This window comes from Triturus cristatus, chromosome 10, assembly GCF_964204655.1.
Source record: "Triturus cristatus chromosome 10, aTriCri1.1, whole genome shotgun sequence".
Taxonomy (NCBI): domain Eukaryota; kingdom Metazoa; phylum Chordata; class Amphibia; order Caudata; family Salamandridae; genus Triturus; species Triturus cristatus.
In genome coordinates this window covers 1,160,764,064-1,160,833,394 of record NC_140593.1, presented here as the reverse complement: position 1 = coordinate 1,160,833,394, position 69,331 = coordinate 1,160,764,064, and the positions used below count along the sequence as shown (strand labels likewise).

The following is a 69,331-nucleotide window of genomic DNA, read 5'->3' as shown; positions in this document are numbered from 1 at the left end:
CCCACAACACCACACACGTGGTCCAGGCAGAGACAGAGAGGGGGGGATGGAGAGAGAGAAAAGTGCCCTCTGCCCAGGTGGCTAATATGCGGCTTTCACCTCCAGTCTGCAGCACCCTCCACCGCGCTATTACTGCTCCCCGGGACCTGTCCGCTGTGGGTCCCTCCTCCCAGCCGGCTACCAACTCCCGGAAGAGTCTATGGCCGCGGGATTGGCACAGTCCACATCCGCTTGCTTCCTGGACGCAACTGGATCTCACCCAGGTTCACTAGGTAAGGGGTCACTGTCGGTAGAGAGCTCCTTGTCTCAAGCCACACCACCTCTGTCAAGGTCTTGGTCACCTCGTACTGCAGGAACTGAGCCAGGCAAGTCATTGGAGCCCAGCAGTGCGGTAGGCCTTTACTCCACTGCAGCTGTCCAGCAGTCCAGCAGCCCCGAACTGGCTCAAGGAAGGGCCAATTCGATACCCCAGAGCCCTGCAAGGAGCCCCAATACCCGAGGATTGAGACGAATGTTGTTGTCAGGCAAGATGACGGTGGATCACTCTCGGCCGATGGGAGCACCAGTGCAGGTGGACCACCATCTTGGCTGCCAAGGCCACGCTGAGGTCAAGTTATTTTGTACACATTATTTGACATCCTTCTCATTAGGAGGAATAATATCCACATCTGTAAAGCGCAAACCATCACCCTTAAGGGTCTCTAGGTGCTGGGGGCCGCCAGGGAAGATTAAACAAGCTATTGCCCAGAGTCACATGGTGCTGGGCTAATCTGCCACCGGGAATCGAACCGTGATCCCCAGATTCCGGAATCAGCCGCCGTGGCCGCTGCGCCACACCTCATACACAATCATGTACATACAGTTTGGATGTACATGATTACCTTCAGGGTTTAGGAATAAATGTGAGATATTTTCAGCAAGAATAATACATTTGTTACAGTGCAATTTGCATGCAGTCTCATATCTTGATGATATATACACAATAGCTGAATACTTGAGTTATAATTTCCAATCTGTAGTCAAAATAGTCACAGTACTTGTTGGGGGAGTTTATGAGCTGAATTTCAGGATGTCCATGATATGATTTTGCATGCAATAGTTTTAGGAAATTAATTATCCATTGAACAAAAATGATTTGCACCTGAGTTCTTGGAAACATGTGGATTCCCTCTATTTCTATTAGAGAACTACCTACATTAAAGGGATTCTTTAATTTTGGCAGAACATATTTATCACACTCTGTAGAGAGGGTGAAACTGTTGTATAAATTGAACACTCCTACAACCACTAGAAAAGACAGGAAAAATTAACATAAACATAGTCTTAGAATTTGACAAAGAGACATGCTCACAATGACATATTACCAAATACAAGTTAATACACCTGATTTGGTAATCAGGTTAGTACTTAGTCATTCTGGATTCAATTAAATCCTATACAATTAAGAACAAACTGTACCCATTGCGCATAAGTCACAAAAGCAACAGTGGAGTGATTTACTTAGAGAGGGAAAATTCTTACTGCTGTGTAAACTGCAATAATTAAAGAACAATCCAAAGCCCAGGAAAAGGGTAATTGCTGTAATGCCTATACCTTCTTTGGAAGCTGAAACTAGGGAAAGTATCCTAATTTCACATACATTGTATGTTTGCTTCATGAAGTGGAACACAAGTCAGACCAGTACAAATGTACAGTTTGAATATGATCCTAGTTTAGAATACTGGAATTCTTGCAGTATTCAAAAGGCGATATCTGAAACCCCAGGGACAAAACAGTTGCATGAATATAGTGATATTTTTATACTCATGGATCAGCACATTTGGCAGAAGCATAAAAAAGCAGTATTCAGTAGGTCAGGGTGAAATTTATGTAAGCATAATTTGTGTAATATTGGTAATTTCATGTAACAAAATTTACATAAATTACAGATTACACCATTACGCCACATCGCATACTTTAATATAGAATTTTTTTTAGGTATTTTTTAACACGAGTGGCAGGTCAGGTCGATTTTTTACTTGCGCGGACTGTTGCGGTCATTTTTCAGTGCAAAACTACAAATGAGGATGCAAACTGCAGTGTTTTGAACACAAGCGTCAGTTCCTTTAACTTTGTTGTTCAACAAACATTTTAGGTAGATTTTTTGCCCAAGCTGTCCTTTCGGGTACTTTATGAGGACAAACCTACAAATGCAAACACAAGCTGAAGTGTTTTGAATGGGATTGATTGGAATCCAATTCGAAATAACATTTTCAAGTCACATTTTTAACTGAATGACTGTTTGGCTAATTTTTTATATGAAAGATGTTTTTTTGTAATCACGCATAAATTTGTGTACTCTTGTGTGAATTTTGCTAAATTAAGCAAGTTTCACATGCCCCTAAGTATTCTGCAGCATGGGCAATTATTAAAGGTAGATTTGAGGTTTTGGAATTTATAATTGAGCACACACTTGTGAAGTTGTTAGGTGACTCAACCACACACATTGCAGAATTAAATGTACTCCACTTAGCCTCGCAGACAGCTAATAAATCTCTTCCAACTCTGGTTGTGAGTCATAATTTCGTGCAGAGGTATACAATGTTGATATGAAACATTCATAAACTAACAATTTGAATGATGTTTTGAGAATGGCAATAGAAGCTAAGTAACTTTAGTCTTGGCTATCTGCCCTCCTGAGACTACATCTACTGGTGGAGCTCCAGCACACATTGACACACCAGAGTGAGGAAGTTCATTCTGAAGGTAATTCTGCTGCTGATCAAGTTGTGAGCTCTGCAGTGAATGTGCAGGTATGTAAAGTGGCAGTAGTGACCTGCTCAAAAACTAATCATCACTCAGTAAAGAGCCCTACATCTTGGCTTTCCATTGAAGCATTTCTACTTCCTGGGACAAGATGGACAGCCTATGATCAGTATTACTAAAGTAGAAAAGCGCTACGTACCAAATGAGTCAAACTACTGAACCTGATAAAAGCCACTCATGAAATATTAAGCTCCGGTCATGCCAGAGTACGCAAAACATTACACGCCCAAAAGGAGGATTACGGGTAGACGTTGATGTCAAACAGCACAAAACAATATCTACTTTGATGCAAAATTTGTAAATGAAAATTAAACGCTCTATATTTGTGAGACCCCCACAGTCTCCCTTGGGGAAAGCAGCATATCCTTTTCAAATCGTATACCTGGACCATGTCAGCCTATTTGAGCATGTATATAAATACAATGTATACTGGAAGCAGTTGATTCATGCCCAAAGTTCATGTACTTGTGGCCCCAGCACCAGGCCATGGTTTGTGCAGTTACAAAACACTTGTTAGGATTAGTAGCAATAAGTGGATTTAATACATTTAATTCTGATTAAGGGTACATTTTAACCTCTAAGGCATCAGCTGAGGAATTTGCTAAATCAGTAGTAATTCTCCAGATCTCACCATCCCTTAGACCCTGTTCAAGCTGGGTCATCAAAAGAGCTAACAGTACATTAAAAAGGCCTTGACTCCAAGTGTTCTAGAAGTGTTCTCTAAAGGTGCATTTTGGGCCCATAATTTGTACAGTACACAAAAAGCTTTCAATAATATGCCAAGATGTGTTTTGATGAACCGTACTCCTCATGCTAAAAATGCTGTTTAGTTTAAAAATGTATATGCTTGACCTTCCAGGGTGGAGGGATCTGCATGATCAATTAAGTCTTGCAGGATTTCAAATTTTTCTGGGATAGTCTAAGCCAGACTACATCTCCAAAATTGTATCCTGTGACTCCGTGGCTGAGGAAAGGTGGTTAACTTGTGACAGAGAGATTACAAATGCAGGGAGAGTTTTTACCTGACTATTGAGACCCTGTGCTGGTGTTGGGGATGAAGGGAACAAGAACAGTGACACTGCCAACATTTCCCGGGAGGAAACCAAATGCAATTGGAGTCTATGAACACAATGAATCCGTATCATGTGGCCGATCCCATACAGCAAACCAGTGCAGCTCCTGAAACCAATGCTAATTATGCCACTGATGATCATGTTGTGAAGTGAGTCCCAGTCTGCTACCCCTCATGAAAATAACAGTTGTCTGTCGTAATCACAGATCAAAAATTGGTAAGCAAGGAAAAATTTAAACTGTTCATAATGTAACCTAATCAACTGCACCACATTTAGAAATTGGAAGTGAATCAGAAGAAAACTTTAAATGTTCCAGTATTTGTATTGAAGAAGATTCTGAACAAGAATTATCAGATTGTGGGACTATCCCATTTAAATGAAAAAAGTGAGAAAGGAACTTTCTTGCAAAATAAAATTAAATGTAGGCAAAGCAAAGAGCAATCTGTAAAACCATCTTGGATTTATCTTTGTCTGTTGTTAAAGTTGAACTCATTACTGATCTGGCTCATAACATAATAGTGGTATTCTTTGTAATGATGATGCATGGAGAATATATATTGCAAATGTAGAAAATCTAGTTACAAAAGCCAAAATTCAAAGCAAACTAAATGAAGTACAGAGTGTCACTATAACAGTGTCTTGTGAGAGTATGGTAGCCAACCTACTGTAGCAAGGTATCTACTGGGAAGGGTTAGAACATCAAGGTCTATGACAAGCAGAGACTATTCAAATCCCAATCTATATTTTATCTAGCTTTACATGACATCTTGCCTCCAAATCCTTTTACTAATGAATGTGATAGAGACTCTATGAAGAATCTACTCAGAGAGCTAGACACATGGCTCCATGTACAACGCTGATCCTTATCTCACAGTGAAGAATCATTAAAAGATTGCCCGATTCCAATTTTGTGGAGTATGATTTAATTTGAAGCAAAATGCTCTTATATTAAATATATATTTAGAAATCAAAAAGATGTTTGAACTTTTTTTTATGATCAGGCTACAACACCACCACTTACGTTTATCTCTAGTCACAAAGGGATTTGTTCATTTGAATTCTTAGATCAATATAGCAAAAATGATTTAATTAATTCCCATTTTTAGTGCTCGGCTAGACAGCGTATGCACTGTCTCGAAAAGACATGTTGTGTTTAATCTGCGATTTTCAGCCCACCCACAGGCTTCCCATTTGCTTGCTCCATTGTCTGTCTCATATTCGTCACCATTCGTCCCTGTATGCATGGCCATGCCTTTTCTTGTGTTTAACCCTACCACCAGAGCATGGACGAAGTACTTGTAAACATCCACTGCTCCTGTGTGAATGACCATTTTAGGACTTACTTTGTTTTCTTTTTCAGAATTCTATGCAGTGCTCGTACTTTTACCAGCTCCGTCTCCTTCCACCCGCCCTCCTGCCCCATCCACAGATCACCCCCTCCCCATCATTGCTGCTTTTCGAATCCCTCACCTCCTCCCTTGCGTCCCTGCTTCCATACCTCCCTGTGCTTGCCCCATCCACAAATCACCCCTGACCCAGTCCCTGCATGTAACCTCCATTGTATTCTGTTTCGTTCTAGTGAGTGGTGGTGTTTTGCCTTTTAATGTCCTCTTAGTGTATAGCTGACATGCTGATTGGAGCACGTGTGCAAAGCTACTATTACTTGGCACACGTTTAGTCTCTGTATATTTTCTGCATGTGTGGGTCCTAGATGTGTGTGCATGTTTACATCATATGTGGTCATTCAGAAATGATATTTATATCTGGAAATCAGACCTCAAGTGAATCAGGTATGCTTTATCACAGGGCATGTCAGAGATTCTAAAGGACCTGTGTCTTCTGCTGTAATTCCATAGCCATGTTTCTCTTGAATGAAATGATTGAACTCTTTGTATCTCACCTTGTTGCTTCTCATTTCATAGGGTGATACTCTATTTGCTCACATTTCCCCCGTTGGGGCACTTTCTTACTGTTTCCGCCTTTACCAGCCATTGTTGCTTCACTTGAATACTCTTTAATTGAGCCAGGCTGAGTCTTGATGTCATCAAGGTCTGCCTGCCCCTCATTGTCCATGGCAAAAGTAATCCTTTTAATGTGGCTTCTGATGCAATGTATTTCCTCATATTCACTACTGTAAAACAACCTAACCGTGTGATTCTTTTATTTTTTGTGTGCAGTTTTATATAGTGCCAACAGTACCCGAAGGTAGGGAAGTGCTTTACAGTAGCACCAGTTATGTTTTTTTGTGCAATTTTAAATAGAGGCAACACCACCAGAAGGCATTGGAGCACTTTACATGAGCACCAGTTCCTTTACACAAGCACACATTCATTTTTGTAGGAATGGGGAGATTAAGGGCCACATGCATCAGAGGAAACACCGCTCACAAACGGGCAGATTCTCAGTATCTGCCCCTTTGTGACCAGTATTTTTGCATTTGGGATGCATCATCCCAAATGTAAAAATCTCAATTTAAGGAATCGCAAAATTTGCGATTACTTAAATTGTGATTGCATTTAAGGAATCTCAAATTGCGATGCCTCAAATGCAATGCAGGATGTCATTAAAAATAGCGATTTCGCTCTTAGGGGATGCAAAATACCGTCAAATGAAACTTGATGGTATTTTGCAAAAACTTTGAAAAATGCGCTAAAGTGCATTTTTCAAAGTTCCAGGTTACACACACACATTCCCTTGGGGCATGTGTGTGCGCAACATGTGTTCACTTAACAATTTTAGGGGTGCAACAGGGTATCCTTTTGGCACCCTTGCACCCATGAAATTGCATGCGCAATTTGCGAGTACCTATTGGGTACTCGCAAATTACGCATGCAAACTCCCTTTAATTCCTATGGGCCTCTGGGCCCATAGGAATGAATGGAAATCAGTTCCTTAATTGCGACTCCCAATTTGCAAATCGCAATTAAGGAATTTGTAGGAATCGCAATTTTTTTTGTGATTCCTACATGCATAGGCAATAGCGATTCTTTAATTGTGATTCCTTAATAAACGCAAATAAAGAATCGCAATTGTCTATGTAAGTGATTTGCCCCGAATCAAGGATTTTAAGCCGAAGTTCCCAGCTCCATAATTGGTAGCTGTGGCCCTTACGACACATCCTCTCCCAAGAGGACGCCACATCCTCTCACTAGCCTCGGCTTCAGTTCCACATTCTGTGATTAAGGCCAAATCCCTTAATCTCCCCATGGCAGCCCGCATTTGCTGTTGGTTGTCCGTCCACCTCCCGCCTGTCACTGCTTGCCCCGCTGAACTCCGCTGCACAGATCCACTCCACCCCCACTCTGTTTTTCATATTTTGTTTGTGCAGTTTTATACAGCGCCAACACCACCCAAGAGTATTGTAGTGCTTTACATTAACACCAGTAACTTTTCATGAGGACGCCATAAATGTAGGCAAATCTCGCAGTCTCCCTGTGCCAGTCTGCATTTGCTGTTGGTTGCCCATCAACCTCCTGCCCGTCGCTGCTTGCACATGATGAACTCCCATTCCACAGATCCCTTCTTCCCCCAGATCCTCTCCTCTCCTGACTCTGCTTTTCACATTAGTTTTTGTGAGTGGTTTTATGTAGCGCCAAAACCACTCAAAGGTAATGGAGCAGCTTACATAAGCTCTAGTTATCTTTTTGTGCAGTTTTTTATAGTGCTAACACCAACTGAAGGTATTGGAGTACTTTTACACAAGGACACATACATTTTTGTAAGCACTGGGCGATTAAGTGATTTGCCCACAATCAAGGATGTTAAGCCAATGCCAAATCTCAAACCTGGTTTCAAAGCTCCATAACTGGCAGCCCTTACACCACATCTCTCCCAAGAGGATGTCACACAGTCTCACTAACTTTGGCCACAGTTCCACATTTTGTGATTACGGCCAAATCACTTAACCTCCCTGTGGCTGCCCGCATTTGCTGTTGGTTGCCGTTCCACCTCTGGCCCATCACTGCATGCCCCCCCCCCCTGAACTCCATACAGTTATCCCCTCCTCCATGACTCTGTTCTTTAAAAAAATAATTGTGCAGGTTTATGTAGCGCCAACACCACCTGATGGTATTGGAGCGCTTTACATTAGCACCAGTTACTTTTTTTTCTGCACTTTTATATAGCGCCAACACCACCCAAAGGTATTGGAATGCTTTACATTAGCCCAAGTTACTTTATACAACAACACATACATTTTTGTAGGCACATCAAGATTTAGTGATTTGCCCAAAATCAAGGACGTTAAGCCAACGCCGAAACTTGAATCCGGTTTACCAGCGCCATAATTGGCAGCTCCGGCCCTTATGCCACCTCCTCTCCCGAAAGGGCACCATAGCATCTATCTAGCATTGGCCCCCATTTCACATTTTGTGATTATGGATAAATCACTTAATTTCCCCGTTCCTAAACACAACAAGCATTGGCAAAGCCAGTAGGTGTTGCCTTTGTGACATCTATTAATTTTAGGTTTCGGCCAGGCAGCGCATGTGCTGCTCAGCTACACGGTGCATGCGCTGTCTCGAAGAGATGTGTTGTGTTCTATCTGTGGGATTACGGGCTGCCCATCTCCTACCATTTGTAATCTCCCTTGTATCAATACATACATACTACTAAAATGCAAGTGTGTGTACATAAACGAATGCTGGTAAAACACGAACAGCAATCGCTTATGTTTTTTGCGCAGTCCAATGGTATTGGAGCACGTGCTCCATCCCTCATAGCATGATTAGAGCTGATGGTATTGGAGCTCCTTAAGTGCTCACCAGTTACATTCCACAATGACAAATTCATCATGCTGATCCTGCTTCAATGATGGTATTTTTGTTTCCCTTCATTCTTGCTTCGTCGTGCCCTCTCCCATCGTTGCTTGCCCATCTCCCCATCCCTCCTGCTTCCCTGCTTGACCCGTTCCCCCACTACTGCTTTTATTTATTTATTTGTTGTTTTGCATGATCCAATGGTATTGGAGCACTTGTTTCATCCTCCATCTTGCCATAGTGCTAACACTAGCCGATTGTATTGAAGTGCTTTAAGTGCTCACCAGTTACATTACACAATGACAGATTCATTGTCGTACGCAGGGGGAAGTGTAAGTGATTTGCCGAGAATCACAAACTGTTCAGCCGACTCTGAGATTCCAACCTGTCAGCAGCTCTGGCCGTTATGCCACATCTTCACTTTAAATCTCCTCAACTGTTTCTCACTATCACTTCCACGTTTGTTCAGCAATGTCAATGTGAATGTGCTTTAGCCATGTTGTCTAGCAGCACATCTGCTGTTCAGCATGGCTGAAAGTCACTTAAAAAAAGCGCTGTGATGCACCAGCACAGGCCACATCATAGCGCTTTTAGTGTTAGGAGGGGCAGGACAATAAACTCAAAATGGGGGGCAAAGAGACTTGGTGTCGGCTCAAGATCCTGGGATTCAGAGCTTTCAGTAACTTTCAGCCATCCATCTGCTGTGGTTACATAAGTGCCTTATATGCAACAAAAAGGGTCATTTGCACAAATGTGCAAAGCAGGATTGAGTGAGAGAAGAGTGTAAATAATCAAGCAAAGTACAGTAGGAAGTAGGGATTGAAGGACATTAGTTAGAGAGTGAATGTGTTATCTGTCCAAGGAAGGGGTGACTGGGCTCCATCATAAACTGAATAATTCAGAATTGCATGTGATTGTGGATTGAGTGTCACTATTTGTAGAGGATGCGTTTGGGGGAAAATGCAGTGTAGAGTTTAACAATCAAAGTTTAAGAACTTCAGGTTTGAATGAACATTGAGGCTGAATGTATTGTTTATAGCACAGGGACTGAGCATTTCTGGGGGGAGCAGAAGAAGCTTTGTATTTTAGTGCACTCTAACTACTAATGAGCAGGTTTTATGTGCCAGTGTGATTGAATAGTAACTAAAGCAGAGGAAGAGGATAGATTTATTTTATTTAGTGACCCGCTTGGTAAACTCAAAGGGTTCCATCAGAAAATTGTGTTTAAGAAGGAAGCCGGGTATGCAAAGCACTGGCAATGTATGTATTTGGTGGAGGGATGATTTTAAGAGAAAGTTAGAATTGAAACTTTGAGAAATTGTTATTAATGAAACAATTAAAAGTTTGGAATACATGCCCAGTAACAGCCTATTGGTAGACTGCCTGCCACCCATGCACAATCATATTAGAATTGGTAGAAGCTTTGAAGTGGTCAACTGATTTTATGACTTTGATGTGCTTTTAATGAATTGGAGAGCACTTATGGGGGCGGGGTCATGACATTTGACATTCTTTGTTACCTTTGATCCATTACACCTGCAGTCAGCATTTCTTGTTTTTCGAGAAAAGTAAAAACATTTAAGGGTGTTTTTTTGGTAGCACATAGCACTATCCTTGTGCTTGGGGAAAATGAAAGTTAGCCTAATGAAACACTAGAAAACGTTTCAACCATTTTGGAAGAAAAGGAAATGGCACAAGAATAACAAAACCTCTGGAGGATGGCTTGAATTATCTGAGACATCATGAGCCCTATTCACAAACTGCATTTCACAGTATGTTAAGCAGTATAACAGTGGTGCTATTTCCCAATAAAAAATACAATTCACAAACCTATGGGGCGAAATCTCCACCTCTACCTCTCTCATCTTTTCTATGGGTAGACCCTCACAAACGTACTTTTACTGCTTAGGGCCTGATTCCGATCTCTTACGGAAAGCATCCAGACTGAATCGGGTCCAGAATGCTTTCCGTACGACTCGGAGCGCTGGAGTCCGACCAAGTGAGTATGATGCATATGTATGCACCGGGGTACAATTCGGTCAGACTCCCATTGACTTCAACCCAGGCTTCCCTTGAAGAAAGGGGTGGCTGGGGAAAAACGTGCACCCTGTCGCATGCCTGCGATACTGGACTTGGCCTTAAAGGGGGGACCCAAAGGTACCCCCACGGGCCCGATTCGAAGGACCCCGTGTGAAGGGGGGGCCTGCTACGGGCCCCCAAAGACAAATTATCGCGAAAATTTTAAAATTATCGCAAACAAGCGGAAATATCGCGAAGATGCGGAAGTTTTTTTCCGGCATGTTCGCGAGATTTTCTGCATGGTTGCGGGTCGCCAACTTACCCATGTGGTTGCTTGCGGGTGCAGCCATCTTGTTTTGAGTTGTCTCGCGGTGCATGATCGCGAGAAGAAAGACGTGATCGCGCGACGCATGACGTCACTGCGGGCGCGAACTGTCGCGAGACAGCGCAAATGGCTAAAAACAATACAACATCTCATGGAGAACGCGACTGGATCAAGAAAACTTGTCGGCAAACGCAGGGATTCAGGTAAGGCGATCGCGCGAACGCGAGAATGTATTATTTTACAGCGCGAGCAAGAAACAAATTATCGCCAAGCTGCGGAAACCGGAATTTTTGACATTTTCGCGCTCTCCGCGGAACGCGAAAATGTCAAATTATCGCAATTTCCGCAAACGGAACTAAATTTTCGCCCCGGCCTAATCGTAACGCCTGTTCGAAATGGTCATCGTACTCGCTTGCTCGGAAAGTGAGTCCATAGAGCTGTACGAATCTGCTCTAGAAGGATCGGACTGTACAAATGCCTCCCAGAACAATTTGGTTAGCGTGAACGCTTTCTAGGCATCGTACTCAGTCGTACGGAACTATTCGGTCAGACACAAGGGCTACAAATCGGATCCGGGAAAGTCGAGTCCGATTCGGAGTCCTTCCGAGCGACATCGGAATCGGGCACTTAGTACTAAAGATAGGAGGGACTAGGGAAAGTGACTGGAAAAAAGGGGCATACAATACTAGTAAGTCAGAGGGGTTTAAAGAAAACTAATTACAGTTTACTGGGGGCTAAGGAGGGATTTAGGAAGAGACAGACACTCACTTATAAAGCATAAGTCCACAGCTATTTGCAAACTGCACTTCTGCAGTTACTATAGCAAAAAAGGTAACAAAGCAATAGTAAATGTACTCCAGCTCAGAGATGGAGTAAGCCCAACACCACACATGGCCTCCAGTAGTGCTGCAACATGTTCTCATAGATAATAAAAGAGAAAGGGTCTTAAAATAGAACCCCTGCCCACAGGAAATAAGTTGAAATTAAATGAAATTACTCAAATTATTTAAAAAATATAAATCAATATCTTGTTTAAAAATTCACCTAAAAATACAACAAATGTATTATTTCTTTTTAAAACATTGTTTTGCAATTTGAAAATGAATGTAACATTATTTTCATTAAAATACAATAAAACTATATTATTTGTTTATAAATTATGTTTAATAATGTTTATTTAACCCCTTCGATGCTCATGACGGAACGGTTCCGTCATGAGCATCGGTTGAGCTGTGCTCATGACGGAACCGTTCCGTCATGACCACGCCCGCGCTAGAACCCTTCAGCACCGCGGGGGAATCCGCGCAGCGCTGAAGGGGTTAAAAAAAACATATATAAATATATATAACCTTAGATGGGATTTTGTTTTTATCTATGCTTCTGAAAATGATCTTAATTGAATTTAACACTTTCAAAATGATTGATTTCTTTAAAAAGAATTAAGTTAATAGTGTTGTAGCGTTTTCTATTTTGCTCAACAATTCAATAAATGTTGAAACATAATTTCAAAACAATGTAACAAGAAATGTTTGTATCAATTTTTTCAGGTTTAATAAACTTACCTTTTCTGTATACTTTGCCATAGGAAGATATCCTAAAATTAGGCCACTGAGGTGGAGGTCATCCTATGGTTTGAATGGGTTGCAAGCTACGTTTGTGTATCAACTTCAGCTTAAATGCCATTAAAAAAATAAGATGTTTTTGTAGAGTGAAGAATGACTTGGGCAGCAAAGCTATTGAAAAGATTCGGCGGGTGCAGCATATTCACAGTCATGTTGGATGTGAGTGGGAGCAGATTGGTAGCCAATCTTTTGCTGGGCAAGGCTAGTGTTAGGCGTTTTTAGGTTTTGCATCAAGGGCTTTAAGATGTGTTGAGGTTTACTAATCTGATCATGAGTGAAGCCATGGCTTTTTAGTTGTCAGTGCAACATTTTATGACTTACCTGTAGAGTTTAAAGTTCATTCTGAAAAATGATGATATGCTGTTAATTTGTAGAATGATCATAGATGATCATTCTGTAAACGTGATTGATAGTCTTAGCACCAAGGGAACAGGTTGTACCAGATGGTAGAAAGCAAAATGGCAATACTGCTATAAAATACAGAATATTTTCCACATTTGCAAAAGGCCACTGCTGATTGTCATTCTTACTTTATGGCTCCTGATGTCTCAGGGGAAGACTAAAATGAAAAAGAGTGTGTGCTTTGCCAAGTGGGAGTGGTATTAAAGGGGGCAACAGCAAAAGCAGAGCTTCGCTAATGATCACATTTTATCCACGGTGAAGTGTAACATTAAGAAAAATGGTACAGGAATAGATTATGGAAGTGGAGGCATATATGCATGGGGCAGATGGTCTCATATTTGATGGTGGTTGTTTTAAATTTCTGGGCTTACAAAGGGAATTTGATTTGGCCAACAAGGGTAATATTGTTACAAGGCCTGTGAATAGGCAGGCTTGTAAACACTTTTGGAGGCCAGGTCTGGATGGGTTAGTTGAATATTATGTGAGAGATTGCACTCTGTGTCTTATAAAACATAACTCACTGATTACTCTGCTTAGGCTTCTTAAAACAGTTGGGGTTCCCAACCAACATAAAAATAACCTTCCATTGGATGTAGATGGTTCATTTGGGATTTTTGTGAGTTCTCCCAAATATGCACTGGACATGATGGACTATTACTAAAAGACACTAAAGGGACAGTTTATGAATAACATTAATACCAAGTCTATCATCATTTTTAAGGGATGAGTTTAAACACAAGGTTTTCCTTGAGAAACTGATCAATAACAGTGGGATGCAAGTGGTATGTATATCTGGATGTAGCCTTTACTTAACGTGAACATAGCCAAAGGACAGCGGAGATCTGTATAGTGTCAAATGCAAGGAAAGTAACATCAAAAGTGAGTAATTGTAGAGGTAGCTGAGCAACAGGAGCAGACCTAAACTGTTCTTTAAAATGGTGCATCTTTAGCTCTCTCCTAAATTTTAGCAGGATAGAGTCAATCCAGATGCGTACAGGGATGTTGCTCCGATTCTGGTTGCATGGAGGAATTGTAATTAAAGGGGCAGCTGGCTTCTGGGAGCAGAACTAAATTGTTCTTTAAAGGAGTGTATTGAAGCTCTCTCATAAATTGGAGCAGGATATAGACAATCCCAGTGGATACAGGGATGTTGTTCCTATTTTGGTTGCATAGAGGAGAAAGCCTAATGCATTATTTTTTTATTTTTTGCACTTTCTATGCCTTTACTCGAATGGTGGCCTGGCTCTTGGTATTGGTCTTAATGGCTTGATTTTGATTTGATTTGATTTTATAATTTTATATCGCGCTGAATCACCCCTGGGGGTATCTCTGCGCTAGCAACAGCGAACTAGTCAGGAAGCTAGAAAAGATGAGTCTTCATTAGTTTCCTAAAGTGAGAAAGAGGCATTTCCATACGAAGGAAGAGGGGAAGACTGTTCCAAAAAATAGGTGCCAGATATGAGAAAGCCTTGCCACCTGAACGAGCTTTCTTAATTCTAGGAACAGAAAGCAGTTTCTGCGAACCCGATCTGAGGGAGGATATAGGGTGATACATTACCAATTTCTTAACGAGATAGTGAGGGCTAAGTTCATTTATAGCCTTAAAAATCATGCAACCAATTTTGAAATGCACTCTTTTCCTAATTGATAGCCAATGTAATTCCCGCAAAAGGGGCTGTGAAGGAGTCCTGGCTGGTGAGTCAGTAACTAGGCGAGCAGCCGTGTTCTGAACAACCTGCAATTTGTCCAAAGAGGCGGCATGAGCAGAGAAAAGAAGAGCATTGCAATAATCTATCTTGCTCATTAGTAATGCTTGAATTAAAGTCTTCCTGGTTGAAATAGGAAGCAATGGAAAAACTCTTCTAAGTAAACTTAGGATGTGATAGCAAGACCCTACAATGGTGTTAACGTGGGTTTGCATCGTGAGTTTTTTATCAAGCTTAATGCCTAAGTTTTTGACTACCTCTTTAGGAGCAGGGGGTTTACCCAGCTCCTCAGGCCACCATCTAGGTGTCCAACAGATGTCTGCACCTCCGAATAATAGGATCTCAGACTTCTCAGAGTTTAACTGGAGATAGTTGGTTTTCATCCAGGCGGCAATAGCCATCATGCCCTGAGAGAAGATGGTATGTGTGTCGGATCTCGTTTTATCGAAGGTGAGGAGGAGCTGGGTATCGTCTGCATAGGAAATGGGGTTGAACCCCAGGTCTCTCATCAGTTTAGCCAGAGGCGTCACATAGATGTTAAATAAGGTAGGACTCAAACATGAGCCCTGCGGGACGCCTCTGGTAACCTGTGTGGGAGTCGATGTAAAGGGCCCCATTGCCACTGCCTGAGTACGGTTAGACAGAAAATTAGTCAGCCAACTAAGTGCAGATCCCTCCACACCAATCTCCTGGAGTCTTTGTAGGAGGATTTGATGGGAAATGGTGTCAAAAGCTGCTGATAGGTCAAGCAGCACCAGAAGTGCCGCTTGACCTTGGTCCAGAGCCATTCTGATATTATCCACAACCTCCACCAGAGCCGTTTCAGTGCTATGTTTAGCACGAAAGCCTGACTGAGAGACGTCCAGAGCCTTACAAGACTCGAGAAAAGCAGATAGATGTTTGTTGACGTACTTCTCCGCTATCTTGCTCTGTAGAGGGAGCAGCGAAATAGGACGATAGTTTGATACTTCCTCCGGGGAGATGTTAGAGTTCTTACGAATAGGAATGATCTGAGCATGTTTCCATTTTAGAGGAAGAGTCGCAGATTTCAAAGAAGCGTTGACTATCGAGCAAACTGGGGGTGCCAGCAGGGCCGCAAAGCGGGAAGAGATTTTAGCAGGTAAAATATCCAGTGGGGATCCAGATCTAGTGCATTCCAAAAGAATTTGCACTTCAGTGACAGAGATAGGGGGGAAAATAGTCAAACGAGGTCCCTCAGTAGTAAGTTGTGGCATCATTTCTGCAGCGCTAGAAGCAAAAGTATTGGATGAGGTAATATTATGATAAATCTTCTCTATCTTTTGTACAAAAAAGGAGGAGATATTGTCACATAGCGACTGGGAGAAGCTATCCTTAGTCTGGCAGGATTTGGGGTTTATAAAATCATGTACAATTTGGAAAAGTAGCCTTACATTATTACCCGCCTGCTCCAAAGTTGCTGCAATATGGGATTTACGGGCTAATTTGACATTTTTATGGTAATTTGTCATAGCTGCTTTATACAAGATTTTAGCATGTTCGTCGTGTGAGCGGCGCCATGACCGCTCCAGTTTTTTACAGGCGCTTTTCTCAGCACGCAAATCCGACGTATACCAGCCAGAGGCAGAGCTTTTAGGTGAAAATCTGAGGCGTTTGAAAGGAATTACTTTATTCAATAAATTACTAACTCTCAGATTGAAAAGGTCGAGCTGTTCATCCACATCCTCTAACGTGCTGTCCCACTCTGAGAATAGTAGGGAAAAATGGTTGGCAGTTAATTTATGCCAGGATCGGTAATAGCGTGTATTAGAGGTATTTGACACCGGGACAGGGTCCATAGGCCCCAACACTTGAAAATGTATCATAGAGTGATCGGACCAAGTAAGCGGTATCGTTTCACCACATTTAATATCCAAAGTGTTGGAGAGAATGAGGTCCAGGGTATGCCCAGTAGTATGTGTGGGGGCAATATTAATAGTCTCTAGACCCCCTGCAGCTAGATCCTGTAGGCATAGGGTAGCCTCTTGGTTAGAGGCATCTTCACTATGGATGTTAAAGTCCCCAAGTAGGATAAATTTACGTGTAGTAATAAGATAGGGGGAGATAAATTCAAGTAGCTGATTAGTGAAATTTAATATAGAGCCAGGCGGTCTGTACACTAATGCGCCTTTCCAGATACATCGTGTAGAGAGGCTCAGTAACTAATGCAGCTGGTTTTGACAGGTTGGTAAGGGGAGCCAGTGGAGCTCCCTTAGGAAGGGGTGGTGTGGTTATATTGCTTCAGGCCCTATATGACATACTGCAACGTGTAGGATTCCATTAAGCAGGACAAGTGCAAATGGGAAGTCTGAAAGACCATGGATAAGGGTGCTGCCACAACCCCGCTGTGAGATGAGTGATTTGAAGAACAGTACTGAAGCAGCTGTAGAAGAGGAAAAGGATCCTTTTTTGGAAGAGAGAGTTTTAAACCAGGCCAGCCTTGTGTTTTTTATTCTTTGAGGGTGAGTTTGGTGGCCAGGGTGAATCCAAGCAAATTGGTGTTGGGTAAAAGTTGGAGCTTGAGTCCACATGCGCCCATGTAATTACCAGGTTTGAACTAACTATTGTGTATGGTTTTAGGTGAAATTGAAGATTATTTGAAGTCGATAGGTGTGAAACACACTAAGGGCCTGATTTAGCTTTTGGGAGATGATACTCCATCCAGCAATGTAGTGGTGGACATTACCTACGACATTCTGACAGACTTCCCCCATCAAATTTAGAGATGACTATCAACTCAGTGGTCATCTCTATACATTGCAGTTCCTATCGAAGCACAAAAAGGTTTGTGGATCGAAGTTTTGTGGTTTTGACAGCCGTCCACCAAACGTCCACCTTTTTTCCAGAAAAAAACTCTTAAATTAGGAGTTTGCTTCAGTAAAACAAAATATTGATGATCTCCACAGCCAGGGAGTTGACTGCCAGGGTGTGTGTATGTGTATATGTATGTGGTGTCTCTATAGCACAAACCTAGCAAAAGGGCAATGGAGCACTGTACATTATCAAAGTTGAGCATAAAGTTAACAAATGATAGGAGAGGTAGCTGGTTTTATAATTCTAATGTAATGTGATTTAGTGTTCTTTAAATAAGTTTGTCTTCAACTCTTTTCTATAGTGGAGCAGTGTTAGGGTAGTCCTGACGAATACAGGGATGTTGTTTCAAATCCTGGGTGCATAGTTGGAAAATGCCTGATGCCTTGTTTTTTCTTTTTTATGCTTCTTAGTCGACAGTTACGTATTACCATGACTGCAGATGTGCCAAGAACTACCAGACATTTGTCTGTAAGATAAGCAGGGATGCTGGTTGTAATGGCTTGGTAAATGATGCAGCTGATTTTGCTGATGATGTGGGCTGGCAAGGATAGACAATGGAGTTCCATAAAAATGGGGGCCCTGGAAAAATCATGCTGCAACCCTAAGTGGTACCAGAGAAGAATCTGGGAGCCCATAGAGCAGGGCATTACCACCCTTCAGATGCAAGAGCACAATGGCTTTAAAAGCAATTCTGAGTTCTCTTTGTGGAAGAAATGGTTCACTTTCTTTAGAAGAGAAAGATAGTACCAGGTGTCTTTGATTTTTGGCAATGTGTCCCTTAAGGATGAGGTTGGTGTTCTGGGTAAATTTAAGTGATTTGGCATTCAGTGAAAGTTGGGGTTCAATGCCTACAAGGTTCATGTAATTGAACCTGGTTTGTACTGTGACTTGTTTGCTGTTCTTGGCAAATAAAATGAAATCTGTTTTGGTTGGGTTGAGCTTCAGATAGGCAGTATTTGCGGTATTGGATGTCTGAGGCAAAGGTGATTTTCATGGTGGAGCTGTGTGCCATCACCATATTGGTGAATCTTGATTCTGTTATCTGTGAGAAGATGACCAAGCAATTCCATGTAGAGGATGAAAATGACAGTGGACAAAAAGGGAGACTGTGGGGCTATGCAGGTGGAACCAGGAGGTGTCCATGTGACGAAGAAGAAGCTGCTGTTGGTTGGAAAAGTAGGAGGAGAACCACTGTAGGACATTGCCTATCAACCTCAATCGAGACTCCAGAGCGAGTATGAGGGTGGAATGGTTCACTGTGTTGAAGACAGATTAGAGAGGGTCATTATTTTTTCCTGTTCCTCACCAACAGAAAAATTCCTTTGAAAATGACATCACAAGCAGTTGTATAATGTGTAAACTACTTTTGGAAGTAGGAAGTGTTAATAACATGAACGTTTCCATTGTAATATTTTTTCTTGAAGAATGTAGTTCAAGTATAACTTTTGAACTGCTTCCATTATGTATCCATGATTGCAGTAATTCCATTTGCAGAGCCCTTCAAACATTTAGGTCAGTCCTTCATCTATAAGAGTGCCCCAATATTTGTCTATTTCCAGTCTATGGCTGCGATTACAAGTACCTTTGGTGTGAGATGGGACATTTATTGCACCCAAAAAAAATCCAATACGGTGAATTCAGAATTCATCAGGTGTGACAAATTGCACTTAGTCTGAGTTTTGCTCACAAATCTGGGCAAAACCTGTGGAGAAATCTGCATGTCTCGGTATTAACTGGGCATTCACTGGGACTTTTTCCGTTTGTAAATTTCAGCAGGTCATGTTTGAACTTCCAAACCATATTGAGGGGCTGTGGATCTTATTGCATCCAGTAATTACTGGGAATGAACAGGTGGGGTGAACTTCAAACACCTAGTAATTGGGATCCCTGCATGATCAACTGTTTGTGTCTGGATCCTTATAAATCCAGAGCAGTCACAATAAAAGTCTATGTGTCTATAGACCCTCAGGAAAAATTGTCTTATTTATATCTATCTATCTATATAGATATCTGTGTGTATAAATTATGCTACGTTACCCTCTATCAGGCCCTGGTGACCCCATCTTTCAGGGCCGTATCTAATTTAAAGAGAAGGGGGGGTAAATGTCCACCTCCCAGACCCCATTATGTACTTGGAGGCCCCATTCCTCTTGGGCAAAAAAATGTATTGGGGGGGCATGTAGCCCCCCTCCCCGAGCTGTTTTTGGCTCCAGAGACCACAACCTTTGGGCCCAATCAATCTAATAAGGCGAGGGAGCACACAGCCTACCTCTCAAGCTGTTTCTAGCCCTGGAAACCCTATCCCTCTGGGTCCAATGTATTACTTGAGAAGGAGGGTGACTACGCGTCCCCCCCCCCTCCCCGAGTCTTAAAAAGGCCCTAGGGACCCCATCTCCCAGGGCCATGTTTTTTTTTTACAGAAAAGAGCCCTGTCTACCCCCTTCCTCACCCTATTAGGTACCCCATTCAACAAAGCCTGTCCTTATAATAGGTAGGTGCCCTGGTTCCCACCCATGTCACCCACCATACACACGTTAGGGGCTACGGGGGGCCCAGGGCCCTTGCCAGCATAGAGCGTGCTAGGTGAGCTGGCATTACTCCTGCCCTAATGGAGCAGCTATTAATGCTGCTACCTCCGGGCTGAAGCAATATCTTGATCTGTTTCCATGCCCACATCAGTGCAGGCAGGAAAACAGATCTCAAGTCTGCTCCCAGACAAGCTAGAGGAAATGCACGGAATATAGACAAACTTGTTTTAAAACTGAAATATGGAGTGGATAACAAAGGTGCTTAAACACAGAATCTGCCGACAGAAACTGGTTGTGCTTTTGTTAATGGTAGTATATTGAAGGAGAAATTCCTACTGGAAACATCTGAGTATGACCACAAAGCTCACCTATGAATGATCATGTAATTTGGCTTTATGCCCTCTTTTAACATCTAACCTGAGTAGCATTATTTGGCATGCACAATAAATATATCTAGATGGTAATTGCTCTTAAATTAATAAATGACCATGTTAACACAATTAAAATGTAAAGGAAACATTTGGCTTCAGATAATAAAGGACTGAAGAATAAAAGAGCTAATGAAGATTGCTGTTCACTTTATGAATCTGCAAGGGAGAAAAATGCCCTTGCTCAAAGGTGCAAACTGTTTTGCTCACAGGCACAGAAACTGAAAGGCGCACAGTATCAAAAATAGAACAGTAATCAGTGGAATATGTTTCTAATCTCTATGCTGGGAACTTTAAATTACACATTATGTAGGAAAGTAGTGATTTAATTCATTATTACTTATTCATTTTAGGCGTCCTCTCTCTGAGTCTGCTGTCTCACTCTATATAACGAGGGCTGGATTATCTAGTGCAGAAGGCCCTTACAGAATACCCATCACTGTAGAGAAAGCAGATGTTGATAATAGGGCTACTTTTTGGTGCCTTTTAATAAATTATGCTAAGAAACATACTTGATGGAGGGATTGCATTTTACTCCCCACATGTAAAAATAACATCCAAGACTCTTCCTACCTCATGTTAGTGGCAAACTCTCCTGTAAAGCTTTGTTGGAACACTTACAGGGGTACGTTAAGGAGAATGGGAATCTCCCATGAAACAACGGGGGTTCCTGGAGTGCCGCCATGTACTTTATTCGACAGTGATATTTTACAAACAAATGGATAAATATAATATTGTTAAATGTCAACGCATCTCTGCTGCTTTCATTAATTTTTCAATTGGTCTCTATTCCGTAGATCAGCCCACTCCATGACAAAATTAGTTCACTTAGCTATACGTGCTGGTTTGTTAAAACTTATGATCACCCTGCCTACTGGCACTTGAATGAGGGTTCTTAAAGTATGTGACAATGCCTTAACCTTCCGCACCCCTACACAAATTGGGTGTCGAATTGGTAGGGAGCCAACTATGTTGGGAAAGTATTCTAAAGGCCCTTCTTTTAAATTAAAGTTAGATCAAATTAAAGTTTTGGTTTTCTCCCAAGTTAACCAGAACATATGATTTAAGTGGATATGCCACAATATCTCAATAGATTAAAGTGATATACTTTTGGGCGAGGATCCTTATTCCAAATAGCTTAGCAACCCCTCATATCCTACATCAAAGTGTACAGGCTATTGGTCACACGAGTGATCTTGAAAAGTGTACATTACAATGGGTAGGAGGCATCTCAATCACCTAGTCAAGGTTTATGAGGCTAAGGTGCATCCTAATTTGCTATTGAGTATTTACCATTTTATGAACTTTCCTTTTTAAATTAATTTGAGAAAAAGTTTAATATTTTTAAGGCAGAGTTTTTCTGTAAATTCTTTACGCCTGGAGTTAAGCATCTCCGCTATCTAGTCTAGATCATGGGTGCAATTGTTTTCCAGGGTTATCGCATCCATCGAGCTTATACCTATTTCTTATGAAATTACATTTGCCAACAGCTAGCAAATGTTTCTGAACAATATTCTAGTTTTTTTCATACATTCCTTTCAACTCTCAACAAGTTTAGGAATTTCATTCCCTGAAATGCTAAACTGGAACACAAAATTTCAAGTGAAAAGTATCATAAAGAAAAGAGTTGTTGACAAATTCTGAAACATGCTGATTTATTATGAAAGGAGCATGTTAAAGAGGAAACAACATTACTTCTGTATCCTGGAAAAAAGTCACTGTGCGCTGCTTTTTAGGTCTGTTGTTAGCCAAGGCTTTTTGATTTTACTAAACTTCTATGCATAATATACTTAGTTATAATGGTTTTTAGCCAGTGCTCTTCATCTATTGGTCTGCTGTTGTGTCATTCACATTTTGGGGCAAGGGCTAGCCCACTTCAACCGCTGGCAAAACATCAGTGTGAGTGACGGTATTTTGGTCTTTCATCAGGAGCAGATCCTCCTAGAAGTTGATCTCTTCAGTGCCAGAAATTGCTTTGGAAATGTGTGCTTTTAAAGCACATATTTTTGCTTCTGTTTATATTTTTAGAGCATTCAGCAGCTTCACCACAAATGACGTTTTTCAAAAACCATGACAAAACAAAACCAGGACTGGCAAAGCCAAAATGCTGACAGTCAGCTTAAGATCTATTAGCATTGCCATTGCTTCTTCCCAATGTTGAAAAGTAGTATACTGTCTGCCTTTAATGTCTGTGCTTGGAAGATGGGTGGGGAAGATCCCGTGTGGCTGTCTGTGTCCCCTATGTAATCTAGAACTTCAAGATGTCATTCATGCCTCTTTCTGTACCCTGTTTTAAATTATCATGTGTACTGTTTTTAAAACAGATCCATTTATGTACTAAAGTCAGGACAGTTCAATACGCTTTAACTTTTAACATGGGTCCTTCAACTCTACATGGTTGTTACTGTGGTTTTACATGTTTTAATTACTTTTTTAAGGTTGTACTAATTTGCTATTTGTAATGATTATTGGGTGGTATTGTATAGTTTTTTTAATGGCTTAATTAGCTATATTGGGCTCTGCCTATGAAAAATAATAAACTGAACTGACCTGTCTCTAATACAGATTCAGTTTTGATGGCACCATCATGTTCTTGAATCGGGCACCGTTTAGGGCCCCAGAGCATTATATCTTGCAAAATGTTTTTATAATGGAATGCTTGAGGCTGAGCTGGGAGTGAGAAATCAGTGAACCTTGAACCTTCTACTTCTACACTTGGTGTAGAGCTATTAGATTATCAATGAAAAACTCAATACCAAAGGAAATTGTTGTTTTCCAAACATTTAACAAAATAATGGACTACGCGAAAGTCCTAGGGTCTTATTTAGCAATAACACAGGTGGCCAGCCATCCAGCAGAAGGAAAAGGTTATAACTTTTGCCACCTTGACAGATTACTACCTGCCAGATTTAGAGATCTCCGCCTACCGGTATGATTTTAGCTGGGCCACCAAAAGCAATGTAATTGGGATGAGCAGCCACCACCTTTCATGCAGCTGCTTAGCAAACAAAAAAAAGAACATTACTGACCTTGACACTGGAAGTTTTTTCTAGGGTGTGGAGTTTATTTTTCTTTTTTCTGTCTGGGAATACCAGGCTTTTCATTGCAGTCCGGAACAGAAAATAAGTACCTCAGAACATGTGCTCCAACAGGCAGCATGTCCATTGCGGCATTGATGTAAGGTTTCTGCTAGTGAAGCTGGCAGGGCTCCACTGTTGGAAATAGGATGGTCCACCTGACTCTAAATAGAGTGGGCAGACCACCAGAGTGACAGACAGTGTACTCCAGCATGTTTGTGTCAGTGTATCCTGTGTGCCAAACTCTAAACAAGGCTAATCATTTTTACACAGCTTGATAATAATTTGTGACGCTTGTGTTGATTCCAGAAGATTTGCTTTATTTATTTTATTGGATCATTTATACAGTGTGAACCAATCCTCAACGCGCGGTATGAAGCAAAAAGGTACATAGCCAACAGGTGCAGCTTCAGAGACATGCAAACTGTGGACAATAAATGTGTACAATTACTGAAAGGATCAGAAACATAGCAAACATTCTACAAAGTAGAAAGGCATATTTCAGTCATCTTTCAGAATAGTAATTCACCAGCTTTCTACAGACTAATTTACTCAGATGTAGGAGCTGCCCTTAAATTTTGACTATGAGTCCTGTACCAGATGGATGGCAGTGATGGGCTTCAACCATCTACGGGTTGATGAACATCAAGGTGGCTTCCCTGGTCAGCTCATCCTAATCAATTGTCTTCCAGATGCATTTGGTTCTGTTCTTAGGGATGCAGACCTGGTTCTTCTTCTGGTTCTCAGCATTGCCACCTTTGTACTCCTCAACTATGCATGTCTTTGGTTCCGATGAACAGGGTTGAGAATAACATGTCACAATCTGTTGAAGTTAATAAAACAATAAACTGATCACCCAACAAGCACAAAAATAGCCACCAGCAGTGTTAAGGTTTCAAAATGTACTTTATAGGCAAGGTGATAAAGATACTTCAAACAAGGCAGCATCAAAATTGATTTTAAGAGGAATAGTCAAGAATAATATTTCTGTCTGGTCCAAAATTTAAAAAATTGTGCCCCAACTCTACTAAATGAGGTGATCCAAAGGGCTCATAATGTCATGGAGCAGTATTCTTTACTGCACGTGGCCCCAAATCATGGAATTAGGACATGGCCTCTTAAAAAAGTAGCTAATTAAGTTCAATAACTGAGGAATGTGAGAACCGCTGTCGGACTCCAAAAACTTTTAGAAGGTTTTATAGATTTTATGGACTCACTTGACCTACCACCAACTTTTCAAAATCTCATACTATGTTGAGAGGCCAGCGGAAGGCTGCCAGGTTTAAGTTTTTTTGCACAGAGGCAGAACTAACAAAAGTGTCAACCTTTCCATACCTGGGGGTGCTGTTCGATGATAGAGGGGCTTAATCTGTGCAAAGAATGAACGCAAAGAACGTTCTGGCAAGGGCTGCCGGGGCAACCCTGGAGTTTGCATAAAGGCTGGGCTCTAAGCCAATTCTCGCCTTGCTTAAGGTGGAAAGAGAAAAGTGCATTTTTATGTATGGGTCTGATGTCTGGTGTTACAAAGTTGTGAGAGACATCCAGGGGGCAGAAAATACATTTATGCACAAACTCCTTGCTGCTCCCCCCTCTACCCTGGCGTACATACTACATGAGGAATTGGGTGTGGGGTATATCTCAGACCTGATTGCTGTTGCCCCGCTGCTGCGCTGGTTGAGAATCTAGGCTTGTCCCACCCACACTTTAAATCAGCTTGTCATCATGGACTGCATCACACATGAGGGGGCCCCATGTTTCCCCTGGCTAAATTATATTAGGGAGCAAATTAAATGGATGGGTTCCCCCGACCTGTATGCTAATCCTAGGCCCCTAGGCCCGGCAGCCATTAGAGACATCAAACAACAGTTTCTGGCCAAAAGGCAGGGGGTCAGGGAAGGTAACAAGCTAACCAAGCCCACTGTGAGAAGGTTTATCCCACTAAGCCTGAGCCTACTTGTAGAGCCATACTTGTTGTATCATCACTTTTTGTTAACCAGATTTTTAATTGAATCAGGTTCCCTGGTTACTAGTCGTTCCCAAAGGCTACACAAAATCTGAAGCATCAAAGCCTTGCTTTTGTGACAATTTTTCTGAGCAGGACGCTCTACATTTCATCTTTTTTTTGCGATTTTTATGTTTCCGTACGCAAAAAGTTTAAACTACCCATGCTAAGAAATTGTCAGTTTGTTTAAGTAAGGCCTGCACTACTTTATGTTCAAATGCGTTCTTCTCCTATGGTTTGCTTTGGGGTCGCAAGCTTTTTAACGGGGGAAATCAGACACAGGAAGAGGTTGTTTTTGCAGTAGTCAGGCTGTATCTGTAAACTGTGTTTTGGGAACCACATGCCTCACCCTGTGACCGTTCTATTAACTCCTTAGTCTATCCACTGAGTTAATTCTTTATTATGCATGCGCTTTATTTGTCACATTTTATGTTACCATAATGCTCAGTGACGACTTTAATAAAACGTGTTTGTTTGTACTGCTGGTTTTCAATCAATAGACATGCGTGTTTTTTTTTTACCTGCATATTTGCAATTTTTTCAATTATTGTATTTTTTATCAAATGTTTGCTTCTATGGTCTTTTGTGGCCGAATAAAGTATTTTTGTCTCTCTGTCAATAACTGACAAATGTGATTTACAGTTTTAGCTCCTACATCATGTAATTCAGGTTAAAGTGTTTGGTGTTCATTTAGACCTAAGAATAAATGGTAAAACAGGTAAAACACTTCACAACCAATTTTGCTAGAATAATTCCATTCTCTCAAGTGTTTGCCTGGACAGTTGTCCCACTTGATTTACATCTTGATAAATGTCAGTGTAGAACACTTAGAAATTATATTAACACACCCAGTGGATGCAAAGATCTTTTTTGCATGTTAACCACCATTTTTAGTCATGGGGTAAATGAGTCACAAATAGCTGCATGTACATCCCGTCATCAATGTTATTTCATCCACAATGTTTTTGCACCCACAATTTAATCCTAAATGTAAATTATGGACAAGGAGGCACACCAGGAAGGTTTTTTTGATTATTACACAGATGTCTGTTTAAAGTGATCAACTTGAGCTTTCTATGCAGATTGAGATATTTCAGGAGTACTATTCATACAAGTATAACACGTTGCTTTCTACAACTTTAAGCTGCCTCAGATATTACTGTGAGATTTTATAAAAGCCAGATACATTCAGCTCATTATAGGAATAATCCAGAGCCAGAATCCAGCAGTGAATACAGAATTAATAATTCTCATAGAAAAATTGTTCTTGTCAAGTGCAGAGAACAACATTATTGATAATCAAATAATGGTGGAAAAGAGATTTGCATTTGATTCAGAATATCATTCACTGATTAGCTCTCCGTCCAGGTGCTTCTGTTCCCCTCCACCTTCCTCTTGCACCACCTTTTTTGCCCCATGCCCCCCCCGACCAGACCATCTTTTTTCTATATATTTGGCTGGCTCAATGGAACCCATGCCCGGAAGCACACTCACTTTACAGTTACATCCTTTGAAGTAGGCTCCCTCGACGCCCCGGATTTGCTTGGGAGTCAGCTCACTCCACTTTGAGATATAGCTGCAGCTGCTCACTGTGAGGTTCCCATTGTCATTGGAAGCTGGTCAGAGAGAGTGGAGAATGAGAAAGCTTCCATTAGCATCCATTACAGTAAACAGTTTCTTCAAAGGAATACATTCCAGGTGGGACTATATCAGTTAGGACTTTTTGAATGGAAATTCCCTATGAATTGCTTCCACTTATTAGCACAGGGCTCCATCACTAGATGTTTACAGTTGACTATAAAACAGTTGTGGAGCACAATCCAGTCTCTTAATCACCCTAAGGGCTTATTTAGAGTTTGGTAGAGAGGACATTCCACCACCACGGCGACTGAGTACCCTCTCTGCCAAACTGAAGATTCACCCGTTAGTTACAGACGGGCAGACTAGCTACCCGCAACCTCCCTCCCTGAGCTATAAAATACAGTCACGCTCCCCATAATTTCACATTACCCACTGTAGTTTCCTCAAAACTTTAAGCAGCCAAGATTTTTAGGGGAAACAGAAGGAGGTCTACTGTCATTTTGCAGATGGTGGCCTGCAAAGTCCTTAAAGGATCCCAAAGTGGTTCCCTGGACCTCCGTCTATTCCTTCTAAAGCAGCCTCCCAAACAGGACTCCTTCACTTTTTCGCATCAGTTACACCCTTTGGAGTTTGTAACTTTTCAATGGTTTGCAAATGGAATTACGGTTACAAATCAGGGTCCAAATTGCTATTTGTAGGCGACACCAAAAATACGCTCTTCTAAATGTCGATTCAGAAACAATTTCTAAAACCAAAGAGCAGTTCAGAAAAATGAAATGAATCTCTAAATTAGTTTAATAAATAAGAAAAAAATGTAACTGTCGCAAACACTTACATTCTGCGATAAGCAGGGTTCCCGACTGCTAAACAATTAGTCCATCTTACTGTTGGTCCACAAATGTTATTATGAACCTAAGTATTACGCAAGCATGCCTAAATAAATCCATGTACGTAGTGGAGTTTATTTGCAGTAGCTAGCAGTACTTGATGTCTTCTCTTCAAAATTACTCCATGTGTCACTGTTATAATACAGACGGGATGGGAAATAGGAGTGTGGGATATAATTGTCCTCCACTTAAACTTCATGTTCTTTCCAAGAAGCCCTTACTCCTTGAAATTCAATGTAACCTTGTATTTGTAACTTTTGGGTGGGAAAATTCTATCTAAACCAAATTGTCATTATAAAGCTGATTATAGCTCAAAAGAGGTGGTGCAATTAAATAAATCATACCCTTATAGACATTTTGGAACAAGAATTACATTATTGCTGAAAACAGGTAAAGTTCATGCCAAAAGACACACTGTTCATATTGGATAAAATACATTCACATCTCTTGTTGGCTCTCCCTGACAGCTCACATTTAAAATGACTGGCAACACAATGCCTAACATAAGAGGGAGGAAACACTGGGGGTTTTCAGGCACAACATTTTTGAGGGAACTGATTCTGTAGTTCCTTCCTAATTAAAAACTAAGAGAAGACAATCTGTGCATGTGGCCTGAACCAAATCATTGTCAGAGAATTATATTCCACATGTATTGTAGTGGGCTGAACTGGCAGAGCAAATAATGACTTTGAAAGAGATGAGAGAGCTGTACATAGCTGAGGAAGGAAGTCTCAATGTTAGATTGTGAACGCTTGAAACACTGTGAAATTGTTAATGCCATGATGGGTGTATCAGAGAATGAAGTGTTAACCTCTGCTGAAATACTGTAACTGGGATGCCTGGGAATTGTATTGAGAATGGCTAGGCCTCACTACTAATGACTGACTGGTTCCTTAGTTAAACCACCACCCTGGGCTCCATGAAAGGCGAATATTTGCCCAGGACTTGTGGCACCACATTTCTGCTGATGCACAGGGCTTGACTAAAGAGGATTAAGGTATTGCCAGAGATGTTTGAGTGTCAGTGCGGAACTTTCCTTCGGTAGCAGGTAGGTGCAATATGTCCTAAGAATGAGCAGGATATCCTCCAATGAAGAATTCCATTGACTCATTTGGAACTGGAACTGGAATTTTGAATTTGTTTTGAAAGCAGAGTTGTGGGAACTCGCTTACAACTGTGAATGGTTAAATAGAGTCTAAAATATGAGTCCTTCAATATAAGAACGAAAGCAGTGCTACAGACCTTGTGAAATGTGAGGTTTCATTTAGGCCCCTTAATCAAATATCAAACTTTGTGGAGCCTTTTTAAGAGGCAGCTCTCCATCCTTAACAAATATTACCATTAGAAAATGTTTTATTTTTAAACTTTTTATGGGACCAATCACCAACTTCTCCCTGACCCTAATCAGTAGAGGGTCAGTCACAGTGAGTCGTTCAAAAACAAATATTCTTCATTTCCTATCTGATAACACTAAGTAACTTTTTTCCTATGCGTTTCTTTGTGGAGTTTTTTCCCTTTCCTTATACATTATGGTCCCTCCATCCTATTCTCTTTATTTTTGTGACGTTTTTCGTATTAATTGTGTATCTTTTTAACTAATGTGGTTTAGGTCTCTTAGATTCTATATTTCTTAATGGAATTAACATTAAGGGAATTGTTGCAGAATTACCGGTTGCTACAAATGTATTTTTTAGGAAGACTTGCTTTTTCTTCCAACCTACCAAAGGTGAGTCAGGGGTTCCTCAGAGAAACCAGTTTGTGTTTGTGGGTTGAAATGTTTGTGCTTGTAGAATTGTACTCACAGCACAAATCAAGATTTCAGACTATAGCCCCACCCCCTAGTTTAACATTCTAATTTCATATGTATTCTCAAATACTCAACTATGGGCCTGATTTGGTTGTCGGTGGATAGCCTCTAACCAGCGGTCGGAGGCTCTCAGTTCGGCCTCTTGAGTTTTCCCTCTGACAGACGTATTTTGATCACGGTGGTCGGATGAAAAACTGCAAGGGTATTCCGCTCCTCTTCTGACAGGCTCGCTGAATCCTTTGGAAGAGAAGCGAAATGGCAATCCCTACAATGATGGCGTGCCAGGCTCGGCTCCGCCGCCGGGATTAAGATGTCGGTTTCCGACTGCCAATCCATGTCGGACTTTCCGACATGGATTGGCTGTCGGTAAGGGACTTTGAGGGCTCCCTAGTAGGGCCCCATTGCCCCCTGGCCCTCCGCATATGGACCCACTCAACATCCCTGCACTGTGTGGCAAGCACTGTTAGATGCCTGCCACATGGTGCAGGGATGTTTACAAACTTGCATTTTCCGATAGGAGCACGTGCTGCGGGCGGTTTCGGCCCGCCGCACAAGCTCCCATAGGAAAATGGAAGTTTGCGACTGCATCATGGGTGGTCGTATCCTAATTAGGGTGTCGGAATCGCTGACCTATAGTCGGGTGGATCTTTCCCCACAACAGTGTCCACCCGACATCATAATGAGGTCCAATGTGTCTGGGTATACTTTGGGTGTACCCCCTACCAAGCAGTCTTCCTTTCTGCTGGAGTGCTGCAGAGTACCACAAGCAGGCTTGAACATTTCAAAAACATTTGGTCTTGTTGAGACCAGTCAGCAGTAGCCATGCCCGAGAATATTTTGTATGTCTAGTGATTCCTTGTGGACTTGAAGGACAAGCTAGAGCATGCTGCAGTCTCATCAAGCACTGAAAATTCAATAGCACCTTTCCCTATACCATAGAAAAGGTTTCCAAGCTCCCTTACGGTGGAGGGACAAATTGTAAGATTCTGTGTATGATGCACTTAAATGATTGCTTATCCAAAAATAGCCTTTTTTATGAATTTAGGGATTTGTGAATTTCGGAGTGCATATGCAGAATTTAAAAGCACAGATTAGATCTTTTGTATTTTTTGCATCCCAGGGAAGACATGGCTTGGCAGTTCAGGCTGGACTGTTCCCATGAGACACAGGGTCAAGACTGATTTGCATATGGCTATGTGTGAACTGGGGTGGTGAAGTGAGCTAAAGAATGACGATGGATTCAACCCAGATCTGTGACTGGGGGTGAGTGTCTGAAAAGTTTCAGTGCTCCGTCCATCATCTCCTTGTGTTTGCTTTTTTGAATGTATTACAATACCTGCCATTGGAAGGGAGCCAGTGACTGAGATATGGTTAGTTTACTATGTACATTTCTATGATTTTGCTGACTTAATCTTCTCAAGTTCTAATATTTGCCTCTATTTCACTAAGGAGTTCAGGCTCCGGATGGTGGTTAAATACATTTATTTAGCTGCATCACAGTTATCTCCACTCTTTGTAACAAAAAGCAGGAGTTATCTGAAATAATGATAATTTGGATGCAACTCATAAACTGCATGCCCCCTAGAGTAGAGAATTGTATTGTAGCTAAGATCGCTTGTGTCTTTAATTCCTGTTTTTGAAGTAGATACATTAGGTGGAATTCAGTCCAGTAATAACACCTGTTTTATGTGTTTTGAAACGTTAGTAAGCATATAGTTTATTATTGGCACTGACACACCTCTTTGATGTTGGATGACTAGTGAGAGTGTATGTGTGCGGTCAGGGGTGTACAAGATGGGTCCAGAGGTTTCAGAATGGCTATCTGTGGAACAGAGCGATTGAGTAGTTGCAGGAATTCATAAGGCCACTTCTAAAAAATGGCTTGAAGCTAAATTCTTCAGAACCACACCAGCGATGCCTGACCTGTGATCAAGTACTCCTCGTTATACCCATTGGGATTGTGAGTGTATTCGCAGGAGGTTCCGCTCATTGTTCTGATGAACGTCACTGACTTCAATCCCTGATGGCCTTTCAGTACCTGGTATGAGAAGTGAATTTCAATGTGAGAGATATATGCACATCAACTTTATCCATTAACACATTATTTACATACAAAAAGTCATAAATGTCTCTTGCCCAATCTTGATTCTCCATGTTTGATGACTGAGACATATGAAGTGTGCCAGTGATTTCAAGCTGAGGGCAAAAGTGAGTAATACAGACAGCAACACTTACTCTTTACCTTGGACAACTGAAACATTTTAGGTATATTATTTCATAAACCCTTGCCCTGACTACAGAGGCTTAACATTCATCCACTACCATCTCCAAAAGTGTATCCCCAAATAGTCAAACTTCCAAAATGCCCTCCATAAATCTTCTGTCTTCATTGTTAAATTCATTTCTGCCATCCAAAGCCTGCTGTTCACTTCTTTTAATTGTTAGTTGTATTATCTACAAGAAGTAATATTCATTTGATATTATCACTACCTTGCCCACGTCTTATAAACCCTGATTCAGCAAGGTGAACAGACATTTGTATAAGTCTTTTCGCGATGCAAGAACCCTTGTGAAAAACATGCCATTCATGTTAGGCATAGAGATTGCCGTATAAAGGCTACATTTTGTGGGGTCTTTTCGTAATTTTGGGATGACCTAGATTATTGCTTTAGGGTACAAAAAGGTAACCATGGGGTTAATATTAAAGTTAAATAGCTAGTCTAATGTAAGGAGCAGGGACATTGCAAAGTTTTTATCAAAAGCCATTGACATAATCTGTCAGATACTTGGTTTTGTTTAATTTGAGTTTCTTATTAACTCAAATGACCTCTTCCTTCTAATTCATAACATTAAATCTGTCAATATATTCCTTAATTTGTTTAGTAATATTAGACCCTACTAAATTTTAATTAGAGACTTTCTTTAATTTCTTTGTATTTCCTACTAACCTCATCCCATTTAATTTCTCTTTTCCAACTATTTTAGTCTGGATTTAACCATCATGGGTTTATTGGCTATGAGATTGCCTGATTCCCTTTCATAGAAACTTTGCTTGAACCCCGGAAATATTAGTTATTTCTTGTCTACGATTATGATGTGTTAAAGGGTTTGTACTTTCTGCAGGCCTTCTGGTATTGGTCTGCTTTTTAGCTTTCCAGCTTCAGTTCTATATCTTTTTTAGCAATAATCGCATTCTATTGAGGTGTAAATAAGCTTCAATAAGAAGATCCCTGATTACTACATGCAACGTATCCCAGTGAATGCCGTCATATATTTCATCAGGGCTGTTTTCCATCAGATAACATGACGTAATTTCCTATTTCTGAATTTATCATTGAATCTTTCAGAATATCTTAGTTCATTTCCATGAGAATAGGAGATGCTGCTCTATATCCAGTGTTATTTTACAATTATCTATATTTTCCACTTCTTCTTTGGGTGTGTCACTTATGAATACACAGTCCCACAAAAGTATGTCTTGGGGAGGGCAAAGGTAATGTATATTCTGATTAATTTCTATTTGCAACCTTCAATGTGTCTAGAAGACACAGAAAATGCAGGGAAAAGATACAAGACCCATCCGTTTTTCAGAGGGTGTAGTCCTTGAAGCGATAAGCTAATATGTTGAGCTCTCCCTCTATGAATAGACTTCATTTCAAAATGTTGTGGATTTCGGGAATATCTTGGGGGCATATAGGGAGCTGATACTGAATTATTTAGAGCCATATCTGAACATCGCTGATAGAAAGGTCTTCGGTGTATCTTCTTACACTTTGGGAACAACTTCTGGGATATTTCTGCTCCTTGGTTTGTTGACATATCTGAAGCAATCTATGACGTGGGCTACCCATCTTTTTGAGCCTTCCCAGTTTTATTGTATCTGACTCTCTTGAAGCAGCAATACTCTCCTTCTGTCTCCTGTTGCAGTTTAGTTATCTGTCTTTTCTTAATTTGGGTTCTAAGGGTTAGAAAATTACTATGAACCAGCTCAATGATATTGGCCAGGATTTGAGCGCTCTGTACTGGGAAATTCCCTAACAATGCCATATTGATTTTCTCATCACTTCTGAAATGGTCTTGGCTTTTGCCAATCATCCAACAAACCCCAGCCTTCCTTGAATATAAGTAATTAACAATCTATCTCACCTAAACACTTAAGAGTTTAAGAACTTTCTTTCATTGTGTAGTTATCCCATCCTAGTTTGTAAATGTAAACTCCTGCAACAATAAGTGTTTCTGGAGACAGAAACTTCGAATGTGCTCTGAGCATCTTCCTATAATCCCAACCAGCCATAAAATAGCCTCTGCCCAAGCCAGTCCTTTCAACCATCATTTCTGGTTCTGATCCATTTTCCCATGTACATATTCCAGCTATCAACTTTTCTTGATCTTCTGCAGATTATGATTAGGCTTTTCTTGCTTATTTACCCTGGCTCACTGAAACCGTTCAAATGTTGTGGAGTCTTCAGCTGCACAATGTATATTTTTTGCTGAGCATCCATTTATTATTTTCTTTTGTGACATATTCTTATTTAGTTCTGTGTACATATTGACCCACAGGCTCTCATCATACGGCAGTAGTGCTTTAGAGACTTCATGTCCCTTTTCTACCCCTCCCAAATAAGCAAAAGTTTCAAATTGATTGTCCAGGAATACAGATGACAAATCCTGATATAATTAAATTGTTCTGGCCTTTTATGTGACTTTGACATCCATTCTCAATTTCCCAGTGACAGCTTGAGTTGAAATGGGCAAATGCGATGATCACCTCTAGTCAAGGACATGTCTGGTGCATTTTGCAACAGCTGCAGTAGCTTCAGCATGTATTATACAACATTATCATCTTCTGCACCAACTGATATTCCTTGAATGTAGCTGGTATTTTGTTTTGATATCTTTTTGAAGTCTTTCTTATTTTTCAGGCGGTTTTAGTTTTCCCCTTTTAATTTTAGTAGTTTGGACCAGATTTGATCCTGCTCAACCTGACCTTTCATCTACTGACTTTCCAGGATGACCAACTGTTCTATTTCTGCAACAGACCTTTTACATGCCATATTTGAAACCTAAAAGTATGGGGCCTATATTTTGATTCATTTAAGGACACCCTCCATTTTGCTTCTGATGACTGGATATTCATCCTTCGCTGGGAGCAGTGGGCCACATGTATGAAAATAGCATTTTGAGATTTCTTTGGTAATCGCAAAATGCGATGTAACAAAACAGACAGGAAACGTCAATTCCCTAATTGCGATTTCTTAACAATTGCAAACGCAATTAGGGAATCGCTATTTGTAATTGCGACTCCATTCATTGCTATGGGCCTCAAGGCCCATAGCTGTAAATGGTCTTCCATTAACTAAATTGCGATAACCCTGAAGCTTCCCTAAAAAAAGGTACACATGTATGGCACACTCATGCCCTATTGGCATGTGTGCGCCACACATCATTTTGAAAAATGCATTTTTTTTCCCAAAATTGCACCTTCGAATTGAAATCACAGTTCGCATTAAGAAAAGGCTTCTTACATATGCATTACCAAATCACAAATTGCGATTCCCTATTTGTATTCGCTATTTAGGTAATCACTAAAAATTACCTTTCATACATTCGGAAAGGCCATTTTACATTCACAAGTGGCCACATTACGCAATTTGCACCGTTTGCAAAAGCAAACTACTTTGATACATGTGGCCCAGGGTCACTTAAGAGGCTGTGACATGCATTGCATCAATGTGTTGCAACAATTTTCTCTTGAACATGTTATTGTCAGCATGTCTTTTACATGTGACATTCTGTTGCCTTTGTCCTTGCACCTTCATGCCCTATTTGTTTTGTGACAGAGGTATGAGCAGCTTATGTAAAAAGTTTCTAGTATTATGAGAAAAATACAAGTAAGTCACAGAGTTCTGATGTATATGTAAGTCCTTTATTCATTTTTCACCAGTGGATATAGAACTGGAAATCGTCAAAGGCATAATGATGTTAGCGCAATGTAAGCTAGCTGCACATGTTTTATCTTACACAAGTACATTAGCAAGGCAAATGTGTAATGTAAGGACTTGTAAAGGGGGGATAGACAAGCTAGGAAATTGTGGTGATCAAAATCTGATACCAGGTTAATAATGCTGAATCGTCAATTTAAAGTTGGCATGGCTTGAGTATATTTTTAAATCCCAGATGATATTTCTCCAGTTATCATGCTGATTAAAAGGCTGGGTCAGACACACACAGTATAATGTCAGATTTAATGTAAATGGGGTTGTGGGCTGTGGATACACCCCCAGTAAACAGTCCCCTGTATAGAGACAAACTAGATCAATAAGTAGTAAATACACTGTAAGGAGTGCTGATTTCAGTCAGTGTAAAATTCGTAGAGAAGGAAGTTGAGCTCTTCCAAGCGATATGGAGTGTGGATTCTGGTCCATCTTTTGTTAGAAATCATTTTTGTCACTTACAATACTTGCACTGAAGAGTGGGTACAGCAAGTTTGATTTATGTACCCACCTCTTCTGTGTATATGTTGTGAAAATGTAATAAAGAATTATGACACAGAGTTCCTAATGGAGTAATGTGTCAAAACCACAGTTCATGTGACCAGATCTCATATAAGGCATTATGCATGAGAATCTGTGACAATCCCATCTCCTTTCCCTCTTGGTAAACTATTGTCTCTCAGTCTCCTGTGGTGAGGGGCCCTGAATGGATTTCTGGTTGCCGTGTGCTCTATCAGACTAGAGGCTTTGACAGGCTCTTTGTATTGCAGACCTTTCAAACTACAAGGCATGGTTGTGACCTTCAAATGCAGTCAACTTCCCGGAGCTGTGGGTTTGACATCCACATCCACCAGCAATGTGGATTATTACAGTTGTCTTCCTACAATGATCAATATTTCTAAAACCTTCTTGGACTCTCCCAAAAATTTGAGGTCTCCACCAACACTCCATGACTTTGGGTATCTCACCTCTGATTTTGACTGCCATTCATTATCAAAATTCTCCAATAGGATTACTCCTCTACCTGGAATGTTTTATTTGTTTATGTAATAGTTTTGGTATGATAGTACTAAGCATCAAAGAGTGACAAAGCTCTGTACAATGAAATTTGATAAGACATAAAATATTGTGCGTAGTTGGAGATCTGAGGGAGAGATGCATACAAATGTAGAGCAGCCGATAACAGAGAATTGAGGAGAAATTTAGATGACTAACAAAGCTGGAGATTCATAAAAAATAATAGAATGAGGGCTATGTGTACAATTGTATACAGCAGTCTTATGGCTGAAGGATATCTATGATAAAAAATCATTTACATTCTGTTGCACATTTAGTAGAAAGAGTTTGGGTATCAGGAAGGAAGAAAAACATAAAGGTGTTACAAACAATAATAGTAATGATAAGGTACATAATACATGTGTCTTTCAGTATCATATAGCAGGAGAGTATGCTCTGGGTACTCAAACAGTCATCTAGTTCATCAGCAACTCTATGGGTCTATGGGTAAGGTGTTAGTCTGCCAAGTGACGTGATGTTGTCTCAGGTGAGTCACAACTACCACTTCACAAGCAGTGACCCTTTGCCTTGGCTTTGAAGAGTGACTGGTTAATTCAGATGCTCAAGTGATACTGATGGCATCTGCTTCATTGCTGTTGTGCCTCAGGAGATGGCCTCTGGAGTACCGTGGTGCAGTCCCCCATGCGAGCTGCCTTCACCATCGCCACTGACGCATGTGGCATGCTCTAGTGTCTGATGCGCTGAGTACCACTGCACCTTTACGCTTCACTTGATGAGCTTAGTGGTTTGTTTCCCCCTATTTCAGGCTGTCACCTACCTCATGTGTTTTCTACTTCGGCATTGTCATTGTCCTTCAGAGTTGCCTTGTAAATTGCGCTCACTAGACTTAAGGTTTCAGGCTGCACCAGTGATGCTGCAGGCGATGGACTCTCAAGATGGTGCCTTGCCAGAATTAATTGACTGCATTTTTCCAATGGCTAATATCTTTACATTTTTCTAGGGTCAGCACTGTAACCTGCTTCATTTATGGGATATGTGAACACCCCATCAGGCTGATGCCATTAGCCATAACCCTAAACCTTTTAGGGGCTGAAGTGAATGAATGTAGACCTGTTCCTAACTACAAGCTCCTGCAGACCACACACTATGTGTGGATTTTTTTAGTGTTTGCTTATCCTTTTTAGAGCACTGTAAACGTTCATACTTTCTTGCACATGTATGATACTTTTTTTTTAATCATTAGCTGCACATCTTCTTTTCTATAATTCCTATTATGGTTGAAATCCAATCTGTTAATGGCTGATGGTGCGAGGAACAGAATGTGAGCTAATGAAGGGTGGAATGTGGTGATGAGCCCTAATAGGTTGTGCTTCTGAAGGGGTCTGCAGACCTCAGTCTTGGAAGGGCAGGGCAAGTTGGGGGACCCCAACCATGACACAGTAGTCTTTCTTGACAGCATGTTTTCTGTCTGGCATAATGATGGCAAAAACTTGATAGAGTAGGAACATTCTGGCTGTGTCTACTACAATGGTAGTGAAAATTCCTGCCATTAGATGGCCATCCCTTATGTTTGATAATGCTGATAAAATGTCATTAAATAACACAAGAAACTCTCGGGTCCGAGCAATGGACTACCGGTTGTCCCAATAAGAGAAAGCGGAGAAAACTGTGCTGTGGGAAGGGGTGGGGGTGTCCCTTTTAAGGACGGTTTCCCTCACACACCAAAGATGTCATGCCTAATCATGGGGATACCTCCTCGCGTCGCGAACCTACAACTCCCTCGCTGCAAGGGAGGAGCTCAGGGTTGTACGCCATATCGCGCCTAGTGCCAGGACCCCTGATCCTCTCCATCCAGGAATGAGGCAATGTGTAGTTCGCTACACCAGCATGGAACTGGATGCTTTTAATAAGCGCAATAAGTCATTTTAGTAAGTTTGTGCTTGCTTAAATCCATCAAACCTCCCAGAGAGGGCCAAAGTACTTTGCTCCACCTGTAGGTTTGTACTGGAGGCCCAAGACTGGGTACGGTCGAACTTGGTACAAACTGTGACTAGTAATATTCAGACTCAAAGTATGAGGAAAATGATAAGGTTCACTTGGCCCTCATTAATGCACGCTTTCTCCCAAAGCACAAATATGAAATAGCAGATTTTCTGGATAACTATCATCTTGATCTCGTATTTATTACGGAAACTTTGGCCGACCCTTCAGTGGGCCCAGACTTTGGTATTCCCACTCCTGCTGGCTTCTCTGTACACAGATGTGATAGACCAAGGAAAAGAGGGGGAGGTTTGGCTCTAATATTCTGAAATACCTTAATGGTAAAGATAGATATGGTCCCCTCTATGGTATGTGAGGCACTCAATTTTAACATTATGCTTTCCAATCATCAATCTTTTAAGGGGATCCTTCTTTACAACCCACCGGGCCCCAGGGAGACTTCTTATCACTGGTGGGAAACCTACTGGAACCCGCCGCTTCTGATTCAAGCTTTACCATTTTAGGGGACTTTATTTTTCATCTGGAAGCCACTGAGGACAAGGACTCTATATCCCTTACCGCTGAGCTAGATTTCTATAGGACTCTATCAAAGAATCAGCAGCCCTACCCATTCGGCCAGTCACACGCTTGATGGCCTATTCACGAATAATAAGCAGATCTTGGTAAAGGAGATCCTTCCTCTGACATAGTCTGATCACCATGCTGTACGATTTGATATCTGTATTCGGCATCCCACTTCCCCAAGCACTAGGTCAGACTCCCCTAAACAGTTTAAGGTTTGGAGTTGTATAGACCAGGCTCTTCTTAAACAGCATCTATCTAATACACAGCCAGAAGCTGTTCTAGATCCAGAACTGGCCACTATTAACTATATGGACTGGCTCCAAAATGCCTTTGCTAAACTAGTTCTGTATAAAACGGTTTCCAAAAACAGGAGTACTCCCTCAGCCCCCTGGTTCTCTAAGGGTTTGAGGCTGGAGAAAGAACGGTGCAGGAAATAAGAGAGGCGCTGGCGCCTAGAATATGACAGCCAGGAGAAATCTGCCTACAAGTTGGCACTGGCTAACTATAAACGCCTCTTGCTAAAAGAAAAAAGTAACTACTATACAAGTGAAATAGAAACGCAACAAGATTCCACCAAACACCTGTTTCGGGTGGTGTCTAAATTGGCAGCGCCATCAGGCAGCCATGCAAATGTTGCATCCCAAGCATTTTGTGATTTGTTAGCCCTCAGTTTCCAGAATAAGGTGGGGCAAATCTACTCGAACTTTAATGCCTCGGTCGAGGTTACGAGTCAGCAGGATTTAAACAACGGGGGGCTATACAGCTTTGCCTTCAGGGAATTTGGCCAGTTTCCGCGGAACAGATAACCGATCTGGTGAGCAGGGTTAAATGGGGATCTACGTTTGTCTCCCCTCGGTTCTGAAACTGATTTCAGACTGTTTAGGTACTAACTTGGCAAATTTTTTCAACTCTATGTTTAGCGCAGGAATCTATCCCTCACAATGGAAAAAGGCTTCTATCCTCCCACTGTTAAAAAAGCTAATTTTGACCCGGGGATACTAACAATTATCAACCAGTTTCGCGTCACCCTTTGCCTGCTAAACTTGCCAAAAAAATTATGAATGATCAATTGGCCCAACACATTTATGAGAATAAGCTGTTGGATGAAACACCGTTTGGCTTTAGGAAAGGCCATAGTACAGAAACAGCACTCATCAAAGCTACTGATGAGATTAGGTTTGTGTTAGACAAAGCAGGTGTAGCCATACTTGTGCTACTGGACTTATCAGCAGCATTTGACATGGTTGATCATGCTTTGCTGATCAACTGATCAACTGTGTCTCTGCACTAGGCATTGGGAATAAGGCAAAAACCCCCTTACCCTGGGCGATTTCAATTCTTCCGTTTTTTCACTTTCACACGGAGTCCCACAGGGATCCTCGATAAGTCCGATGCTGTTCAACATTAACGTCACAGACTTAGCATGTGTGATCAAATCTTTTGGATTAGCGCTCACATCATATGCAGATGACACCCAATTAGTGCTCAACGTTCATACAAAAGGGGAAACCGTATCGGCTATCTTCCATGATGACATGTTGGTCATCAGTACTTGGATGTCAAGACATTGCCTTAAATTAAATTCATCCAAGACAGAGGTAATGGTCTTTGGAAATGTATCTCCTGGGTGGTCTTCGGGCTGGTGGACGGATACATTGGGATCACTCACAATCCCGGTCACTAAAGCCAAGAACCTGCGTGTCATTCGTGACGATAAGCTGTGATGCCCTCAGCCTTTTATGTCCTAAAAAGGGTGAAGTAACTGCTTCTGTTTTTCCCGGTCGGTGTCAGGAGAAAGTTAATATCTGCTTTGGTTATGTCCAAAGTTGTTTACTGTAACAGCCTTTTGATCAATGCACAGGAAATGGTTCTTAGTAAGCTGCAGTTGGTGCAGAATGCGGCTACTAGGATACTGTCGGGCACTCTGAAATTTAAGTCTATCTCTAATGCAGTGAGACAGCTTCACTGGCAACCTATAAGAAGCAGAACAAAATTCAAAGCACTTTGCATTCCATATAAGGCCATTCATTATGGTCTTTTAGGCCGGAAGTTTTGAAGAATTCATTTAAGTTTTACACTCCCATTAGATCCCTGCGCTCAGCAGGTGCTAACCTTCTTGTCGTCCCAAGAACCCACAGATCCAAATGGGGTGACAGAAGTTTCGTAGTTGCCTGTGGAACTCTCTTCCCTCACAATTAAAGCGAGTCCTACTCTATTGTCATTCAGAAAACAAATAAAAACGTGGCTCTTCAATCAATCGTTTTTTTTCATCCAGGCCTTACCTTCTGTAGCACTAAGCGCCAAGACACCTATGGGTATTTGAGCGCTTTATTATTTTTTGTAACATACCATAACATAATTCAGACCCTTATTCTTTTTCAAAGCAGATTTTTTTTTAAATGTCAACATAGTGTTCTTTGTGCTGCAATATAAGATATCAAATGGAGGACTGGTCTGAAAAGATTCATGAAGTGATGACATTAGAATCTATATGAACTTTGAGAACTAACAGGTACATAATCTTTTTTAGACTATACACATATCTACAATTAAATATTTTGTATATATTGATTATGATTCTATATCAAGATTTGTCTTGGAACTTAAAGGAGCAAGCCGGGAGTATTCTTAAAGTCCCTACCAACCCTTGCCTCCCTTAAACAGTTGGAGACTTTGGACCTGATTTAGATTTCGGTGGACAGGTTACTCCATCGCAATGGTGATGGATGTACCATCTGGTGAAATATCCCACAATATCCTATGAGATTTATATTTCAGCAGATGGGATATCTGTCACTGTTGTGACGAAGTCACCTGTCTGCCTAAATCTAAATCAGGCCTTTAGTGTAGCCAAGGGCTGGAGTAGCCCCCCTTCCAAGACATAAAGGAAAATGTATAACCTTCAGATTTGGTGGGGATGTAACTGAAGGGATTTCGACATGAGAAAAGTATTTTCCCACAGAGACTAAATGTGGAATTGCACAGGGGGCTTGTTTCTATGCTTTGACGAATGCTCCCCATGGAGTTGTCACATCACTTTCACAGTAAGATGCTTGCAAATCCATGTCTGGCACAGTTTTTGCAGACAAACGACTGTGACTGTGTGTGAAACATATAAAAATTAGTGCTCAACGTTCATAAAAACGGGGAAACCGTATCGGCTATCTTCCATGATGACATGTTGGTCATCAGTACCTGGATGTCAAGACATTGCCTTAAATTAAATTCATCCAAGACAGAGGTAATGGTCTTTGGAAATGTATCTCCTGGGTGGTCTTCGGGCTGGCGGACGGATAAATTGGGATCACTCACAATCCCGGTCACTAAAGCCAAGAACCTGCATGTCATTCGTGACGATAAGCAGTGATGCCCTCAGCCTTTTATGTCCTAAAAAGGGTGAAGAAACTGCTTCCGTTTTTCCCGGTCGGTGTCAGGAGAAAGTTAATATCTGCTTTGGTTATGTCCAAAGTTGTTCACTGTAACAGCCTTTTGATCAATGCACAGGAAATGGTTCTTAGTAAGCTGCAGTTGGTGCAGAATGCGGCTACTAGGATACTGTCGGGCACTCTGAAATTTAAGTCTATCTCTAATGCAGTGAGACAGCTTCACTGGCAACCTATAAGAAGCAGAACAAAATTCAAAGCACTTTGCATTCCATATAAGGCCATTCATTATGGTCTTTTAGGCAGGAAGTTTTGAAGAATTCATTTAAGTTTTACACTCCCATTAGATCCCTGCGCTCAGCAGGTGCTAACCTTCTTGTCGTCCCAAGAACCCACAGATCCAAATGGGGTGACAGAAGTTTCGTAGTTGCCTGTGGAACTCTCTTCCCTCACAATTAAAGTGAGTCCTACTCTATTGTCATTCAGAAAACAAATAAAAACGTGGCTCTTCAATCAATCGTTTTTTTTCATCCAGGCCTTACCTTCTGTAGCACTAAGCGCCAAGACACCTATGGGTATTTGAGCGCTTTATTATTTTTTGTAACATACCATAACATAATTCAGACCCTTATTCTTTTTCAAAGCAGATTTTTTTTTAAATGTCAACATAGTGTTCTTTTGTGCTGCAATATAAGATATCAAATGGAGGACTGGTCTGAAAAGATTCATGAAGTGATGACATTAGAATCTATATGAACTTTGAGAACTAACAGGTACATAATCTTTTTTAGACTATACACATATCTACAATTAAATATTTTGTATATATTGATTATGATTCTATATCAAGATTTATCTTGGAACTTTAGGAGCAAGCCGGGAGTATTCTCAAAGTCCCTACCAACCCTTGCCTCCCTTAAACAGTTGGAGACTTTGGACCTGATTTAGATTTCGGTGGACAGGTTACTCCATCGCAATGGTGATGGATGTACCATCTGGTGAAATATCCCACAATATCCTATGAGATTTATATTTCAGCAGATGGGATATCTGTCACTGTTGTGACGAAGTCACCTGTCTGCCTAAATCTAAATCAGGCCTTTAGTGTAGCCAAGGGCTGGGGTAGCCCCCCTTCCAAGACATAAAGGAAAATGTATAACCTTCAGATTTGGTGGGGATGTAACTGAAGGGATTTCTACATGAGAAAAGTATTTTCCCACAGAGACTAAATGTGGAATTGTACAGGGGGCTTGTTTCTGTGCTTTGACGAATGCTCCCCATGGAGTTGTCACATCACTTTCACAGTAAGATGCTTGTAAATCCATGTCTGGCACAGTTTTTGCAGACAAACGACTGTGACTGTGTGTGAAACATATAAAAATTAGTTTAGATCCATATATATTTCATGAGCAGGGCCTTCTGTAATTGAGCAATAACAATGCTTTATAGGCCCATTTGTTTTGTTAACACTGGTGTCAATGTTATATGATTGCTAAATCTGTATGGCTTGATTTTTACATCTTAATCATCCCAAGAGGAATTCTAAGTCATAAGATGGAACATGTGATACAGGGATAGTAGGTCTGTTACATTGCATCAGAAAGATATTGCTTCCACTACATTGAGGTAATTACTGCATGGCATGGTGAGCCCAGGTAAGTAAAGATGGAGGTATAAACGGTATTCAAATAATTATTTTTACGGGGGCGTGGCTTGCAGCCAAGCAAGATGGCCGCAACCTAGTTGGGCTCTGGGGACGAGATCGACTCCCCTAACATCCGCAATCCATCCGTGCTGTGATCCGACCCCAAAAGTCCCGGAACGGACAGCGGACATATAGCGACGCCGCCTGATCCGACTCCCGGATCCCTCGGACGCCTGGGACGGAATCGGCGAGGCCCGGAGATTTGCGGCCTACCTCGGCGCGTACGACCGGGGCCTCGAGTGGCAAGGTGACCCCGGGCGGAGCGCGACCGGGCCGGACCGGCCCTGAGGCGACGGCGGAGGTTTGGCGACTACTGGCGGAACCGACGACAGCGCGACCGGATGGAGCCGGGGCAGCATTGAGGCGAGTGATCCGGAGAGGGCTGCACAACCGTGCCTGAAGACCCCGATCGGCCCACACCGAGAGACCTGATTGAGGCTTCGGGGCTGAGGCGCGAACTCCACTGCTCATCCCGGAGGCCTGGGACACGCTTCTGCGGGCTGCTGCCTGGCGCCGGTGAGGCTCCCCCGAGCACCCACTACTAGCAGGGACCGGTGGGGTGAACCGAGAACTGTGGCCCTGCCCTGAGCCGGACTCCGCTGCGGTGAGAAGCCGCCCCTGCTGATCCGTGCCACCCCCAGGGGAACGACCTGGGACGGAGAACGTTCCCCGGGCTGCCTGAGGGGTTCGTGGCCTGACCGGGGCGCCCTGCTGCACCGACTCTCCATTGCTCTGCGGGAGTGGAGTTTGGAGGCATCACCCATCAGCGCCATGAGCGGGAAAGGAACCAAGGGGCACCAGCAGGGCAAGCTGGGTAAATTCGCCTACACCAAAGACTCCGCAGTGCCAGACCGCAGCGGCCGCGCCGAGAAGATGGCGGCGACCAACGACGCACCAAAGGTAACACTGGAAGACATTATGGCGGCCTTAACGCAGGTACAATCCACGGTGGGGTCGATTTCTACGGACGTGTCCCTGCTTCGCGCGGACTTCCAGAATATGTCCGCCAGGGTTGAGGAGGTGGAGCAGGTAACGGAGACCCTAGCGAAAGACTCGAGCTACCTCTTGCAGAGGGTGTCTCAGTTAGAGTCGGAGAACAAACGTATGGCGGCCCGGCTGGACGACCAGGAAGGACGCTCCCGCCGCAATAACATGCGCATTACCGGGATTCCCGAAAGTGAGGGACACCCAGCCATGGACCTCTATGTTGAAGAATTGATCAAATCCAAGTTACAACCCCGGGGCCTCTCGGCATTTTTCTCGGTGGAGCGAGCCCATAGAGTACCAGGTGGGCGACCGAAGGTGGGGGCGCCTCCGAGGCCCGTCCTGGCCCACCTGTTCAATTTTCGGGACAGGGACGCCATTCTGCAAGCGGCGCGGGGGGCACCGCCCATCCGTCTCCAGAACTCCACGGTGTCCTTCTTCCCAGACTATGCGGCGGCGGTGGCGGCGCAGCGACGGAGCTTCGTGGAGGTCAAGAAGAAGCTAAGGGCCCGAGAACTGCCATATGCAATGCTCTTCTTTAACACACCAGAGGAGGCTCATGACTGGTTGGAGGGGTGGCACCAAGCTAGTAACGCAGGGCGCTTCAACCGGGGGACAAGGCGCCCCGGGAGTGCGGAAGATCCTACTGGACACGACCGGCGAACGGAAGAGGTTGAGGAGGAACCTACCGGATGACATAGTGGCTTGTATTATCCCCGAAATGTAGTTCGAGACTGACCTACGGGGACCGCTGATGATGTATTGGCCTCATATCAGCTGTTTTGGGACATGAACGATGGGACCTGGGGATAGGGGATGTCCTGGTCTCCCTCGGACTCCACGCTCCTAAAAGCGCAAGTACTGGTTGGGGTTAAAGGGATTGAGCACTCTGCTGAGTTGGGGTGGCGGGCAGTTCTGAGTCCGTGTGGCAGGGAGGCAGGGAGGGGGGTGGGGGGTTGGGGAACGTTTTATGGTTTTGTTTTTCTGTTTTGGTTATATAGGACACGGACCTCAGACTTACACCACGCACATACTCAATACACGACCCGGGTCGCAGTACGCGTTATCCGCATCATGCTTTGTCGCTTCTCCCAACCGCCGTGAAGTAAGGCTTGCTGAGTGATGTATCCCCTGACACCAATTTGACCCCGGTGCGGCCCCTCTCTCTACTCACATGGAATGTTCGGGGATTGGGAGATAAAATCAAACGGGGCCTGGTCCTGCACAGTATCAAACGGTGTGCCCTGGCACTGGTCTTACTCCAAGAGACCCACCTCACTGGCACTGCTACTAGAGCGCTGGACAGATGGGGATATAAGATGGTGGTGCATTCTGACTTCACCTCTGGGTCCCGGGGGGTTGGCATATTGATGCGCAAACAGTCCCACTTAATCGTGCTTAGTGTAAATACGGACGGAGCCGGGCGTTTCACCGCCGCGCACCTTCAATGGGAAGGGCGGCCCTACAACGTAGTGTCGGTCTATATCCCACCCGGGTTACATGCTGAGGCGCTCCCGGCGCTTAGTGAATTTCTACTTGCGCTACCAGAGGGAGAGGTGTTAATTGGGGGTGACTTTAATGCAGTGATGAATGACCACACTGACCGGTCTCTGCCTCGAGTGAGGGGCGGGGGAATGACCCGCCTTGCGGGCTTCACGGCGGCGCTCGGGTTCACAGATCTCTGGCGATTGTATCACCCGGGGAAGCGATCCTACACGTACCACTCCGGGGTACACGATAGTCTAACCCGTATCGATCACTTTCTGGGCTCCCCCGGTTGCCTTCGCAATATTGAAAGTATTGACATCAGACCCAGGGGCATCTCTGATCATTCCCCGATCCTCTTGCAATACAATAGCTATCACCTGATGCGCCGCCGCGTATATCCGATACGCCCCGGCTACATGCCACTGCCGAAAATTAGTAAATCCATCACACAGGCAACAAAACTCTACTTCCATGAAAACGCCGCTTCGGTCGACTCCCCCACGATTCTTTGGGAGGCGTACAAAATGGTGGTGTGGGGCCAGGCAATGGCCGCCATCACAGGTTATAAGCGCACGCAGACATCTGAGTTGCAGTCGCTGGAGCTTGCGCTCCGGACTGCGGAGGCTCTCCAGGCCGAAACCCCCTCCCGTGAAACCTCGCATGACCTGCGAGTGACTCAGGTGAAACACAGGGAACACCTAGCAGAGCGTGTCAGACAGCAACTAGAGGCCTCGAGGCACACAGTCTACGACGTAGGCGATAAAACCGGAAGGCTACTTGCGTGGCTGGACAGATGCGACAGCGGAGCCCGGTGGATTGTGCAGCTTGACACTGCCGAGGGGTCGAAAACGTCAGACCCAAGAGAAATAGTGCACACCCTGGCGATGCACTTTCGAGAAGTGTACTCCTCCAATTCCTCCATGTCGGTGGAGATGGCATTGACATATATCAAAGACTTGCAGATGCCCAAGCTCTCCCCTGAGGCTAGAGAGACCCTGGAGGCCGAGCTCACGGTAGAGGAGCTACAGGTGGCTATTAACGCGTTGCAGCCCGGTAAGGCGCTGGGTCCCAACAGCATCCCGATTGAGCTGTATCAACGGCTGCCCGAGATGCTGGCCCCACACTTGCTGAATATGTACACGCACGGCCTGGAGGCGGGGGAGCTCCCCGCGGACCAGCGAACGGCCACTATCGTGGTAATACCGAAGCCAAGTAAGCCGGCGGATCAATGTGTCTCCTATCGTCCCATTTCGCTGATCAATGCAGAGGTCAAGCTCCTTGCGAAACTGTTGGCCCTCCGACTCACGCCTCATTTGGCTGACATAGTGCACCCGGACCAGTCGGGCTTTATGCCTGGGAGAAGTACCTCCCACAATTTGAGGTGCTTACATGGTGTGCTGGCCCGAGTGGAACGACTGCAGGAACCGGCTGTCATTCTCTCCCTTGATGCCCGCATGGCATTCGATATGGTGGAATGGCCCTTTCTCTTCGCGGTGTTGTCACATCTGGGGTTTGGGCCGAAGTTCTGTGCCTGGATCCGACTCCTCTACACCAAGCCGCTGGCCCATGTCGCGGCCAACGGGCATATGTCGGAGGATTTCCCCCTGGGGCGGGGTACGCGTCAGGGCTGCCCTCTCTCGCCGCTGCTTTTCGCCCTAGTGCTTTAGCCGCTCGCGACTTGGATACGGTGGGAGTCCATGATGCGGGGCCTTCGCTGGTCTGCGGACTGGGAAGACCGCGTCTCCCTCTACGCGGATGACATACTGCTTTACTTGTCTTCCCCTAGGCGTTCCATCCTAACATTGCTTAACATCTGCGAGGTATTCGGCCGGGCATCTGGCTATACGATAAACTGGTCGAAGTCAGTCCTCCTGGTGCTACGGGGCCCCCCTCCTCGACTGTCGGAGGGATGCCAGATAGAAGTGGTGGAGGGGTCGTTCAAATACCTGGGGGTGCACGTTACACTGGATCAGTTTGAATTTTTCAGGCACAACTTGAGCCCTCAATTGGACCGCCTCAAGCGTGATGTGCAGCACTGGGGAGCGTTGCCCTTGACCCTGGTGGGGAGGGCAGCGCTCTTCAAAATGATGGCCCTGCCGCGGTTTCCTTATGTGCTAGAGAATACTCCATATCCGGTGCCGCCGACCTACTTCCGCGCGGTAGCAGCGCAGGTCTCCAACCTACTCTGGGGCAACAAACCGGCGCGCATAGCACAAGCAAAATTAGTCCGTGGGTGGTACGATGGGGGAATTGCGCTCCCGGATATCCAGCTCTATTATTGGGTGGCGCAGCTCAAGGTGATCAACCAGTGGCTCCATGCGCCTCAGTCGGACCCTGCGTTTAAGGCGGATAGGGATGTACTGGGTGAAAGGGGTATGCTAACCCCTCTATATGATGCCCGGCTGGCCCCGCAGCTGATCGGCCCTCTGAGACAGACTGTATCTATCTGGCATGCGGCGCAGGCCAGGTTGGGTTGGCGGGGAGTCCTGATGCAGCTTACACCTCTCTGGGATACCAAACGGCTGGGTCGTCTGAGGGACAGCAAGGGCTTCGACGCTTGGGACACCATCGGAATCTCGGTGATAGGCGACGTGTGGCTGACGCTGGGGAACATGACGGCCAAAAGGAACATAGCCCAAAAATGGGCAGCGGTGGAGACACCGTTGCTATCAATATGGAAGAGAGAGATGGATAGGGCCATGTTTGCTGAGCGCTCCGATCAATATGGAAGAGAGAGATGGATAGGGCCATGTTTGCTGAGCGCTCCGTATTTATCCGGCGGGGATGTCCTCGAAAGTGGGTCAGAGTATGGGGAGCGTGGAACAAGTATAGGGGTAACATATGTGATCCACCACCTCTTTCAGATGAGGACTCCTCTGACTCGGATGGCTAGGAAGGGGGTGGAAGGGAGGGGGGACGGCAATGTTTGTCTCAAAGCGTTCGACTTGGGACTACTTGAAGAAATTATGACTCTGCGTGGTGATTTGTCCAATGAACTGTACACATGGTCTGATTCCTTGTCCTTTGGTTGTATTTGTTTTGAAAACAATAAAATTTCTTTAAAAAAAAAAAAAATATTTTTACGATGTAGTAATAGTTATGTAGTGAATGAAATAGTATTGCTGGTCGATATTATCAGATTCGTTATACAACTGGATGCAAATTTATTTGAAAGGTACAAGATGGAAAAATGAAATAAAGAGACATGCTGTATAACTTTTTGATTAATGATGGGCCGTGTGAAATCACATTTTGTAAACTGTCCCTAATACATAGAGGTCTTATTCATTTTTTAGGGTAATTGGGCTGTGAAATCCACTCTTTTCCCACCATACTTGAGAAGGTTGTGCCCCTATAAACCCCAGGGCGAGTATGGTTTGCGTAGCACATCATAAAATATCGCAATATTTTATGACTGTCCCTTCTGAAGTTCGGGACATTTCTTCAATTTACGTGAATAATGTGCTGTAGAAATTACCAGCTGGCCTTTTTGTAGTGACATTTTCTTAGGAGTGAGAATACACCCCCAACCAAAAGTAGAGCTGAAAGTCATTCACGTCAAGTCATGTTTGCAACTCATGTTTTCTACGAGTTAAGCAGTTTCTTTAATAGAAAACTCACTGCAAAATTGCCAGCCATGCATGTGCATGTGTCTTGTGATTTGCAAAAAAAAAGGATTTCCAAATAGCTCTGCTTTTGAAAGTCAAGATGTATTTGCTTTTTAAATGTCTTTGAATGCTATTTATGATGACGTACAATGACCCTGACGTGCTTTGAATCCTATATTCCACTCTGGCAACTAAGTGGTCAATACTTTGTGCACCCCAATCAAACATGGGGCTTCATTCTTTAAGTGTAAACTTTTTCAGTAAGATATGTTCTTCAAATACATCCAAGCGGAAGCTCAGAAAACAGTGGTGTTTTGGGTTGTGATCAGCAGCATGGTTACCACAGGTCCCCTGACTCTGTGCAGAGGAAAATGGCATAAGATGCAAACTCTGCTCCACTTTTGTTATCCCACTCCTAATGAAAGCTATACTGACGAAATATTAGTGACACCCTTCACTCAAGCTGTTAATTAGGTAAAACTAAAAAAAAAACAAATTACCTTGGTGATTTGAATGTTATATCCCTTCGTCGGGCCGGCAGGGCTGGCTCCAGGCCTCTCAGAGGGTCCCAAGAATTTAACTTGGAGTACTGTCAGACAAAAAAAGAGACAATCAGCACCAAATTGCCATGTCAACAAAAAATTGTATTAGTTAAGGAAGTATTACTACTTAAACGGCTAAGGAAAAGAAATGCGATTTTCATGTAATTGTTTGTCTTTGTTTTGTCCAAAGTAGCGACCACGCAGTACTTCTCCTGGAAACAGACCTTTGTTTACAGCCAGTTTCTTCATGGTCACTGTCATGTGGAAGGGGAGAGGTATTAATCCAAAACAAGCCAGGCTGATAATTTTGGAGCAGCAAGAAACAGAAGCTAACTAATAAAGAAATGAACAGGATAATAGAGTTCCAGTTGCTTGAACAAACTCACAAAAAAGCCGATCCAGTTTCCTATATTTTGAAAGCACCTTGATCTCGGTATCTAGTACTTTACAGAGGAAGCATCCATTTATTAAAAATAGCTTCCCTAAAAAGAAAGGCTTTATAGTGAACCCTCTTTCCAGAAAATTAAATAGGATAATCAGATTCAAATTTATTAACTTCTCACGGGCCAGGAAGGCTGAAATCTCAATCCTAAAGAAAAGACGAAAAAGGCTCTGCATGAAAGATATCAGAACAAAAATGGACAGAAATTGGATAGATCTTCAAGAAGAAGTGTGCCAAAACAACGCAAAGGCCTTCTGGGGTATAGTAGCAGAAACCAGTGGAAATAAAATGCCCCAGACAGCAACACCAGTCCCACTAAAGGAATAGGCTGTTTATCTGTCTAAACTGTGTGGAAAGAACCTGTCAACTATCGACATTGGAAAATCTTTAATGGTTGGAACCTGCAGTGAGATCGATCAGCAGATAAAGTCACCTTCAGAAAAGCAAATTGCCTTACATATAAGGAAAGCAAGAGACACAGCAGCAATGGGACCAGATAGGATGATCCCAGTGAACGTCCTAAAGGAAAACATCGAAGGATGGAGCAAACTCCTGGCCCCTCTTTTTATTCACTGCTATCAAACTGGCCATATTCCAAACTCTTGGTTGGGCAGTATATTGGCCTTTCTTCTGAAAAAAGATTCCCGTCTTTCCCCCAGCAATTATCAACAAATTGCCCTCCTGGATGCTACAGGAAGGATATTTGCGGCTAGCGTTTTGGACTACCTGAACGATTCAGCCACATCCTGGGGGGTAATTCCCATGGTCCAAGCAGGCTTCCATCGAAAATCACTCTGTGATTGATAATATCACTCTTCTGCAAACCATTATTGACAAATATGTAGTCAGCAAAGCCCAGGTAGTCTATAGTTTATTTGTCGACTTTTCTACATCTTTCGACAAGGTGGATAGGCCTTCCCTGTGGAGAAAACCAGTGAAATTAGGTGTCCCGGAAACCTTGCTAAGAATAATAGTAGGTGTTCATACATCTACATAGTGTAAAGTGCAGATGGGAGGAGACAAGGGTTTAACCCATGAGATTCCCACACAGAATGGTCTTAAGCAGGGATGTTTACTTGCTCCCCTTCTCTTCTCACTATTCCTTAGTGCTGGATTGTTTTCAGGAGGTAAATAACCCTCCCCCCCACCCCGAAATAGCAATTCACAAAATCCATCTTTTAATGGAAGCTGACAACATGGTCATTCTTGACTTTGCTCCTATCGGTCTGCAGCGTAACATGGAGGCACTTTTTAACTATACAGAGAAATATTTTTTAAGAATGAAAATCTCAAAAACAAAAATAGTACTGTCTAGGGGTAGGAAAAAGGCTAAACGTTTCACCTGGAAATTAGGAGGAATTCCAGTAGAAGTAGTATCTACTTATACTTATTTGGGAAGAGTTTTCACTCAGTCTATTGGAACTGCTTCGCATTTCCAACTGACTAAATAAAAAATGGTAGCCCATCTTAGTGCAATAAAAAAGTTTTATTAATCCACCGGGAGGTGACATTTTTCAGCCCTCCTAGAAATCTATCGAAGATTACCCCTATATTAATCTATGGTTTAGAATATATTCCTATAAAAAGATTGGGCTTTTTAAATGTCAAAGAGGGAAAACTCTTATGTATGCTGACTACTACTGTCAAGCAACACCCGTACATGTACTTTGACTGGAACTTGGCGTAGTGAGTGCATATACAAGAGCCCTGGCAAATCTTGTCAGATGGGGCTATAACTTACTACATGCACCTGAAAGTACATTGAGAGCGCTTTTCTGTTATGATACTTTAAAGGTTGACTCAGAGAAAAACACTTTTAAAGAAAATCTAGAGATTGCTTTGGAGCACTTTCAATGTTGTACGAAACTTCCTCAAATTGGGTCCCCAGCACTCCTGAAGTTCTTTTTGAAAAATTCGACCCCAAGATTGAGCTTTGAAATGGATGAGAGTATACAGTGACCCCAAAATACCTGGGATTCACACTAGAACATAAGGTTAGGTGTTGCATCCTAATGGTAAGATTGAGGACATTACCACTAAAAGATATAACAAAAAATTGGGGTGGTATATTTGATAAATCCAACCACTGTGATCTGTGTAGTGGAGGCATTCAAGATTTGGTACATGTCCTATTTGTTTGTCCGAACAATTGCTTGGTTGATGCACGCACCCGATTTTTAAAACCTATTTGCATTAAATATAATATTTCTAGAACTATGGATTTGATTGAGTTAATAAGAGCTTCACCACATGAATTTGTATGTTATAAAGTTTTAATTTTTTTAAAAGTGTTTCTTCTGTTGTTTTAGAGATGTTTAAACCATGAATAACAATTTCTTCTGTATACGTTGTATTTTTATATCGTGATATTATGGATTCGAATAATTTGTATATATTATTTTATCATATTGTGGATCTCTGAAGAGGTCTATATCAATAAAAATGTTGTTTGTTTGTCTTTGTTCTGCTCTGGCTTTGTGAAGAACTACTAGAACCTGGCCTGGTTGTATGAAAGTGCAAAAGCAACAAGACATCCAGGAGGGCTACTCCTAAAGGGGACATTCACTGTAGAGGAAAAAACTGTTCTCTTCTCATGACCTGTATCTTAATCACTAGCAGAATGCATGCTAGATGCTGTTTTTGATGATCTCATCTTGGCTTTTGAGACATGTTGTGACATTGTTTACTGGGTAGTCCCTTTAAAATCTCATCCCTTGACAATGTGAAATTATATAACACTGGAAGGCAACTGGGAGCAACATGCATGTGTCTTGAAAATAGTTCAAGTAGAAGATGTGTTTCCAAATAGTTCCAGGAAGGCTAGATTCTTGTCAAGTATCATGGTCATGTTAAACATTGGATATAATGACCTTCTTTCAAGTTTGGTGGACAGAGTGCTTTAGTTAGAGTCAGGCAAATCCAGCAGAAGATCCCCTGCTGTCTCCACCGTTCGAAACTTACACCAACAGCCCCATGAATGGACTTTTTGGAACAAATATTCTGACGTACTATTTTCCTGTTCGGGACCAGTAGGAAAAGCCTAGTGACTCTAAATAGAAAAAAGTTAAGTTACGTTCTTGGAGAAAACTAAAAGGATGTCAGTGGCAACAGTGGTTTGATTTTCACCCATTTGAGAGTTTGTTTGAATAAATATTGCTGAGTGGGCACTTGAACATGGAGAATATTCAGTAATGCTACAGTGCCTTCAGAAGAGACACAGTGGTAGAGGTCCCTTTGGCAGCACAGAGATCAACTGCAGACAGACACAGATCTCTAAATATAGAAGTTAGTCATCTGTCAGGGTGGCAGAGGCTATGACCTCTACCACCCAGGCAGGATGATGGTCAAACTGTCAAACCTTGAATGAGGCACAGTATATTTAAGTGTATTGAAAACAATTCCTTAGTACGGTCTATAGTTCATCAGAAACAAATATTCACTCTGGAAGCGGAAGACATATGATATACAGGATAACAATGGAGGAGTCCTCCTTTTAAAAGTAATAGTGTACTCATGGGCATGACGTTATGGCATGTAAAAACCTTACTACTGTAGGCAGTCCTTTCAGTGAAATAGAGGTGAGGTCCACGCCCAGATGTGTTTGTTCTGTTAGTCTGGGGCAAGTGGGAACTTTGTGTCTGGAAGGGTGTGTGCCTATTGATCTGTTGTGGACTAAGCATACTCCTCTAGCAGGGCAAGGAAGAATCCTAAAATTGTGAGGGTCCGAAGTCAGATACATTGAATCCAAATTCTAGCGGAAGCCTTCAGCATTGGTGAAGAAAGCTTTAAACAGGACAAACCTGGATTTCATAGCCACTGAAATAGATTTGTCACTTAAGTTACATTGCTGCCTCACCCAGGTCCCAAGTAAGATTTTTCAACTAAGTCATAATTTTAATTTTCCAAAATCTGCATCAGGGCAAAAAAGGAGGCTTGGGTCTATGAGGGACCCATGAGGTCAGATACTTCTTTTTAGCGACTTGTTGTAACCTGAAACTTTGCTAGAAAAAGCTCTGAAAAAAACTAGCAATTCCAAATGAGTTATTTCACACCTTTCTCAAGGAGCTTTTGTGCTTTGTACACACTACCAGGGATAAGAAAATGGGCTCACGTTTTTTAAAGATACTGGCAAGGTCTTGCCTGGTCTCCCCAATACCTCCCAGAGTTCTTGGGTAAGCTGCTGGGGTCCAGGTCTCTCACCAATCAGTGCTTCTATAGGGAGCAGGTATTCTACTCCCACATAAAGAGCTGGTCCTCCTACACAAGTTGGAGCCCTTCTTCAGCCTTTTGTTCCCTGAAGCAGTACAGAAGGTCAGCCTACTGTCCCTTGGAGAACACTCCTAGTTACTGGATGCAGACGAAGAGCAGGATACACTTTGGGCTTCTTCACAGGTAAGCTTAGACAAAATCTTCATTTTTCACCTTCATCAATCTTCACCATGTCTGGGAATGTTGAGATGAGCTTGTGGTATGTTGACATTCTTATCCAGTACATTAGCTAGTGATTGTGACATTTTGAGTTTACCTGCTTGTAAAGCATCCCAGAAACTGTTGTTCAAGGTAGTAGGACCCTTGCTCTTTGTTCACAGCCCCCAAACTTCTTCCAGGCCCTACAATATGAAAATTAGGATCCACTCCTCCGGTTGTGCTTGAAAAGCTTTCTCTCCCAACTGGGAGTAGACACAGGAGGGATCGATTGTTCAAAAGCTTCTTTCGCATAAGCCCTTTCCAGGAATAACTGTGTCAAAAGCCAGGCCTCATTCTCCATTTTACCACCTATTAACTCACAACTGCTGCATTCCAGGATGAGTGACCAGTGATAACAACTCCCAGAAGCTTTATTGGCAGGGATACTTCCCATGCCTCATTATAATGTAGTTATTGAAAAATATTTCTTCACCATTGAATTAGATTTTTGATACACATTATAAAGAAACTTTGAATGAATTCTTTCAAATCACCCCAGGTGGAAGGTGATAATTAATATTTAAAAACAAACAGTTGTGTCTCACTCTTATACATTAAATATGAAGCACTGTGGGCTGCGGTGTGTACTTAAGGGTGACTTAACTAATGTGTTAAAAGATCTTTTCCTAGGTGTCACAACCCTTTCCCTTGTTATGTGTCTCTGACAAGTTTAAGCTGCAGCCAGGAAGGCTACAATGGTGAACCTCGAAGGAGCACATATGTGCTATTTAACAATTACACCAGTGGTTCACTTTTGGATCAGTTTAATGTTGCCTTACCTAAAAATGAAATAAGCCAATTGAGTGTAGCCAATTTTAAGTCATGTTTTCAGGACAGAGTATACGTGCTATGAAACTAAATTGCAGTCTCACATGGCCAAGATTACAAATACCAGCAAAAAGGAAACTGGAAATGTGGGGGGAAGCATTTTCTCACAATAAGGCATCCAACTCCTTTTGCTTAGAGTATTCAACTGGTGCAAGGGAACATAGTGACAAAGGTCCCTTGCACATATAGAATAAAGGCGCAATACCCATTCAGACCTGTACATGGGCATCTCTGGGAGGTGGCAAATCACATTCATGATTTATCTTTCTTTTTTGCCTAGACATAATAGTCGCTGCTGGTGTCAATTCACAAAACATATAGCATGAAAAAAATACCTTCAGGCAGCACATGCAAATTCATTGCCCACACGCTCTACTAAATCTAGCCATGCACCTTAAGAGGATGCTCGTCAATCCACTCCAAAGCCCTTTCATTCTCAGGCAAAGTTTAAAGCCTGTACCATTTTCCTCTTCTCCTTACTGAAGCAGTACCTATCCTCCCTCCTGGGGATCTAAGGTATTTCTTAATCTCCTACACTTAGGAAATACATATTGACTGTGACCTACTCTTTGTCAGGAACTGATCAAGGATTTTTAATGCTCTCAGTCAATAGAACAAAGCCTCCCTGAGCACTACCCATTCATAAAAATTGCAATTTTATGAGCTTTATGCACTCATTTCTTTTTATTTAACAAGGCGATGCCTTAAGGCTGGTGCTATCTTACCTCACATTATGGGGAATTAAGTTGTCAGCAAATGTGAACTGCTGATTCTGGGTCTCGCACAAACAGAAGAGGTGTGGGTGGAGTCACTGACCATTCCAACTTCTTCCTGAATCTTAATCACATTGTTATTTGCTTGATTCTCCATTTCTTGGCTCAACCTTAACTGGCTAGGGGCTCAGCTCCGCTTAAGTGAGCCATGTTCATAGTGTATCCCTGCCCAGAGTTTGGGTACTGAAGGTTTGAGAGAGGTCCCTTAACTAAACTCCTCTGACCCCCCTACTTTAAAGGTGCCACACCCTGATAAAGAATCTCTCTAAACACTTGTCTACTATGATAGCTTTCAGAACTTCGCAGTGCAGAAAACATCCATTCTGTACAAGACTGAAACTATCATAGATTCTCACTCCTAATTCAAACATATTGATTGTCTGGTATATATGATGGCAAACAGCCTTTACTACATTGTGCCTTTACCACGCATTTTTCAGCACTCATATTTTTACCTAAAGTATGTTTTTACAACACATGCCTTTTCCACGCATTTAAGGTAAGTTGGGTGATGTGGGGGGTCTCCCCCCACAAATTAATCATATATATATATATATGATGTAACTGAATCTCAAGCCCTACAACAGTTACAAACATGTACTGACAAAATAGAACCAACTGCTTTCAAATCTAAATCCAAATTCTGCCCTGTGCTTAGTCCTGGCAATAGAATAGACACCTTTCATGATCTAGTGGTTGGGGATCTAGAAACACTGACTAAAACAAACAACAACCACAAGAAGGAAAATCTAAATAAAATGGAGAGACTTGCAATTGACACCTTGATGAAAAATGATAAAATCATAATCAAACCGGCAGACAAGGGGGGCAATGTAGTCATTCAAAATAAATGACTACATCAAAGAGGCCAAAAGGCAACTGGATGATCATAAGAACTATGTCAAACTAACTAATAATCCACTCAATGATTTAACATTAAATCTAGGATTAAGAATCAAGAAATGGCAGGAGGAGGGATTATTGACACCAGAGGAATCCCTCTTTCTAAGCAACGACAGTCCAGTGATGCCCACAATCTATTTTTTACCGAAGATACACAAAACCTTAATCAATCCCCCAGCCAGGCCCATAATGTCGAGTTGCAACTCACTCTATGAAAACATCTCAGACTATGTGGGCTTTTTCTTGGCACCACTAGTTACCAATTTAACATCTTACATAAAAGACACGGGGGATTTTTTAAGAATCCTTTCTGATCTTGGCTGGCATAAAGGATACTATCTCGTAACAATCGACGTAGTATCACTATACACTTCCATTAAACACAGTGTTGGACTACAAGCTGTTGAGTATTTCTTGAAACAACGTAGCATACGACAATCCAAACACACAACAATGCTCATGGAAATGATCGAGCTTTGTCTCTACAATAATATCTTCATTTTTGATGGCCAAATATACTCCCAGCAGTGTGGTACTGCTATGGGAGTTTCATTTTCTCCTAGCTACGCCAACCTCACGATGGGGTGGTGGGAGAAGCTGATAGCCTGGGATGAGAGAAATGAAACATATACTTCCAAAACAGAACTATGGTTACGTTACATCGACGACCTTTTCCTTATTTGGAGTGGCAGTCTGAGTGAATTTGAAGAATACATGAACATTTTGAACACAAATGAAATTGGCCTACAATTCACTCATAACACCAGTGATCAAGAAATTCAGTTCTTAGATGTAACGGTATACATAGAAAATGAAGAAATTAAGACCAAACTATACAGAAAACCAACAGCAACCAACAGCATTCTACACGGTGAAAGTTTTCATCCTCCACAATTGAAGAAGAGTATTCCGTATGGAGAATTCTTGCGTATGAGACGCAATTGCTCCGATGACTTGGAAATGGAACGAACATTCAAAGAAACAGCAATGAGATTCCACCAAAGAGGATACAATGAGAAAGACATAAAACTGGGTCAAGCAAGAGCAAGAGAAATTCCCCGAGCACAGACTTTGAAACATGCAAAAGAACAAAAAAAAGAGAATGCCGTGATTCGAGTAGTCCTTACATACAGCAAAGAAAACTACCAAATAATAGGCATCCTAAAAAGACACTGGGATATCTTGAGATAGGATCCAGACATTGGTCCAAAAATTGGCAACTATCCAAATGTCTCATATCGGAAAGCACCCTCCTTAAAAGACAAACTGGTTAAGAGACATATGACGACCACCAGCAAATCTAAGAACTGGCTGGAGACCAAACAGACAGGCTTTGTACGTTGCAATACATGCAAAGCATGCAAACACGGCATGAACATGAAAGAAACAGTGGACTTCATGGGTAATAAATTTAACATCTCTGAAATGATCACCTGTGAATCCACATACGTAGTATATGTCATTGGCTGTGGATGCGGACTATGGTACATAGGAAGCACTATCTGCCCCCTGAAGAAAAGAATCTTGGAACATCTGAGGGCGGTACAAAATGAAGATACCAATTACGCAATTGTGAAACATCTAAAAATCCACAAAGAGAACATGAAACAGACCATAAAATACTTCGGATTAACAACAGTCCCTAAAACGAACGTGGAGGAAACAGAACACTGAAACTAAGAAGATTGGAAAGCAAGATGATCATACGCTTTAAGACGAAGGCCCCTTTTGGCCTTAACGGCGATGAAGAGCTACACAGCCATCTATGAGCCTACTGTACGACATGAACTAATAATGAACTCATGATGAAGGGGCAATTATATTAGACATCTATATCTGCAATCATCTGAACAAACATAATATGGCCACATGGGCACTAAGCCTAAACCCTGTGGGCAAAAATGCACTAAGCAATTATTCTAGTATCAAAGTTTGGAACAAAGAATAAAATATACAACATGTTAATGTCATGTAGTATAATACAATCAGACACACTATTCACATTGACACAATGTAAATATTCAGATTGCGCAGATATAATCAAATCCCCGAAGAGAGATATTGAAATAACATCAACATATCGCAAACATGCTAAAATGATATATGTGAACAGGAACTACAATTCCCATAATTCCTCTTAATGGCCAATATGGGTATCACTATAAATAAAGAACATTGAAAAAAGACTCACATACCGTGAGCAAGACCGATTGTGGTTGAAACGCGTTGGTGGTGGAGTTGGTGATAATTTGCACGGAAAGAATAAAATCCTAATCATATAACTTCCTTGGTGTGCAGTGGTTCCTTCTTTGAGGAAATCGGTGAAAAAAGAAAATATATATATATATATATATATATATATATATATATATATATATATAGAGAGAGAGAGAGATATAGATAGATATATAGATAGATATATAGATATATAGATATATATAGATATATATAGATATATATATATATGACAACACATTGGCAGCTCACAATGAGACGCACTCAAGTCCAACGCCAGGTTACCAGCCTTTATTACAGGTACAGTTGTGCGATGATTGCTGGTAAGAAATGTAGCAGCTTCCCATCCAGCCTGACGCGTTTCAGGTTTCCCCTTTATCAGAGGCTTTTGGCAAGTTCGTGCTTAGGCTTGCAACAACTCCCATAAACACGTTAATGTCCCGCCCCTTATTAGGCAATGTTTAGGCTTCTGGGAGGGTGGTGTATCCAACCTCATGGCCTCTTCATCATTTTGGAGTGGTGCAGTCTCGGCGGATATATCTATATCTATATATATTACCAGTGGACTATGAAATATGACAATCTACCCTTTGCAGCACCATGACACACTAGCCCTACAGGAATTTCCACAATGCTCTCTACAAAGCAATTATGAGATCATACTACATGTTAAATAAGACTCATCAAAATGGAAATTAAAGAGTAGTCCTGTATGAGATTTATACATTTACTGAGGTATAAATTCATACTTGGAACAAAATTTGGATTAAAATAAGGAAATCCTCTAGAGCAGCTAACGTCATCCAAACCTAATTTGTGTCTACAATAGACTCTTGATCACTACTTCCACTCTTCATAAAATGAGTCCTACACTACCCCCTTCTGTTGGTCCTGCAATAAAACGTTATCTGACCTTAAACATATGTTATTTGAATGCCCTCCTACACATCAATTCTGGAAACAGATAAACGATATCTTCCACACACACATACGCTTCACTGTCACCCATATTTTCCTTGGGAGTATTTAAAAAGATTGGCCTTCTCACTCAGATACTGTTCATGTACTAGATTTACTTTAGGCAGTTGTATTTCCACAGATTATCAAAGCATGTAAAAACCCTACTAACTTATCTTTCCCGGCTCGGAGGTATGGTGCCTGTTATGATCACAGACTATACAGAGCATATGTCAATCCAATTACTCGGGCTATGAAAAGAGATCTGCTTTGGTTACCAGATACGAATTTCTTGGATTCCTCTGCAAAATCTGCTTGCCTGCATAACCCTAGGATTGAAGAGCTTCCTAAACCTCCATAACTCTTTATTACCACAATGGATATTTGATACAACCTGCTGATTTCATGCAAAACGTTTGTTTATTGGCAGTTATATTATAGCTTTGTAATTTTGTTTCTGAAGGGATATTGCGATGATACATTTTCTCTCTTACTTTCTTTTCTCCCTTTTACATTTCTAATCTATAACTAGTTTCTAATTTTAAAATGACTAACTCAATTACTGAATAAGCTTTATCTTTTAAAGTTAAAAAATGAATGTATTATACAAAAGGGTGTTATCTGCACAAAACACACATATCATATTTGTGTTGAATGTCAAACGACTTTATAAGTTTCACAAGTTGCCTACACGACAAGGTCAATCTACTTGCTCCTTTTTGTGGTTTCTGAAAACAAAGGTATACCTAGCGATGCAGAGTACTGTAGACATTTATTATGAACAGATTTCTAATTTCAGCAAATGGTGCTGGATCTTTTTGCCTAATTGTTTGACCTCTTGTATGAGTTTATATTTTGGGCTAAAGATGTTTTAATCTGTTTTAAAAATATGTATTCATCTAAAAAAAACACTCATTGTCATAGTTGTTCCTGGCACTGAAGAGAACTACTTAATGTGCTCTTTCTGATAGGGCTGTCTGCAGTTACTCACAGTGCAGTTTGTCAATGGCTGAAGTGGGCTGACCCATTGTCCCATGCAGTATGCTGCAGTGGGTAGAAGGAAAGTATGAATGACACAACAAACCAATAGATGGCTGGCTGAAGGCCCCTATATGTAAGTATATTAAATATATAATTTTAGTATATTCAAAAGGTATTGGCTAATGTGACACATAAAAAGCAAACATCTCAGAAAAAAACGAGACAAATGTATATTCTTTCATTTCTTTGCATACTCACCAGCTTTTGCATTGCAGACCGAGGTCTGTAGACTAAATGAAAGACATGAGCAAGCTTCAACAGGGCTAGAGATCTCCAGAAACAGCAGAGCTGCCACAAGGGATATATACATCTTGGTGTCCATGGTTTTCATGAAGGTCAGTGGTTGTACCTCTGCTGGGAATGCTCTAATTGAGAGAAGAAAATAGGCAGCATCATTTTAATTTTGAACAGTTGAGGTTGGGTATGGACATCAAGCTTAAACCCTTTACTGCATCAAAGAAACATAGCTATGCTGTCTTTTATATAGGAGTGAGGCTGATCCTGAAATGTCCGAATGTTCTTTTTTGACCTGGGTTTGCACTGGAAACACAAAGAATGTAGCCTGATTTACAGGAGCCTTTGTTGTCCCTGACAAAGGTCTTTTTTGTTAAAAGCTGTTCATGATGACTTAATGCAGCACAGGCTGAAGCACAACTGCAAGGAAAGCATCTAGTTCTGAGAGAAAAGACTAGTAGGTATGCCGCTTGAGTGTAAGAACTGCTGAGGAGCTAAAGGCCCAATTCTTTAGGCTATTGTCCATTGCAAATGTGCAGCCAAAGTTTCAAAGCCAACAGGTGCCAATTTTCATAAGGAACATGCGGGTAGAAGGAGGGCCAGGTGGCAAAGGCTGATGCGCACTCTTATTTCCAATTTAGCTATCCACATGTAAAAAAGCAGTGAATGCACCCAATGCTCATATATGTATTGGCTCCCATGAACCTCAAAGGGATGGGTAGATGGGCCTGCTGATGCCATCAGACCCTCACCTCAATATACATTTCTCACATGGGAACAGCATTGATGTGTAGTTGGTGTTAAGGGGCCCATATATGTCAATGCTTAGATTTAAATTGTTTTTCCATTAGGAGAAGTTGGTGTGTAAATCTAAATTCCATTATTCATATATTCCATAACAATGAAGTATGGGGTTTCAATGCAGGCAGTGGACACTTCTGTTCCTGCCAGCATGATACCTTTCAGGTGGCAGCATTTTGTTGAGCCAGGTCTGCTAAAGGAGAACAGGAGTTGGATTAGGGACAAATGTCATTCCACTCTCTCCATATGGGTGGATGCTCTGCAATCTGCACTTGCATTCCACCCCGAATGTGATAAGGATGTATGGTATGGATTTTGTACAGGTATTGCAATAGGAGTAGCCCTGCATGATATGACCTAATCTTTTACTGCACGAGGTTGACTATGGGGAGGTACCCACATGTGACAAAGAGGAGAAATCCTAAATATCCCTCTTTACTGGTAACACAGTGGCTCACAGTAATTTCCAATGAACATTAGATTTATTTGTGTTTAACCTAATGTTATAATGTAAAAAACCCTGTTCATGTTTTACAAAGAACAAAAATCTCAGATATACCTCTTTACTGATAACAGAGTGACAAACAGGAGTTTCCTACCATATTAGATATATTTGTGTATTACCTCATCATATTACCTAATCATACCCATGTTTTACAAACAGAAAACTTACATAACCCTAATACATAATGTTATAATTTAAGAGACTTCCTAACTGACCATATCCATGTGGTACAAAGTAGAGAAATCTTAGATATACCTCTTTACTGGTAACAGCGTGGCACACAGGAGTTTCCTACTAACATAAGATATATTTGGTATTACCTAATCTTATCAAAAGAAAAGAGGGGGAGAAAGAGAATTGTCCCGGGTTGGTCCTTAGTCAACTGTATTATATCAAAAGCAGAGAACCCAGTAGAATTAATATAACAACTCTCCTGTGTCAGAAAAACCAATGTTTATCTTGTGAAACCCTCGCCCACCAGGGTTACCCCTTGACGACACACTTCATCATCGGATTCCATCCCGATCTGCTGCGGATCGGGGCATCCTACAACCTACTGTCTATGTGGGAGCACTGGTTGGTCTTTATGTGATGATAAAAAAGTTGTTAATATGAAAAGGTAGAAGGAGTCAACAAAGGTGCCGAATTAGGGTATACATTTAAAAATACCTGGCTAGTAAGTCTATCTATTTTATACCTGCCATCTAACAAGAGCAACGAAAAGAGTTGTTTTAAACAATAATGTGATGTGATAGCTTAGGAACCTGACAAATTGCAATACCCAAAATGTAGTATATCTAATGACTTGCCCATGCAACCTACATTATGTAGGCATGACGACGAGGAAGATAAAACAAGAATTTGTGAACACCGCAGCAATCTCAGGATTAAAAGACACAGTACGTGATTACCAGTGTGTGATCCTAGAAGAAGTTAAGGACACAATAAATTCAGAAAGAAAGCTGCTAGAAAGAGAACTACATTGGGTGTTCAACTTCAAAACATATATTAATGGCCTGAATGACAATATCCCGTGGGGCAGTTTCACTTAATACAATGAGAGTAGTGAATGCATTGTTATGATAGGCCAAAATCCCCAGTTTTTTCATTTCTTTAATTTTTTCTTTTTGAATATTTGGTCTGTAATATTTTCACCAGTATTGGATTTTTAGCCATAATTTTTCCTTCATTGTTGTTTTTACAACCTTGACTGAAAGAAAGACAAGAAATGGTGAAATAATGACATTCAACATGTTTTACATATACCATCTGGTTTTTCCTAATATCTCTCCATGAAGAAAATATACCGCTACGGAACTCGACCTGTGCCAAGATAAAACGGCCATTCCAGATAGAGCGGTCTAGTCGTTTTATGCACGTATGCGTGGACGTAGCAGCGGCACATCCTCACTCAGAACAAAACACTCGGGAAGTGCACACTCCAGTACGATGCGGTCCCCGGGGCAAAGACCACTATAGGTGACACAGCAAGGGTTAGCCTTGATGCTGTAAGTCTCTAACACCAGAAGGACAAGAGACACCTGATCCTAATTGGAACTACAGTTCCACTGGAATTTTTTTACCAAATACCGGGATGAGACACAGCGTTTCACACCCCGTGCCATGTCCGATACAGGGCAAATGCGTATGGACCATCAAGGTCTGTAGCGCACTCTCAGAATAAGATTGACATTATTTATGACCGGTTTTCCACAACATGGTCATTTAAGCTCCAATCCTAATCACGGAGCTCACACAACCTGAATTCTATTCTACTTTTCTCCCCCAAAAAGAGTATGACAACAGGCCACCCTCTCCACAGAGGAACCATGATGCACTATTAAGACATTGTTTAAGTATGTGACTTTTGACAAATTCATTATATTATAATTTTGAGTGCCACATTTCTGAAATATAAATTTACTCATAAAAGCATGTTGTTTTACCATGGTTATGGCTTCACCTTATCTCAGCAGAACCGCACTAGAAGTGCTCACTAGACATGCTCACTCAATGTTTTTTATATTTCACTAACACATTTGTCCATGTAATGGTGCAGGAAAGTACATACATAAAGACAATACGCACCTAACTGTCCTGATATCTCCACAGAAAAAGAACACCAACTAGGTGGTATATGCATGTATTTTTTCACAATGGCATGCAAGTAGCATGTTTTATGTGATTAAACATACAGGAGTGTTACCAGGGGACTAAGCTCCCTTGGTACTGAAGAAGAGCCAAAGGGGCACGGCTCAAAACATGTTGACCTGTTGGATTGCAGTCACAATACCAACCTTGCTTTCCTAATTACCCTCTAACTTTTAATCATACCAACTAGAGGCAGGAATAAAGTAGATTTACCTACTAGTCAGATATTTTTAAATGAATACCATGATTCAGAACCTTTCTCCACTCCCTCTGCCTTTTCACATCAAGACCTTCTTTATCATCACATAAACACCAACAAGTGCTCCCACGTAGACCGTAGGTCGTAGCATGCCCCGGTACGTAGCAGATCGCTATGGACCCGATGATGAAGCATGCCACCAAGGGGTAACCCTGGTGGGTGAGGGTTTCACAAGAAAAACATTGTTTTTTTGACACAGCAAAGTTGATATATTAATTCTACTGGGTTCTCTGTTTTTGATATATTACCTAATCTTGCCATATAAGAGGCTTCCTACCATACCCGTGTTTTACTAAGAGAAATCTTCAATATACCTAATGTTATAATGTAAGAGACTTTGTAACAGAACATTCCCATGCGGTACAAAGGAGAGAAATCTTAGATATACCTCAATACTGATAACAGGGCGGCACACAGAAGTTGCCTATGAACATTAGATGATACATTTGTGTATTCCCTAATGTTATAATCTAACAGGCTTCCTAACAGATCATGCTTGTGCTTTACAAGCATGAGAAATCTTGAGCAAAATGGTTTATTAATAACAGAGTGACATACACGTTTACCCTATACACACCCACTGTTTGCATCAGAGGATGCCAAGGGTGAAGACGAAATCCATCTGCGATAATGTTTCCAGAACTGTTATCAGATGTGCGATCTTTCAATCTGCAGAAACTGATATTGCATCAGCGATGGCATCTGCCCCATTCTGCTTTAAAAAAATACTCCCTTCCCTTTGCACAATTACTACTTGTGATGTATATTCATTTATGCATGTGTGCCCAGCACTGGCAGAAAACACAGCCAGAAGGTAAAGCATCATCCAAAATTTTGCCAAGACAAGACACCGCTGACATCGTCCACATTATGCCTTGAGTAAGTCCACAGACATATAGCTTGCACAACTGTAATTCCTACACATACCTAGTTGAGTACATTCTATCTAGTAAGTCACATTAAGTGACTGATTGTTAAATTGATGGAAGGAGTATAGTCCATCATGATGGCGGGGGACATTACCTCTATCACAATGATGGGCTACCTTCTACCATATTTAGAGATAGCCCCCAGCCCAGCATCATCTCTATATATTGAAAGGAAGCACAATCACAGCGGTTCCTTTCAATGGATAAAACACTGGTGGATGTCTGCCATCGGTTTCGATGGCTGTTTACCAAACTTTTTAAATTTTTTGTTCTTCAGAAACAAACTTCCAAAGCAGGAGTTGTTTTTGAAAAATAAAAAAACAAATGATCCCACACCCTGGGAATTTTCTTCCAGAGAGTAGGGATTATTTTTTTTACTGTTTCTCGCCCGCAGGTTTTTACTGAAGAACACGTAAAAAGACATTACACAGTTGGCCCTAAATAGAACAGGCAGCTTAATGTCCCCACTTTGAAAGCCCCTGCTCCTTGGTAGGAGAGGATGTTTTCCATGGACTGCCGCAATGGAGGTTCTATCACCAGAAAACTTAATGTCCTGTTCTCAAGTTTGGAGACCAGGGTTCACAGAGAAATAGGGGGAAAGGCAGAAAAAAGGAGAAAGAAGAAGGAATATAAAGAGATGCACAATGACAAATGGAGAAACAGTGATGAAAAAGAATCAGCAAGAGTGAGATAAAGGATAGGAAGAGTAGGGTGGTGGGAGGAGTAAAGAGATGGCATGAAAACTAATCAGTATCAGTCTTCGTATAAGCAACCCAGGCATTCAGGAACACCAGCAGAGGGCAACTAAGAACCATTTTGGACTTTTACGGTTACTAATTAACCACTCCCTTTCTACAGTAGTGGCTGGCAGGGAACAGGGGTGGAGGGGCGACAATATACAACACAGATATAAACTCTGTCTGACATTTGATAGCTTTCCTTGCTTCATTCAAGAAGTTTACCGGTGTATTCATGCAATTAGTCTACAGTAGAGTACTAGAGACTCCATTTTAATAATATTTATATAGACCTTACTTACATGTTTCTTCAAGCTCGGCTCTACCGCCTTGATGTCTGATGGTGCAAAAGCTTTTGCGTCCTTTCAAGAGCTGATCGGGTTTTAAATGAGTCTGGTGCACTTTTATAAGACAGTCAGCGATGAGCAGGCAGGCTAAACGTGTTCCAGTGGGCGAGGCTGGCTGGCAGACATCAACATGCTGCTCCTCCTATATGACGCATATCAAAGTTAGTGCATGCAACAGAATGGGAAAACTGCAAGGTAGTGACAGACTGGGAATCCAAAGCAGCCCTGTCAATGTTTGTCAGTCCAGACCCCATACATTGTATAGGAAGCCAGTGCAGCAAACTAGCCTGGCCACTACAAGGGGTTTGGGGTGTTCTCCCACCAAGAAAAGTTGGAAAAAATGGTGCATTCTACAGCACATTGTCATTATATATTCAATTGTTTTCATTTTTAAAGCATAGTTAATCATCACCTTACAGTTCACCAGGATACAGCAATCTTTATTCGGGGCTCTTCAATGATTCCCTCACTATCACCCTCCAGCAGTGCCTCTCGTCTCTCCATTGCCCCTCTCTCACATGTATTTCATTTGTTTTATAGCACCTCGCATAGGCTGTCGGAGCATATTACATCACACGCACATACA

The 69,331-nt window shown here is 42.0% G+C and overlaps 1 protein-coding gene across 1 annotated transcript; it reads right to left on the bottom strand.

Moving 5' to 3' along the window:
* Positions 1-23,868: 23,868 nt before the first annotated feature.
* LOC146796829 (metalloproteinase inhibitor 1-like) lies at positions 23,869-68,838 on the bottom strand. Its single transcript, XM_085629571.1, has 6 exons — positions 68,701-68,838; positions 62,981-63,147; positions 51,095-51,183; positions 31,775-31,889; positions 27,071-27,192; positions 23,869-24,397 (listed from the first exon to the last, which is right to left on the bottom strand). The coding sequence occupies exons 2-6, from the start codon at positions 63,111-63,113 to the stop codon at positions 24,248-24,250; spliced, it is 609 nt and encodes a 202-aa protein (XP_085485697.1). The 5' UTR covers positions 63,114-63,147; positions 68,701-68,838; the 3' UTR covers positions 23,869-24,247.
* Between the last annotated feature and the right edge of the window lie 493 nt (positions 68,839-69,331).

Coding starts and splice junctions, on each gene's coding strand:
- LOC146796829 (XM_085629571.1), bottom strand. CDS start 63,113: ATGAAAACCATGGACACCAAGATGTATATATCCCTTGTGGCAGCTCTG. Junction 31,890..51,094: donor ATAACATTCAAATCACCAAG/GTAATTTGTTTT, acceptor TTCTCATACCAG/GTACTGAAAGGCCATCAGGG. Junction 27,193..31,774: donor CGAGGAGTACTTGATCACAG/GTCAGGCATCGC, acceptor CTCTCTGACCAG/CTTCCAATGACAATGGGAAC.